General features: G+C 42.2%; 3 protein-coding genes across 7 annotated transcripts; 2 read left to right on the forward strand and 1 right to left on the reverse strand.

The window, feature by feature from the left end:
* The first annotated feature begins 17,136 nt into the window (after positions 1-17,136).
* anln (anillin, actin binding protein) lies at positions 17,137-33,133 on the forward strand. 5 transcript variants are annotated; one of them, XM_030412710.1, is made up of 25 exons: positions 17,137-17,338; positions 20,312-20,453; positions 20,533-20,973; positions 21,526-21,842; positions 22,327-22,645; positions 23,108-23,310; positions 23,395-23,502; positions 23,616-23,727; positions 24,376-24,677; positions 24,782-24,921; positions 25,043-25,184; positions 25,644-25,779; positions 26,224-26,406; positions 26,543-26,669; positions 26,891-26,939; positions 27,956-28,009; positions 28,110-28,154; positions 28,403-28,435; positions 28,541-28,559; positions 29,376-29,488; positions 29,730-29,774; positions 30,080-30,166; positions 30,275-30,382; positions 31,146-31,318; positions 31,440-33,133. In XM_030412710.1, exons 1-25 carry the CDS (start codon positions 17,321-17,323, stop codon positions 31,552-31,554), a joined length of 3,531 nt encoding a protein of 1,176 aa, XP_030268570.1. In that variant the 5' UTR covers positions 17,137-17,320; the 3' UTR covers positions 31,555-33,133. The 5 variants fall into 5 exon arrangements, with proteins under 5 accessions (XP_030268570.1, XP_030268571.1, XP_030268574.1 ...); XM_030412711.1 differs by having other exon boundaries at positions 22,330-22,645; XM_030412714.1 differs by lacking the exon at positions 29,730-29,774.
* A 4,491-nt stretch (positions 33,134-37,624) lies between these two features.
* asns (asparagine synthetase) lies at positions 37,625-50,440 on the forward strand. Its single transcript, XM_030412493.1, has 12 exons — positions 37,625-37,728; positions 40,476-40,731; positions 41,164-41,401; positions 41,496-41,681; positions 41,770-41,871; positions 42,472-42,599; positions 42,710-42,836; positions 44,542-44,648; positions 46,151-46,251; positions 47,183-47,264; positions 47,380-47,535; positions 48,323-50,440. The coding sequence occupies exons 2-12, from the start codon at positions 40,483-40,485 to the stop codon at positions 48,530-48,532; spliced, it is 1,686 nt and encodes a 561-aa protein (XP_030268353.1). The 5' UTR covers positions 37,625-37,728; positions 40,476-40,482; the 3' UTR covers positions 48,533-50,440.
* Positions 50,441-50,575: 135 nt separating this feature from the next.
* Positions 50,576-56,297, reverse strand: tac1 (tachykinin precursor 1). Its single transcript, XM_030412494.1, has 5 exons — positions 55,715-56,297; positions 54,135-54,237; positions 54,022-54,045; positions 51,280-51,336; positions 50,576-51,162 (listed from the first exon to the last, which is right to left on the reverse strand). Exons 1-5 carry the CDS (start codon positions 55,829-55,831, stop codon positions 51,116-51,118), a joined length of 348 nt encoding a protein of 115 aa, XP_030268354.1. The 5' UTR covers positions 55,832-56,297; the 3' UTR covers positions 50,576-51,115.
* Between the last annotated feature and the right edge of the window lie 15,792 nt (positions 56,298-72,089).

Here is a 72,089-nt window from a genome sequence, read left to right on the forward strand (position 1 = left end):
GTCTGAATAAATTAAGTGACTTACAATTTCATACTCCGTGCGTCCACTGAACAGTAGTTTGCCACAAATCATTACGAACATCAGACAGCCCAGGGACCACACGTCAATGGCCTCAGAAAATGGACAGCCCAACAGGATTTCTGGAGACCTGAATGTGGAGGAGAAACATTACCCAGGATTTTTACACTGTCAGACTTGGGAAGGGAGCAATAAATGGTAAACTTGTAACTCACTCTAGTGTAATAATAAAAATAATGAATCTTATCTGAATGCCATCGGTTGCAGGCACTTGCCCTGGCTGGCTTTAGATCTGGACATGGCAACACCGAAGTCAATGAGCTTGACTCTGAAGGGTCGCGTTTGCTGATTCTCTATCATGATGTTGTGGAGGTGCAGGTCAGCATGGATCACCCAGATCCCCTTCAGCGCCTCCAATGCTGTCCCCATCTGAAAGAACAAGGTCAGTAGGAATGTACCAAAGCCTAAAAGTGACAGAGTGCTCAGTGCTTTGCTTTCCATCTGTGGTGGTGATGGAGGTCATACCTGCTGGATGATGCTTCTGATGTCACTCAGAGGCATAGGCGCAAAACTTGTCAAACCAAGGTAGTCACCTAGGGTGATATCCAACACCTCCAACACGATTGCCTTTCCGTGTTTGGTTTGAAAACAATCTATAAACTCAACGATGTTGTGTTGGTGGAGTTTCAGGCGCTTGAACCATCTCAGCATGGAAACCTGGAGACACACAGCAAGTTTGACATGATTAGTTTTTTAGAGTCAGTTAATGTGTTATCGTGTGAAGATAATGTGGCGCTTAAAACTTAGTGTTCAGATAATCAATATATCTTCACAAAGTGACGTTTGTAGTGAATTTACTTTTGTAAAAGCTTAAAGTAGCTAAAAGGAAAAGGAATTGCTTGTTTAATCAAGGCACTTACTGCACCTCTGACTATACAATATCTTTTATAACCGTGAACATCAAAATCAACACCCACCTCATTGACGGTGTCATTCTCAAAGCATTTAGGTATCTTCACAGCCACCGTCTGCTTGATGTCCTTTTTCCAACATTTCAACACCTTTCCGAAGTAGCCCTCTCCCAGAACCTTCAGGACCTCATATCTGCTGGGGAGCTGGATGGGGTTCATCTTGGAAGATGAGGTGGATGCCTTGGATAAACTGGATCCCATGTTGTCTCTCAAAATACTGAAACAAAACAGGTAAAAACCAGAAAAATGAGATGATACTTTCATTCCCTTTGATAACAATGTTTCTGTCAGGGAGGGGGATTGGGACGCAGGCGCGGACCCAGGGGTGTCTAGAAGTTATCCAAGAGGGATAACCACAAAATCGCCAAGGCGATGGATGGGAAAGGGGGAAAAGAAAACCCACCAAACTGTTTCGAGCCACTACAGGCTTCCCTAATAAAACAAAGCGCTCAAATGCTTAACCCAAAACCAAAACTGTCCAGGAGACCCAGAAAAGACAAGGTAAATAACCACAAATACACACAAAGAACTCAGTTGCAAAGCCACAGGGAGAACCTCTCACGACCTCTGAAGGTGAGATAATGAGTCAGCACAGAGCACTGGAGTATCAGAGTATATGAAGGCTCCCCACACCTGGGCTTAATCAAAGCCAATCAGTGCCGCACACACCTGGTAGCAGTGAGTGACTCTCTCACCACTCTCACAGGGCTGACTGCTTGAGTGCCCTCACAGTTTCAGATATTTAGTACATATAATTTTAGTACCATCCAACGGTTTCTACCCCGTCAAGGACTAGATGACACAAAACTTGTTAAACTGCCGCTTCAGGTCTTTACAAAGACAATCGTGTATATATTTCATATTCCACATTTCAGTGATCATCTGATCGTCTGAGGTCTGAGCTGTCACAGTCTGGCTCAGAAACTGGACAAAAATGGGAGAACACACAAGGGGTTGCAAGATAACAATGAAGAATTTATTTACAAAATAACTGTACAACTGTTGTAGATCTACAAACTAAGGAAAATGAAGAATAAAACAAATGAATGAACCAAGAGCTCAGCCAGCATGTGGCCTGCGATCAGGCAGGCACCAAGCAGAGAGCCTGCATCAGGGTGGAGAGAGAGAGAAAACTGGCAGCTCCTCAGATTTAAAAGTTAGGCTTCACCGGGCCCTTGGTGTAAGCCAATCAGCAGCCAGCTCTGCTTCCTCTCTGGACTCAGCCTGGAAAACAATAGAGAGACACCTGGTGCCCTGGTGGAACTCTGCACCCCCATGAGGGAGTAGAGACACAGGCACCCCACTAGGGCCGTGACAGAGCAAAATCAGGGGAATTTCCACTAAATGTTAATGATTTCTACAGGTATCTACAAATAAGAGATTTATATGAATAACAGATAAACCCTGAATTCTCAGAGGGGGGTAATGTAGTGATAAATGTCCTACTTCAAGCTTATCAACTCAAAAAACAATGTCTAAACTACAACAGGGTCTTCAAAAGCAGAAAGAGATTGATACAGAATATGTTAAAACGAAATGGGAAAAACAACTACACACAGAAATATTACAGGAGGCTTCGACAATTATATTAAATCTATTGGAGAGACAGAGATTAGGCTGATTAGGGTATTTATTGATGCATTCAATGGTCAAATTAACAGAAAAATCTCCAGGATTTATTCATCTTTACAACTGGAAAGGGGCCTTTCCACAGTGTATTTTAAATCAAGATAGGAAACAGAAGCTAAGATACAAATGACTGAAAATTAATAAATACCTGTAAGACACAGTCAAACACCTCAAGTTCAGGTATCTGGAGGGAATTAACCTGGGAAAACACCTTGAGGTTTTTCATTACTCCCAGAATGAAACAATCCCACAGTAACTAATCCAAATATGGCCATTGCTGGAGAATGTGTGCTAACAAGTCTGCAGGTCACTATCACAGTTTTTGGGAGTGTCCTAATATCTCTGCTTACTGGACAGATGTAGTAACAGAGATCAGATCTTGATTTTAATGTCACTGGAATTTATGTCGGAATGTACCAACTGAGATGAAAAAAAACGGCCAGTTATTTACTACAAATACTACTAGCAGCTAGTAAAAAAGCAATAACCATGAAATGGCAAAGTAAAGTCTCCAACAATCCTTGAATGGACAGAAATTGTTCATTCAGATACTCCTTACAAGTTACATAACAGATGAGGATTTGTCATCTAAAACCTGTCATGAGCTCATAAAATTCGATGCAGTGTTACGGTTATGAATACCAGTTGATTCGTTTATCATAACAGTCTATCAAGTAAAGTAAGTAGGCGTATCCTCCAAGAGCACAACCATTTGCCCATTGTCCTATTTATATACTGTCTATCCGCCAAATATATATTGCTGTGCACAGAACAGCGTGCGCCATTACGCACCTAACCTGTCCGTACCTTCATTAAAAAGTACGGTTACACTTAAAGTTCAGTTTCAACAATTATAGAAGCTATCTCAGCTGTTCACAGATAGACGGTCCTTCTCCGTCTACACTTTCTCTTCTCTCAGAGTTTCATGTCTCCTAAATGTTCGACCTTAAATGTAATGTAACATGTAATGCCTCAAACTAGTGGCGTAACATCATGGTGATAGGCCCCGGGGCAAATATTTCTTTTGCGCCCCTAAACACAAGCGCGCGCGCACACATACACACACACACGCACACGCTTGGACTTACACGCACAGCCACTTGAGAGAACTGCTAATGCAGGGGTGGACTGGCCATCGGGAGTACTGGGATTTTTCCCGGTGGGCCGATCAATAATGGGCCAATGGACGGCCGTTTTTTATTTTATTTTTATGTATTTTTGTATTTATTTATGTATTTATTTATTTATTCTGCTGCGCCTCGACATTTCTCTGTCGACCCCAAGAGAGTGAGAGACTGGCGAAAAATCAAACTGAGCTTCAGCGTCTGTCCGAGGAGAACAGCAACAGGGCCAGGCTGCCTGGTGGAGGGAGGAAGAAGGTGAGCGAGGAGCTTGAGATAAACATGCGGGAATGAGTTATCAGCAAACGGGCACGCCACGAGAGGAGAGACAGCAAGCTCAATTTGTGGCAGCGGCACCCAGATGCCGCAGCTAGGTGCCGCTAGCAGTCACGGCAGATGCTGCTGTTTGCCGGAGGTGCCACTGCATGCCGGGAGGTGCCAGTGCTTGTGCCACTGTTTGCCAGAAGTGCCAGTGCTTGTGCCACTGTTTGCCGAGAGGTGCCAGTGCTTGTGCCGCTACCGGTGACATCTGCCGGGAGGTGCCAGTGCTTGTGCTGCTACCCGTGACATCTGCAGGGAGGTGCCACTGTTTGTGCCACTGTTTGCCGGGAGGTGCCAGTGCTTGTGCCGCTACCCGTGACATCTGCCGGGAGGTGCCAGTGCTTGTGCTGCTACCTGTGACATCTGCAGGGAGGTGCCACTGTTTGTGCCACTGTTTGCCGGGAGGTGCCAGTGCTTGTGCCGCTACTGGTGACATCTGCCGGGAGGTGCCAGTGCTTGTGCTGCTACCCGTGACATCTGCAGGGAGGTGCCACTGTTTGTGCCACTGTTTGCCGGGAGGTGCCAGTGTTTGTGCCGCTACCGGTGACATCTGCCGGGAGGTGCCAGTGCTTTTGCCGCTACCAGTGACATCTGCCGGGAGGTGCCAGTGCTTGTGCCACTACCGGTGACATCTGCCGGGAGGTGCCACTGCTTGTGCCACTACCCGTGACATCTGCCGGGAGGTGCCACTGCTTGTGCCACTACCTGTGACATCTGCCGGGAGGTGCCACTGCTTGTGCCACTACCCGTGACATCTGCCGGGAGGTGCCACTGCTTGTGCCACTGTTTGCCGGGAGGTGCCACTGCTTGTGCCGCTACCTGTGACATCTGCTGTGGCATCTAGGAGTGCCAGCAGGGATGTCGCGGCAAATGCCGCTGTTTGGGCGAGATGTCGCGGCAGATGCCACTGTTTGGTGGAGGTGCCACTGCTTGTGCCGCTACCCGTGACATCTGCCGTGGCATCTAGGAGTGCCAGCAGGGATGTCGCGGCAGATGCAGCTGTTGGGGGGAGATGTCACTGCTTATGCCGCTGTTTAGGCGAGACAAGAGGGTCTGGCTGCAGGCCTCCAGCGTGGGGCCACTTCCCGTACAGACTCCGCTCTCGGGCCGCATTCCAATGTCAGGACGCTCAGAACAGGAAACTACGCGCGAAAAAAAAAAAAAAAAAAAAAAAAAAACGTTTATTTTTATTTTCATTAATTTCTTACACATGTTGTGTGGATTATCACCTGCAACTTAATTGACTAAAACTATAGGCTACTTTGCAACCTTTTTTGTTGTCTGTGTACTTTCTTGTATGATTATCACAGCCTTTACCAAGAGTGGAACTCTCCAGAAATGCCTGATGACGCTGTTTGGGGGAGATGCCAAGGCAGATGTCGCTGTTTGGGAAGGCTGCTATTGAGATGAGGTTTAGTTTATGAATGTTAACAATTGTCAAAGTTGAATTAGACTAGCTACAGGTAGCATTTCCTTGACACATTTTTTTGCATTAACTTGCGAGGTTTCCTTGATTAATCTCTCGGATTTCGGATTGATTCATATCACCGTTTGTTCATTCATTTCATTGCCAATTATGATTTTATTTCGAACATGTAAATAAGATTACATGAACAAAAGTAGGCCTTCATAAATAATATGTTATATTGCAATGCTGGTAAAAGAAAGAAAATGAATAGCTTACATTTAGGTTATTATCTTTCTTTATATTAAAAATGCTGTGTAATACTACTGTGTTACAGGTTTTCCATCTTCACATTCCATCTTCCACATATGAAGTCTTTACTGCTTCCACTGTCTGACTATACTGTTTATTTTCTTGTACTGTTTATCTTAAATATCCTTCAGTTATGCACTTGCACACCCCAGACTTTGATATGCTGCCAAAATATGTCTTGAAGAGACATCAGATCCAGAGACGTAGGCTACTGCTCAGTGTCAATACATCGGACCAACTTGGAACCCACCTTCTGTGTTTTTTTGGACTCAAACTGTTTAATACAGTACAATCCCTCTGGATCTGAAGACAGAAACATATGAAGCTTTTAATCACTGGTTTGCAACTCAACAGATTAAGACTTTTAACCTATATTTTATTTCATTTTATTAATCCAGATTCATAATATACATGGATTTAATTTGACTGTGAAAGACCCACTTACTTTTTGGTAATGTTTTTGTATGCATGTCATCCAGCATCCATTTTGCTGATGTTGGTGTGTTCTCTGATATTGTTTATTTTCAGAGAGGATTGTATATTGCAAAAAATCTTCATGACATATCTGTTATTCCAAATCTTTTGATTGATTTTTTATGATTCATGTTATGTATATTTTTAGTTTGTTTAATGCATAAGTGCTTTGTGTTGCCCTGTTGTGCCATATAGGTCTACATCAATTTTCAATTGTGTTACAATAAATCATCTGAATAAAGTCCTGTGGACATAAGACTGCATTTAAAATAATGTATATATCATGAATGTGAAGTGGTTTCAGACTTAAGGTGGCAACTACTTACAGACATGTCAACAGATGGCTGATGGTCCGTGAGGTAGAAAAAAATCTAATATTTTGATGACACATTTTAAATTTACAGAATAAATATGTAAACGGTTGCCATGTTTGGGTTTTTCCTGTCACTTTGGGTATTTGAATCCTCATCAGTGACTAAACATAGGCTACATTGTTTTGTGTTTGAAAAGTGATGGGGTTTTTTTTCTTCTTACTTTGTCCATTACAACTTGAACGAAAATGCCAATTGGAAGTGTACAGAGGCAACACTTATAATAGGGTTTATGTTAAAATACTCAACAGATGTTTACTTCATCCTAATCACAAGCAATATAAACAAGATATATGGTTAATATTTGCCCTTTACCTTCGTGAGAACACATTTATGAATTAAAGTACTACTCGTTTTTGTTGTAAAATGTAATACAAAAAAAAGAAAATCTGTTAGAATCAAGATTTGAATTGAAGAAATTCAACAAATTTATAAATTAAGCAAAGTTTTACATAACTATTGATTTTAATTTGTTTGAACTTTCACTAGTGATTTAACCCATTCAGGTCAATTTACACAACACAAGCTGAAGGTAATGGTGGTTCTATGGGTCGGGTGGATGGGGCACCAGCATTCTCCTCCTGAATCCTCCTCATGATGGCTGCAGAGGCTGTGGTTCTTGGAACATGCTGTCTTCTCTGGATTTGAGGTCTTACCAGTACCTTTCCCAGTTCCTCGAGAAGGGGTGTCTCCTCTGGAGCTTCCCTCTGTTCCACTCTGGCTTCAGTGCCATCCAGATGAAAAATGTGTTGTATGCACACATTTCCAATATGTAAAAAAATATCACCAGTGGCCAGTGTAGGGTCCTCCTTTTGCAGCTGTAGGCAGTCACCAGCTTGTCCATGTTGTCCATGACTCCTTTGGTGACATCATAGTCCATGATGATCTCTGGTTTTGATGCTCCTGGCCACAGATTCTCCCATCCCTGTACAGTGTACTCATAAGTACCACATTCTTGCCTTTCTTTGACAGGCTGGTCCTGGGGCTCGTCTTTGTTTTGGAACTGGCTGATGCTCAATCTCATCCTCTTCTTCAAAGTCACTGTTAGAAATGTGATCCTCACATTCTGAAACCTCTTCCTCTACATCATCATCAAGCTTCTCTCTCTTCCCAAATCAATTAAAAGGCCCTATGAGCAGAGAATCTTTTGGTCAAATCAAATCAAATCAAATCAAATCAACCTTTATTTATATGGTGCTTTTCATACAGAAAGTATCACAAAGTGCCTTACAGCAGGAAAAGAGAAACAGCAAATAAAATCTGGAGAAGAAGCTTAAAAGAACCCAACCCTCCCACCCCCATAGTCATGCACAGAGACACACACAAATATATACACACTCATACACACACTCACACCTACACACACAGCCTAGCAGACACACATACTCACACCTACACAAACGCTAGCTGTCACTACAGAGACATGGCTGGGCAGCGAGACCTGAGGCACAGAGGAAGCTTTAGGAAGCTACCTTTGGGGGGCCAACCACACTGGGAGAGATCCCAGTCCAAGGTCGCAGGGAGCCCCACCACAGAGACCACCCCAACCCGGGCAGACAGGAGGCCCCGCACCAAAGTGCAGAGCCCTCTAGTCGCCCAGGCTGGAACCGTCCACGGGACAGCACCCCCCGCGGCCAGACCAGAGACAACTCCCAATCTGGCAGGCCCCCCTGAGGAAACACTGGAGATTAAAAACTGATAGTCTAAAACAGTAAAGGGTTAAAATATTGGTTAAAATATGGAGGCAAAAAACATGGGGGACTAAAACATAAAAGCATAGAGGCTAAAAACATGAGGGACTAAAACAAAAAGCATAGAGGCTAAAAACATGAGGGACTAAAACATAAAAGCATAAGAGCATAAGACATGAGAGACTATAAAAAATAAAAGCATAAAGGCTAAAACACAGAGAATAAAACAGTAAAAAAGGATAAAAAGTGCTCTGATTAGCACAGCCTAAAAGGAATTAAAAAGAGTTAAGATTTCAATTAAAAGCCTGGTTAAAAAGATGGGTCTTAAGCCTCTTTTTAAAAACCTCAGCAGTCTCCGCGACCCTAAGGTTCTCCGGCAGGCTGTTCCACAGTCGGGGCCCATAACAACTGGTCATCTTCATCAGTTTTGCCAGTAAGGAACCACACTGGCAAAGCTATATTTATTGCGTCCCACCCCCAATTTGCAGCTGGGATAGAGTATGGGAATATAAAGATTGGTTCCCACAAGACAGAGGTTAAAATGTGCGGGAATGTGAGATCAGACTTTGTTGGTACTTTTGAAACAATGTGCGGGAATGACGGGGGCAGAAACACAAAATTTACACAAAAACACACATGCAAACACACACACACACACACACACACACAAACTCTAACAGCAGGCCCAGACAGTACAGCATGAAGGTACACAGGACCTACTATTACCTCACTTTTATTAGCCCTGGGTCCAGTGGACCCGAACACCTTGTATGTAATATAAATGTGTAGGGGGGTGTACAGTGTGTGGTCATTGAAAATGGGTTCTGATATATGTTCTTCACAGAAAATGAGACAAGGCCAATGAGTTTTAGGTTGAAAAAAAATTAACAGTATCATTTTTCTTTTACTAAAAAATAAAAACGGCCCGAACACCATACAAGGGTTAATAGTAACCCTGACCCCAACACTAGGATTGGGGTTGGGGTTTGGTTGAAGGTGCACTACAAACAGCCCGAAACATGCAAGCCAACACCTCCTAGAGGAGCCATTTGGAGCCTGACAGTGAGTCAACCCTCACCTCTCATCCATCCCGCTCACTTGGCTTTAACAGTAACCCTGACCCCAACGCTAGGATTGGGGTTGGGGTTTGGTTGAAGGTGCACTACAAACAGCCCGAAACATGCAAGCCAACACCTCCTGGAGGAGCCATTTGGAGCCTGACAGTGAGTCAACCCTCACCTCTCATCCATCCCGCTCACTTGGCTTTAACAGTAACCCTGACCCCAACGCTAGGATTGGGGCTGGGGTTTGGTTGAAGGTGCACTACAAACAGCCCGAAACATGCAAGCCAACACCTCCTGGAGGAGCCATTTGGAGCCTGACAGTGAGTCAACCCTCACCTCTCATCCATCCCGCTCACTTGGCTTTAAATTAGCCCACTCAATCTTTGTCAGAGATATTTTCAAATTATGGGAAATAGTTAACCACATCATGATGTAGGTTAAATAACATACCCACTTCTGGATTGAAGCTGCAATGCTTAAAGTTACTTTTCACACCTGGCAACCCGACAGGGCGTCAAATCGGAGTGATGACTGCCCACCTATTTGTCACATCAACTTACGACTTACCTTGCAAAATAATTGCTAAATCATAGCATATGCAGTGGCACCTCCGCCAAACACCGGCATCTGCCGTGACATGTGCCGCGACATCCCTGCTGGCACTCCTAGATGCCACAGCAGATGTCATGGGTAGCGGCACAAGCAGTGGCACCTCCCGGCAAACAGTGGCACAAGCACTGGCACCTAACAGTTCAAGCCAGTGACGGACTGACCATAAGGCAATGTGGGCAAATGCCACAATGGCTGCCTGACAATGCGGCCGCTCGGCCGCAAATGAATAAATAAATAAATGAATAAAGCGTATCATCACGACGGCACAGTGAGTAGTGTCAACACAGCAGCGACATGCGCCTGCTCTTGGCACCTCTGCAGCCAGTCCACAGGTGCTGGAGCCTGTGTGCAACACAGCCACAGAGAGAAAGAGAGAGAGAGAGAGAGAGAGAGAGAGGAGCAACTGCCCCCACCTCCACCCCTCCTACAAGCAGGAAGGGTCTTCAAGCCACCTGCTGGGCCGGAGGGGAAACACAGGAGATTTAAGGGAAAATATGTAAACGGGAAGACGGCGAGACAGATGATTAAAATAATGGAATTTCCTGGGGAAAACGGGAGGGTTGACTGGTATGCCTCCCGGAAGATTTCACAGGTAGCGGCACAAGCAGTGGCACCTCCCGGCAGATGTCACCAGTAGCGGCACAAGCACTGGCACCTCCCGGCAAACAGTGGCACAAACAGTGGCACCTCCCGGCAGATGTCACTGGTAGCGGCACAAGCACTGGCACCTCTCGGCAAACAGTGGCACAAGCACTGGCACTTCTGGCAAACAGTGACACAAGCACTGGCACCTCCCGGCATGTAGTGGCACCTCCGGCAAACAGCGGCATCTGCCGCGACTGCTAGCGGCACCTAGCTGCGGCATCTGGGGGTGCCACCAGAGATGCCGCAGCTAGATGCCGCTGCCACAAATTGAGCCAGCCCCTGTTGCACGAGAGAGTGTCCCGCAAAATGATCTGGATGATGGCGAAACAAATGTATGTCACCATGAGTGACAGCAGAGATGAGGAGTTTGCAGCGAGTACTGGTTGGCTGAATCATTTCCTGCGCCGCAACAACTTCACTTGTAGAAGGATGCCAGAGAATTCACCGAGAAGCTGGTGAAGTTTGTGACATTTTCATCCCGGATTTTTGAGAGGAAGGAATTAAACACCTGTCCCAAAGTGCCGCCTGATCCCAAATAAACGCCTGGTCTGTTAAGTGATTGAAACAATAAACGCCTGGCTATTATTTGGTATTTTACAGTATGATAACTCTCCCAGCCCGGGGAGAGAGACATGCATCGGCCCAGCCCACAGTGCTCAGCTGCAGACACAGCAGAGAGGTGACGAGAAGTGACTCATCATGACTGACAGGCATCAAGGCCACTCATTGTTACCTTACCGACCCGCCCCCAGGTATTTCATTCACAAAAACAGGGCCTGTGGCAATTCTGGACAGCTGTTTTTTTATTTTCTTCCTTCATTGGCCCCTGACAGCGTCTGGGCCCTGGTACAGCTGCACCGGTTGCACCGCCGATACTTACGCTACTGCCTCAAACAAAAATAACAGCCTTTAAAAACCACTACACAACCGTGAACACATTCCTCACCTTTCGCGGGACATTCAGCACATCCTTAACCTCTAAAAAACATTTTACACCGAAAAAACGTCGAGTATGACCCAAAAGGGACTTTCCATGAAAGGCTAGCTAAAATGCTATCAATAGCCTATCTGTAAATTCAATCATTTTTCAAGAGTATATGCACATTGCCAACCAAAACCCACTTCTACACTTCTTCACACAGATGTGACTCAGGACAGCAGGTTCCATAGCCACGGGGGGGTCAACCGAGGCCACTTCTCCAGCAGTTAGAGATGGTCTTCTTATGGCAGTATTTGACCTAGAGCAAAGTAATCCAAAAGGTTTGTTTGCAAAGAATCTTACAGGTGGTCAACTTTAATCCAAAAGGTTTGTCTGAGATGAAGCCTCACCGGTTATCAGGTTAAATCCAAAAGAGGTTTGTCAGAGATTAAGTCTTCAAGTGATCAGATTTAATCCAAAAAAGGATGGTCTGAGATGAAGTCTTCCAGGTGAACAGGTATAATCCAAAATGTTTAGTTCAGTAGAAGTTTTCCAGTCGATCGGGTTTCCCAGATTGCAACTTTCCAACAATAAATCCACAGTAGGTCAACTTGTCAAAGTTTAATGTGCGAATGAGAAATAAATGACGCCTGCAGCTTTTATAGCTTTGGTCAACGTTCTGTTTCCATGGCCTTCAGTGACGCACGTGCGTGCATGAGTACGTGTGTGTGCGTGATCATGCAGGTTCTGTGCAGCAAATTAATGTATTTAGTTTTCTTGTGTAAAATGTCGTCATTCAATTTTATGTCATTTAACCCTCTGGACTCTATGCTGGCCATTTGTGTCCACCTCACTTCCTTTTTGTTGATCATTTTAGCTGTGTTAATGCATATGGAATGATATTTCCCAAGGGTCTGGATTTTTGTCTGATCTTTTAATTTTCAAAACCTGCTCTTTAAATATGTCAATATTATACTGTATATCTACAATTGTACCTTATGAATCTATCGTGGACACTTTTGGCCAATTGAAACCCATGAAAACTACATTTTTTAATTCCTTGTGATTTACAGTATAAAATCATATAATTTAGGTAAAATGGCTTTCATTCTAAACTCAACACTTGAAAATTTTAGTTTTTAATGTTTTCTACCAGATTATGTCATTTGTCCATTTTTGGGCAAGGGAGCAATTTCAGATAATATTCTTAGTTTCCACTAGGGGCGTATGATGGCTTCCTGCACTCCAATGGAGCAAATGAATGACACAATTTTGACATAGGTGTGATCCTAAGGATGTCAGGTAATGATGTGTGTATGTGCATGAAAAAAAATGTGCCTGCAAATATGTATTAGCAAGATAAAGTGACATAAATTATAGTGTATCATACCTCCAAGTTTCAGTGAATTTCTCATGGTACAGGTTATTGAGCCTTGAGTTTCCAAGGCAAACCTGGCTGTAATGCACAGGTTGAAAACACCTGTAGCTTTGATCTTTTCATAAAAAAATGTCACACACAACTACACAATAGCCCTTCAATACTCAGATAGCTGCTCTCCAAAAAAAAGGATCACAGGTCATCTTGACCTCTGGCTTCTGGGGAAACAAAAACAAAGTCTGACACTGTTTATACATCTGTCCTGGAGTTTATGCAGGTGCAGTCAGTACTAATGCTATAAGTGAGCCTATCGGCTCCCAGATCCTTCTTTATCTGGCAAGATGGCGAGAAGGTCATATTCCCTGACTGAAGCACTTGAGTATGTGATTGGCTCAGAGAGTAAAGATGGAGAGAAATCCTCTGCGGTTGAGGAGGAGAAATCTTCTGCCCAAGATGAGGACAAGTCTCTCCTGAAGATGAGGGGACACCTTCCTCAGAGGATGACAGCAACACCACTGATGACAACTTCTAGCCAGTGCCTGATTACTCTTCCTCAGGGGAAGAGGACGGTACAGACACAGCGATGGAGGCCGATCAGCTGATGGCAGAGACAGAGGAGCTGGCAGGTGAGTGGATGTCTCATCATGGGAAAATTATGTGGTTTCCCACTGCTGAAGAGACCCTGCACCACAATCCAGTATCCACTGGTTTCACCCCAGGGCCCACCCTGTATGCAGTTGCCCACATCAGCAACACGAGGTCTGCCTTTGACCTGTTTATAACAGAGGAGATCATTCAGCTGCCGTGCACCAACACAAACCTGCATGGGAGGCGAAAGTGTGAGGATTGGAGGGATGTGGATGAAGTGGAGATGAGAGTCTACATTGGGATTCTGATTCTGGCTAGCGTCTACCGCTCAAGACATGAAGCAACACGTGGCATGTGGGATGCCAAGACAGGACGGGCCATGTTTTGTGCTACGATGCCCCTCTACGGCTTCACTCAGATCAGCGCTAACATCTGCTTTGATGACAGGCTCTCCCACCCAGGACGCTTCAGGAATGATAAACTCGCTGCATTTCGCATCCTGTGGGAAAAGTGGGTGGCTTGCCTCCCCCTCTTATTCAATCCAGGGGTTGATGTGTGTGTTGACGAGCAGCTTGGTGCATTCATAGGTCATTGTGGACTTCGACCAGTGGCTTGCACAGACCTTTTGAAAGGCAGGGGCGAAAAGCAAAAAAAGGGCACATACAGCACGTTCTCGCGACTGAAGAGGGCACATTAGCGCGCGTTTTGGCTCTCAAGAGGACACTTTAGCGCCTGATTTTGTCACCCAAGAGGGCAGTTTATCATGTTTTAACCAGCCAAGGGGACAGTTTGTTGTGTTTTGCCAACCAATAGGGCACTTTAACACACTTTTTGGCTCCCAAGAGGGCACTTCAGCGCGTGTTTTGGCTCCCAAGAGGGCACTTTAGCATGCGTTTTGGCACCCAAGAGGCCACTTTAGTGTGCATTTTTCAACAATTGGGCCTACCGGATGAAGTACAGACTCTGCGGCTGCAGCAGGACGTTTCAGAATGGTTAGTTTGGCTGAATAATATTAGTTTGTTTGTATGTGTTGTTACAGCTACTGCCATGTAGCTAATGGCTAACAGCTAGCGAAAGCTGTGTTTGTCTCCAACACAGTCTGCAAACTGTTATACACTGTTCGCATCGTCTCTGTCTCCAGTCTGCACATGTTTCCAGACTTTCTACTGTGACAACAAAGCTCCCTCGTAATATTATTAACATTAAACTCGCTTCAGACGCCATTGCATAGCGGATCGAAGCGGAGCTAACTAGTTAGCCAGTTTCAAGCTGACTTCACCATACTCGTCGGCAACTGTAAATGCTATCAAACTTTGGAGACACTTATCGCTGGCTCGGATGCAGTTGCTGGGTCCAGTATGGTTGAGACTAATCCTTTTAGGAGGGTCAGTGTCGAGGCAAAGCCAGCTTTGTATTGACTCTCGTTACTGAAGCAGTCCGACGTGAGGTGGTTAGCACACACATACAAGCTAACACGAACCGCAGCCGGCACGTTGTCATTAAAAATGAAACACGACCACTGTCTCTTCTGTTGTTCTGTAGCTGGGACAGAATATAGGCACTTCTGTTGATTTATACACCAACAGCAGAGCAATTGCGTGTCTAGCTCTGAGCGACAACGTTGTGAAACACTGCTGTCTGGTGAGAACACACATACAGCACTGATGTGGGTACATTCCCATTAAAAATAAAATCCATCCATTGAGTCCTCAAGACCCCCGATGAGGGAGGTTTAAAAAGACTCTGGTGCTTGTTAGTGCAGCCAACGACAGAGCAACCGCTTCTTCTCGGTCGTACATTCGCCATTTTCTAACCGAGCGGAAAAAAATGGCAACGTTTAGATAATTCCTTCGGGTGTGGCAAACCTTCACCTGGGGCGGTGCCACCAACCTAGGGGGACGCGTCTAATCTGTCGGTGACGTCACCGACGGACTATCTTCAACTGGCATGTACAAGCACACATTTTCTAAAGGCGGAGAAAGCAAAAAAGGGAGAGGATGAACTTTTTTCATACCAGGGGGGATTGTAGACAGGCCGGGGATGCATATTATTGATAGAAAACCGCTCTAAGGTGTATTTTGCATAATATGGGACCTTTAATGCTATTCTCCCTTATAAATCATCAGCATTATGTGATCTTATAGGCATTTAAAGGGTTAAAATTCAGAATTTGAATGAAATTTAAGTTTTCATGACCAGGACTGATGCAAATTTAAAAAAATTGGGGAAAAAAAGTGGATTTTTTTAAATATATATATATATATATATATATATATATATATATATATATATATATATATATATATATATGTATATATGTATATTAGTTTTATAGCATTTTAGAAATGTAAACAGGAGGTGAACACTTTTGGCCACGAACAAGCTGAGAGGGTAGTGAAAACGAACAAGGCCAGAGGGTTAAATGTGTCAATAGTGTAACTTCATTCATATCAATAACGTTAATTTGAATTGATAGATGTAAACTGTGGGATCGTTGTGTGTCCTGCAGGTGTCTCTATAACAACTTTGTGGGGGTCTAAAATAATGAACATTAGGGGCAGAGATCAATTAATAAATTATAAATGAGAGAGAATGAGGGAGAGAGGCTTTTCCGTTTCCACCAGTTAAAGAAAACAAAGATGAAAACCAGAAAATGACGGAAAAAAAGTTTGAGAGATAAAAAAAATCAAATTATGAGATTAAATCACATGTCATAGACATGTCAAATAAAAGACCTATCCACCCTCTAGAGAAAAGAGCGCCTAAACATTGTACTGTTTGTGTTGTATTAAAATTAATGACAATTATGGTTTGCAAGTTTGCATCTAAAAGTGGAGCCCAACACAGCTAACTAGCCACCTGTTCACTTGCAAAAAGGCCATTTAGAGAAACAGCATGAGGACAAGTTTTCGTTTTTGTGCCTTTAATCAGTATAATAAAAGTGGCTAATATGCACTCAAGTGTTTTTTCTTGTCATTTCTGTTCATCTCCAATTATATTTTTTTCTGTTGTTAACAGACCAGTTGATCCTGTTGATATATGACACATGGTGATATACTAGTACTACTAATACTACTATACTAAGATAGATAGAATAGATAGTGCTAGTAATAGATAGTATTTTTTTGATCCCAGACTGGGAAATTATTTTGTCACAGCGGCAGTGGATCCGCAAAAAAACACTCTGTACATAACATAAATAGAAAGCAAGATATACACAATGTATATATACAGTGCAAACTATACTATAAACAATAAACAATAATAAATACATAACTATACAAGAAATAGACTATTCCTATGAATGTGCAATAGCAGAACCACAGGTATAATGTGTGTGTAAGTGCACTTCTTTAGCTTTAGGTGGAATAGAGAATTTCATATGGTTACATCTTATTCTCTCAGAGGAAGAAACATCAATAGAATATGTTTTTTAACATAAATTCTCTTTTTAAGGGGGAAGGGAAACACAGAAACTTGTTATTGCTCATGCTGCTGGCTTGTTGTTAAGTGACAGCTCTGTTCCGCCCAGGCTGTGAGCTCAGCACAACGTCAGCACGGCTCGTTGATTCTGATTGGCTCTCAAGCGCTTCCGCCAACTGTTGGAGTCTGCGCAGTAGGCGCAGCGCTGAAATTCAAATTTGAACAGTCGTTGTTTTGTGCCATAGAGAAACGAGGAAGCGAGAAGAGAAGCCGTGAGCCGCTCAGCTCGCCTCATAACGCCCTGTTTGTGTACACATACTCGTGTACAAGATTGTTTAAGTGCTTAGTATCGACTATCGAGAGGGGATACTGACAAAAATGGATCCGTTTACCGAGGTGAGTCGATGAGCTAACGTGAGCAAGTTAGCTTAAGTAAGGTTGATTCGAAATTGCGGCGTTAACGTTATCTACGAATGCTTGGCGTAATATTTAGTATTTTTACAATGTAACTAAACAACTGTTAGATACATTATGATACAAACTTGATAACTTTTGTTGCCTTTCAATTTAAGCTATGTATGGCAATGGAGGACGTTGTAATGTATATCGAAACAGCCAATGAAAACACGTCACGTGTCTCTTTGTCTAAAACACAGATCTGTAATAATTGGATGTAACGTTAACAACCGACCCGTAACGTTACCTAAAACCTGTGACTGTTTTTATATGTGATTTCCTGCGTGTTTGAACGGTTGCTTAGTAATTTGCCTGACTTCTAACTCCCTGTGCAGTATCATAACATCCATGTCCTCGCACTTCATCAATTTGAACTAAACCAAAGCGCAGCATAATTTATACAACGTGACGTTATTCAAATGAAACTGCTTTGTCTCCACTTAAGGCAATGGTATGTGTCAGCACTGGAAACTGTCCAACACTTGGCCCGATCTTCTTGATTGCTGTTGATGCAAACTAAAAACTAGAACTGATTCATACCCCAGAAACGGTCACTGTCACTCCGGCATCCGAGCCAGTGGAGTTTGAATTTTCAAAGCCAGGAACCACAAGCAGGAGTGGCTCATTCTTGAAGAATGCTGTTAAATATGACCTCAGGTTTTTCCACACTGCCTGGAGAAATGGTGCAGGCGTTGAAGTGCAGCTGCAGGAATGTGTTGGGGCTTGCACAGTTAACGTACAACACTGTAAATCAGATTGTGTGAGGCCAAAGCAGGGGAGTGTCATCTGAAAAGAAGAGGAAGGAAAGAGGGCAAGCAAACAGAGGGCTCCTTTATCTCTGGTGGAGAAGGACTGTCTTATGTTGGTGGTTAAAATAGCCATAAAGAGACCATGTGCTGTGTCCTTTTTCTTTATACTGTATTTGCAGCAGTAATCCTTGATGATGGAGACTTGGCGTATTTTGTCTGAAGAATCTGACTCATTTCAAGTCCCCCAGGCAACAAGCCTGCAATTATAAAGAGGTTTGAGTCTGTCAGATTATGTGTCGCATTGTAGATAAAATTTATTGATGGAAGGCTTAATTTTTGCTGCAGAGCCAAAACATTCATTCAGTTAGAAGTTGTAGTTTTTACAACTTCTAACTGAATGAAGACCAGTTGACAGCAATCGCAAAACTCTGGGGGATCCCCCCCCCCCGATTTCTCTCTTTTTCCACCTTTCCCTCGGCCAACTTGAGAAGAGAAGTTGTTCAGGCCAAAAATGTAGATTAGTTGACGGAAACATTTCTTTGGCTTACAACGGTCTTTTCATAGAGAGCTGATGCCAGGCCCCTTCTGGTGTTCCACATGAGAACTTATTTCAGAAAACATATGTGGTGTCTAATGGCCTGAGACAAATAACCTTTTGACCCCGTTTGAATTAAGTTAAAAAACTGGGAGATACACTTAATTTTTCCTCCAAGAGTGTTAAGATTAAGGCTACTGTCATATTTGTGAGATGATTGTAGAGCCATATCTGATTTGTACTACTTGACCACCTTAGTAAACTACAGTATTTATTTGTTTCTAAGTTGCCATGAACTTTGGATAGAGCCTGGCTAGCTGCTTCTTCCTGTTTCCAGTGTTTATGCTAAGCTCTATGAATTGCCTTATGACTCAAGCTCTGTAAATCAATGTGATATATAGTTGTTGTGCACAGTAGCTACAGCTCCTATGCATGTAGTGGCTTTAGAAGTAAGCGAAATTCTTTTTATTTTCCACGAACGTACAACTTACAAAACTATCTCCACTGGAAGCCTCCTTTCTGTTGTTTATCTGTTGTGGATGATATGGCCCCCAAAGAATAATGGCTTGCTGTTAGAGCACCTGTTTACGGAAGCCCTAAACGGCCATGCATTCATATATTTTATTTCCTCCGTTTTCCCGTGATAACGGGATAATTTTCTCGAGATCTCGAAAATTATCCCGCTATCTCGGGAAAACAAATGAAATTAACTTGTTATCACGAGAAAACAACGTTTCGTTATCTCGAGAAAATTATCTTGTTATCTCGGGAAAACTGAGGAAATTAACTTGTTATCACGGGAAAATGGAGGAAATAAAATGTATGAATGCATGGCCGTTTAGGGCTTCCGTACCTGTTAGCTTGTTTTGGAAAAAAGTTTTCCTGCCCCATACAGTGGAAAGTAGGGATTGACTGATATGGATTTTTTAGGGCCGATGCCGATACCGATTTTTTTTTCATCAGCCTTAGCCGATGACTGATACGGACTGCCGATTTTCTTGAGCCGATATTTGGAGCCGATGCTACTTTTGCTCCCTCAATTTACATCATAAAAATTACACAATGATGATAACAAATGTTACGAGACTCAATTTTTAAAAAAGGAACATTTATTGAAATTAAAAAAGGTGAGGTAGAACAAGAACAAGTAAACAATATTTAACGAATATTAAAAACAGGTGAGGTAGAACAGTGCTCTGTGAAATGCTGCCACACTGGATTGGTTTTCTGCTCTGCCATTTCTTGCAGCGTCTCCAGCTACATAAATAAATGCCAGATCGGTGAACGCAGCAGCCCACATCGGCCGATGCCGATCGGATACATGTAAAAACGCAAAAATCGGCCGATAATATTGGCCGGCCAATGTATCAGTCTATCCCTAGTGGAAAGCATCAACAAATTAACACCTGTTCAGCAATACTATGTAATCCAAAACTATAAATAATACATTTGTGGAGCTCATAAGGTAACACGTCAGAATTCCAATTCTTTGGTCATGTTTGAGGCTTCAGTTTGTGGTGGTGGTGTGTCTAACTGATGCAATGAAACAATATACAGAGTAGGATTTTATTCTTTTTGTATACACAAAGCATTGGAAATCCAATTCAAATGTTTGTTATTTTTAAACAGAAATTGTTGGAGCGGACCCGGGCTCGCAGGGAAAACCTGCAGAAGAAAATAGCAGAGAGACCAAATGCAGCTAGCAGGGGGATGGTCAAAAGGCCATTGGCTGACACCAATAGTATGACCAGTGAGCCAGTCTTTGACAAAGGTAAGAGCACATATATTTTTCACTTTGGCAAGTCTGCACCTCTGCACTTTACTTATATTTCCCCATCAATTCCTCCCAGTTCCACAGCCGTCCTCTAAGCCTTCTCCTTCAAAGCGAAGTCGCTCAGGGGAAAATCTTCAACCTGCAGCTGGTGAGGAGAACCAGAAACCTGTGTTGACGACACCCATTGCAACCACTCTCACAGATCCTCCTACAGACAAGAAACCACCGGCGGGCCCCGCCAGCATCCGAAGTTCCTCCTCCTTGGAAAAGACTGCGACCCGACATGCTGTCCAGTCTCAGCCACAGGAGACGAAAACTGCACAGCCAGAGTCAAAGGAGAAGGCTGTCACCCCTGCTCCAGATCCTCTTAGCAGCAGAGAAACAGAGATGGTGTCTGCCATTTCAGCCCCACAGAGGAACAAGGAGGACCTGGTGGAAGATGCAGCTCCATCTGCTGTTGGCATGAGGTCTCGTCTGCAGAGGCTAGCAGAACAGAGAAAGGGCTGGGATGGAAGTGGTGAGAAACATTTGTGTGTTTGTTATATTTTTAATTTATTTAGTTCATTAGATAAAATCATTTTAATATAGCAGCCAGTATTGTGAGGCACAATTCTTGATCAAGGTCCAAACAAATGAGAAACCTCCAAAAAATGCCCCTAAAAAAACCAAAAGGTTAAAATCTACGATAACGGACTGACAGGACCTTTAAAACAGGAGGTTACAGCAGACAGCAACTAAATCAGATCTTATTGAAGAGTTTTCATATTGGCTTCTTCTTAAAGCATACAGTACATATCTTCCAGTCAGTACAGAAGTGCATTTATGTAAGTGCACTGGTCCACAACCTTTGGGTAAATCATGCATTCATAATTGTATTTATCAAAATAAATTCAGACTGAGTTGCCATGCCTCTCTGTTGCCCAGCCTTCGATGTAATGACACTACAGACAGTCAGTCAGGTGTCAGTTTTTCCAGCTCACTCAAAGCTAGCAATGGCCAACTGTCAGGGGTTTTATGTCCAGTCACTCATATGTCTGATAGTCATATAGTTTTTCTCTGCCCTTTTCAGCCACCTCTGATGCAGGTCCAGACTACACTTCCATTTCCCAGTTGAAGAGACAAGATGTGGTCCCTCCATCTACCGTCCCCACTGTGTCCTCAGGAACTCCTCTGGGAAGGAGAGGCAGACTGGCCAACCTCGCTGCCACCATTGGATCTTGGGAAGACGACCTAAGCCATGCTAACATTGTCAACCAGAATCCAAAAGAGAAGCCTGGTACAGCTATGACCAAGGTAGCAGTCAGAGATGCTGCAGTGGCTACTAGCACTAAACCAGGTGCTGCCAGTTCAACTGCAAGCAGCGAGGCCACATCCAGCTCTAATCAGGTAGGCTTATGGTCTTTTTCACCAAAGTAATCAGTTACATCTGTCTGTATAATATCATATGAGCTTTCAGCTACTGTGAATTTGGCCACGCCTGTGCCGTCTTGGCACGTAGTGCTTCATTACATGACTGCACCATGAGTATGATTTCTATGAATATTTCTATTCATGACACTATTTTAATTTGTATGGTGAAATTTATAATTTTGTCTTATTTTATTGTTTGTTCATGTCTTTGGGAAGTAAATCTGTCATTCTTCCTGCCAAATAACTTTGTATTGTTTACATATAGAGCTGCATTAATGAGTTTCAAAACTGGCTTCTATTTTGAGAACTGTTCAATCCTTTGAGTAATTTTTCAAGCAAGCATTTTTAAAACAGGGCTTTTTTGTTCCGAATGCTCAGTTAGAACCTCAGACCACATGGCAGCCCAACTTGTATTGTGTTTTTCTTTGATATATCACTAAATTAATCATTCTATTTATAGCAGGCGATGAATCATCCAGGGAAGTCCAGCCGAGTAGTTGTCCCGAGCCCTCAGAAGGTTGACATTCCTGCCACCAAGCCAGCACTTAAGCCAGCAAGCAGCCCCCAGAAGAGCTCCATCCAAGGAACAGCCTTCCCCTCTAGCCCCCAGAAGGCCACCCCCTCCTCATCGGCATTAGTGCCCCAAAGTCCCCTGAAAAATCAGCCCCTCTCCAGGGGTCTCAACACCTCCTCCAGCCCCCAGAAGCCTGGACTCCACGCCAAGCCCATCATAGCTGCCAGCTCTACCCCTCAGGAAAAGGCCACAGGCGGGGCATCTGGTAAGTCATATTCTAGTTAATTTAGGAATTATTTTAAAAGTTTGGATAAGGAATGATGATACAGTTCTCAGACGTGCTCCAGGTGGATTACTTGGGTAATCACATTCTGTTGTACTATAAAATGTTTGATATCATGCTGTATGTTAAAACAACAGTGATATGACGACAGTGTCATTTATGGCTTTACATGCCACCAAAAGAGATTTAAAAAACTGAACTTGTTTTTTCCATTGTGTAAAGAAATCTGTAAGTCTTGAACATTCATGCTCTCCACCTCAGAATATCTGGCCTGTTTACAGTGAAAAGTTAGTTAGTTTTGTGGCAAATGCTGATTATATTTATACCTAATCATGTATTGCTAATCATGCATGCACATATCGGTAAGATTGCTGATAGATTTATACACTTGATGTGGTGGTTAGCTTCCTCCACATGTATGATGGAATATGGTACATTTTACAGCAGTAAAATCTTTTCTGGAGCGCTTTGGTGAGAAGTGCCAGGAGCGTACCAACCAGAGCTCCGCAGCAGGGAGCACTGCGAATGACAAGATTCTAACCGTAACTCCATCAGTCACACCAAACACAAGACTGGTACAGGAAAGACTCAGAGCTGCCCAGGCTGCAAACACAGCCACTGCTGATCTCACCCAAAGACAGAAGCTGGTAGGTTACAGTTACTATAGTGTATCATATTGTTGCAATGATTTTTTGTCAGATAGATTTTTTAAAACAAAAAACTCATTTCAGGAGCGAGAGTCTGAGCTGGCTCAGATCCGCAGTCGCTTTCAGAAAGGGAGCAACATGTGGAAAAACAAAGAGGAAGCAACAGAAGCCAATAAAAACACAGACATCAAGGTTGGCCAACAAGCATCTGACACGTGACAAAAATGTTTAACATCTCACAAAAATGTAATGTTATCATACATATGCAAGATTATATTAAATAAATTAAATATTGTGCATTTAAGGAACAGATTTACAAGCCTGTGGAAGCTGAAGTTGCCCCTCTGAAGCCACAGGATGAACCCACAGCACCTTCTACTGAGAGTACAGTTACACCCAAAAAGTGCACTCCTCAAGGTATTTGATATATATTTAGGTGTGGTGATGACTGTTGAGTGTAGATTGTTTTCTGTCTGAATGTTTTTGAGTGATGAGGTGCTAACACTGGCAGCCATTGTGCTGTCTTAATCACAAATGTCCCTGTAAACTGTGCCTTAGGTAAAGAGTTAGATATAACCATCCCAATGAGCTTCTAACTGAAAAACGAATTTGCTAGCATAGCAATATCAGTTGGCAGAGCTGTAAGGGTTATTATTTGTTTGTCAGTTTGTATGCACATATGTATTTCTATCAGTTTACAAACCTGCCTTCAACATCTGTGTGCACAGTGTGAGGGGAACAAAACGCTTTTACTCTGATGAAATTGCAGGTTAGGAAACTCAGAAGTGAGGGTTAAGCTGAATGTTAATGAGAAAAGGAAAAAACATCTCTGCCATTATGTGGATAAGTTTCTGTTGTTGTTTTTTTTGTTGAACTGTGTCAATCATTTAATTTCACTAAGATGGCTTTAAATGTCAGAGAGTTTGACAGTTATCATCATGGGTAGATGTGTTCAGACTGCAGTGCACGTTCCTATGTGAGCTTCAACTGTTATGGCTAGATGAACTTGGTGAGACTCAGTAAAGTGGACGAATGTTTTCTAAAATAGATTATGTTAATTAACAGGTCATGAGTTGATGGTCTCACCTCCAGTGTCAACATCAAGTCCTCTGAGGGTAGTCACCCCTAATATTAAGAAAACTACAGATGAAACCCCAAAAGATGGCGAAATGGTCAAGGAGATAGAGATGAATGTGGACCGGTCCATCGACTCTGCAGTTATCAACGGGCTGTTTGAAGGGATCCTGGAGCAGAGTGATGATCAGAATGAGGAGGAAGATGCTTTGAATATCTCCTCCATGTCGCTCCTCGCTCCACTAGCAGAGACTGTGGCTGCAGTGGTGAAGAGTCCAGAGAAAAGAATGATGGTAGGTACCAACATGGTGTCTCTTTTTACCATGTAGTTAAAGAGAGACCTTCTTGGTAAGGAAAGAAACTGCTTAACATATATGTCTTTTATTTCTTTGTGTAGACGTCAACTCCAGCCAGCTCGTTCATCGTAAAGAGCAACACTCCAGACAAACCTAGCAAGTTCCAGAGATCTAATATAGTACGGACGGCCTCCTCGGACAGCAGTGAAGCCTCAGACGAGGACCTCAGATTGCCATATAGGTAAGTGGAGCGCTTACCTATATGCCCTATATGTAGCACTCTGATGTATTTTAGTCTTGTGACCTACCTTGCTGTTGGAGTTAATGTGTATCTTATAGGTGTGTGTGTGTGTGTGTGTTAGCATCGATGCATACAGGTCCACCCGGGTGAAAGACACAGAGAGACCTGGCGTGAAACAGGTGATTGTGAGGAAAGAGGATGTTTCTCAGAGAGCAGAGGAGCCCAGAGGATCCAGTCTCTTCAGTATCAAACAGAAGATGAAGGTTAGGAATAAACACTAAAACTCTTATTGATGCTATTAACAGTTTCTATGTGAACCCTATTATGCACCTCATTTGCATGCAGTAGGGTTTAAATGTCTCAGACCTAGCAATGTTGCTAAGAATGCCCCTCTGACACATTAAAATCCAAAAGGATTCTGTAAAGTCACTATCCATTCATATACAATTCCTGATCATTCTACAGGGAACAACAAATCCATACTGAAATATTGTAATCTAGTCTGCATCATTGTGATTTCTTTCTGTTGTAACAAAAAACAACCGTACACAATTATTTGATTGTTGACATTTAACTGAGCAATATTGATATTGTTATCAGAACAACCCTGTGTTGAAAATACATGACTCAATTGGCAGAATGTGAAAGTTTCATCTCCTAGTTAAGCTTTTCACAGGAAGAACAAGCTTTACTAACACTATCTCTGTTGTATGTTTCTGTAGATTCTGACCAATGAGATGAACCTGCAGCAGACAGTCATTCATCAAGCCAGTCAGGCCCTCAACTGCTGCACGGATGAAGAGCACGGCAAAGGATCCCAGGTGGAGGCCGAGGCACAGAGGCTGCTGCTGGTAGCAAGTGAGTTCCTCCAGACAATACTTTAATTTTACTAGGTAATCTTGTGTAGGGCTTAAGAAGTTATTCAGCTTTATTTCTAACACCTGTAGCTGTTGGGGCTATTATGCCTTTCTTCATTACATTTCGAAATGTTGCCAATGGATTCATTATGGGATTTATACTGAACTTAAACAAGCCCCAATGTCACAAAAATATCAACATGCCAGATTTGAGACCACAGCTATAATAAAATTATTAATACCTCTAGTTAATTTGCCAGTGTGTACAAGCAGCTTCTATGCTGTGTTTTGATAAGGGTTATAGACACCTGCCTTTGAATAAATAACAAAGCCACCCCACTACAGCCCTTTCTATGTACAGTATTTTAAAACCCCTGTATGTAGGATTTAGGGACTCCTAGCGGTAGTTTCAAAGCTAAACTTTCTTTTCTTGTGGCATTCCTAGCCGAGAGGAGAAAAGCATTGATGGCAGAGCTGGACCGTCTGAAAGGGGACCCAACAGGCCAGAAAAGTGCCCCTGCAGCCCCAGAACCTACCTGCATGTCCGCCTCCAAGGGCTCCATAACCTTGCAAGAGTTACGCTTGCCTCTCAAGGCAGACTTTGTTTGCTCCACTGCCAACAAGCCAGGTAGAATCAAAATGCATTTATGTAATTTAAACTACATTTTCTCCAGACATTAGCTGTCTCTTTTGCACAATATTGTACATTTCTGTCTTCTTCCTATGTCTTTGAATAATATCTTTCTGTCTTTCAATAATTGCAGAATCAACCAAATATTCCTTCTTCGTCATGATTCGTGCTGGAGCAGAGAACACTGTGGCCACACCTTTAGCCAGCACCCACCGCGGCCTCAGTGGGGACACCCTTGCATTCCCTACCACGTTCACCATGTAAAGCACGCACTCCTGCTCCCGCTTATAGAAAAGAATACAAGTCATTTTAATTGATAAACATGAGGTTTATGTTTAGTGTGGCTGCTTGGGTTATTGGTAATCCCAAATGGGCATTTTAATCGATCTGCTTTATATTTAACTTGGAAGAGGACCCTGATTTAATTTGATCCTGATTGTTGAAGATGGACAACAAATAATCCTCTCCCTCTGCACTTCAGATCTGATGTGTCCAGTAACTTTGAAATTGATATTGAGGTCTATGGACTGGTAAGTGTCTTACATCATGGTTTACAGATGGCAAAATAATTATACCCTGTACACACATCTGTCTTCTGTCACATCACTGTCTTTTTTGCCTTTTTTTTTTTGTCTTTTATTTTTTAAGACAACTAGAGCTGCAACAATTTAATATTTCAATAATTTTAACACAAAAATGTCAAGCATTTGCTGGTTCCTGCCTCTTAAATGTGAGGAGTTAGTGCATTTTGCCATTTATGACAGTAAATGAAGAGTCTTTGTGATTTTGACTTTTGTAATAAAAACCCCATTTATTGACTCGAATAATCTGCAGATTATGAAAAATAGTATTTGCTGCCATATAGAAAACTCCAAAATCCCTTTTTAGCATATTTTTACACACTGAGACCAATTCAGTATCACCAACCAGTAGAAACTGCTCCCTACTCTTTCTTTTTCCTAATTTACTCCTGTTTAATCTCCAATTGAGTGACTAACTTCTTTCTTTCTTTCGGTCTTTGCTTTCCCATTTGTACTTTCTACTAATTTCTAAAGTGTTCATATTTCCCTTCTCTGGAGACCTTCAAAAGAGACCTAACCTAACTTTTTAATAAGGCTTATAAGCTCTAGATCCAGCCCCATCAAATCAATCAACTTTTCTGTTTCTTTATCTTATATGTATTTTTGTTTTGTTTTGTTTATCCATTTATTCTTTTTTTGTTTGTTCCACTTTGTTAAGTGTCCTTGGGTACCCTGAAAGGCGCTTAATAAATTAAATGCATTATTATTGTTATATGCCCCTAGTTTAAGATGATAATGAAGGCATGGTCCTTAAATTGTCAAATACTACAATCCTTGGAATAAGTTGATTATCAAGCCAGCTGTTAAAGCTGTGTTGCTTTTTAACTGACATACAGTCATGGATGAAATGTTCATTAAAATATAGTTTTGATACTGAAACTGTAACATAGGTATTCTTGAAATTGAGCAGAATTACTGCCTAATGATTCATTATAATTGTGTGACCTAATTGTTGGCATCCGCAGGTGCAGAAGCGTGAGGTCTGCAGTGACAAGAAGAAGAAACCCAACAAGTCAAAGGTAAATCCCCACTTGATGGAATACACACTTCCAGGGAATGATGGAACGTGCTTTAATGTGGCCTGTGTGCGTGTGTGTTTGTTTTTACGCGCACGTCCAGATGATATGGAGGCAGGTTTATGAGGCCCATGATTTGTGTATGTCGGTATGAACAGTTTCTGTTTCAACTCCCTCCTCACATGTGGGTGTTTGTACTCTGTGTGGGCACATGGAGTCTAAAGAACGTCACTATTGTATATTTGTTTCACCACACAGGTTTGGGTGGTAATTTCAGCAGTGGGAAGAATGTGAACCAGCCAACAACATAGAAATCCCCCCAGACACATTAAACTGTCACTGCCATCATTCCTTTTGAAGCAAAATACATGATTTGATTTACTTTTGCCTTTCCAGGCTATCACTCCAAAGAGGTTCCTCGCCATCACTGTAAGTGTTTTAAATGTATCTGCTGCCCTCAAGAATTTGATATCAAAATGCAACTTCTCATCCGTCTTGATTATGAATTTATTCCTTTAATCTTTTGTTTTGCAGAAAAGTGTCCAGACACCAGGTATGTTAACATTTAAAACCAACTGCATGCATCTCACAAAAAAGCTCAGTACATGTACACCACGAGATTTTTTTTTCTTTCTTTCTGTCTTAGGAGTTCTTATGAACTCCTGTGTTGTGCTTGAAGCCGGTTTTTAGTTTGTTAGCTGACTTCATTTCTAAACTAAAGCACGTGCCAAACACTGCAAAGTATGGCTTTTACTAATAATATTTAATTTATTTAATAATTTAATAATGGTTTACAATACTTAAACAACAACCAAGGCAGATTAGACACCCTGTATGCTTTGTGCAACTGATGTGTGATTGTAGCCACAAGGTTACGAAAAGGATCTGTCTATTTCAATATATTTTAATGGGGGCGCTGTGCTGGAAGCTGTTTGTTAGTTTGAGTTAGTGAACTCTTTTTCTAAATCAACCATTAGCTACTGTTGCTGTCTCAGTGGAGCAGAGACCAAGACAAAGTAGACATCCTTCAGACTGCCACGGAAAATCCAGCCTAAGTGCTTCACAAAGAAATCCACAGTCCAGCAGCACTAAATAACTTAAACAAATCGTCCATAAGCTTGCATAGGCAGTAAGCACTAAGATGTTTTAAAGAGCCCCTTTTAAATGGGCCAGTGTTATTGAACTTCAATAAGGCTGGGAGACTTGATAGAGACAGATCTTTTTTTTTTCCATAGTGTGGGTCCAGACATTATATGGCAGTTTTTACTGAACTAGAAAAAATAGACCAATCTTGATGTGCTAAATTAGTGGAGTATCCCTTTAAGCCACATATTTGGTATTTATGATCTCTTTCTCTCTTTGTTTGTAGTTTTGGCCAGTCCAGGGGGACCCAATGCTGTTCGCACCAGTAACTTTGTTCTGGTTGCATCGCACAAGCTCACCCTGTCCTGTATTGGGAAAAACAAATTTCCTCTGGAGAAGGTATGGAAGCCACTTATGTCAGTTTCACTTATGTCTTTTTTCCATGCCCACACTTTAAGAACACTTCCGTTTTCTGCATTTTATACATGGCTGGCCTTTATTTCTATGCTGCATGCATGGCACCAACAGATAGCTGTTTGTGTACAGGCTATACAGAGACTCACAGTATCCCTGTTTGTTTGCATGGGTTAGTATGTTCTGCATGTGCCTTCATTCATCTGCCTTGCTATTTGTCTTTTAGATCAAGTATGAAGGAGAACTGCTCAGTGGCATGTTTCATACCAAGGTCACTACTTGTCCCATTGTATGTGTCTTGTGTTTTGTTTGTGCGGGAAGGAGGGTGAACACACTCTAAGATTCTTAACTGCATTATTACCTCAGCTGATCACAAATCTGTTGTCATTAGGGAATGTCAGTTGCTTTTATCTGTCTGGTTGTCAGCTGCTTTTAAGCCACTACTGTTAACCACCTCAACAGAAACTTGCATTGTAATCATAACTGATAAGTTACCCTATCAGGTAACTTAAACATTTATACATTGGGAACATGACGTCCGAACCTTTAGTGAAATATCTTTACTTTGGATTTAAGGTGCCATTCTTGTGCCCACTGGAGGGCCACATCTACCTGAAGATGCAGTGTGAAGTTGGCTCAAAGGTGGAGGGGAAGGGCTTCCTGGTGAGTGCTAGCATATCAAATCATCACCACACAAGTGAAGTAGCAAGTAATGCTGAGGTGGGCTCTGGTTTGCTGACACAGATATTTTCTACTTCTTGCACCCTGCAGACAATGTTTGAAGATGTTAGTGGATTTGGAGCCTGGCACAGGAGGTGGTGTGTCTTATCAGGATACTGCATCTCCTACTGGACGTACCCAGACGATGAGAAGCGCAAGGTAACTAATTGTCATTATAGAGCTTCTGTATTTTAATCTTCTGTTTTAATAGACTACACTGGAGGATAGACATACTGTAGTTGTGGTTGTTTCTTCTCATGGAACTGACAGACATTACCTTTTTTCCTTTTTTGTTATATGCCGAGGGCTAATTGTCCAACACAACTGTAATGGGATCATAGAGAGTCAAAAAACAGTTTGTTCCAGTCTCTGTCTTCTCTTCCACTTGATATGGGGAGGGGAATGTCCAGTATGACCACAATTAAAACAAAACTAGCTTTGTAAAAAGCCTTAAGTCGCTACTGATAACATGAGGTTTGAAACAGAAGCCTTGACTCCCTGAATTGTAAATATCCACTTGGAAAATCCCCCAAAATGTTGTTGCACTGTAAACATAGACTTGTAAGTGCTCTCTGGTGGAGAAATTATTTAATGGAGACTTTGTTCTTAAATGATCTGAAACATATCTTTGGCATTTCTGAACTGAATGTTATTCGTTGGCCAATGAATGTTAGGGCTGGGTGGTATTAAGATAACATCAAAATATTTTTAGGCTATATCATGATAGACAATATGTGTCTCGTCAGTCTACTGTGTCTGTACCAGAATGTTCATGCAGTTCAAGGGTGGGTGCCATATATCTCTGTAGCGTGTAGGAAAACTAGTTTGAAATAAGGGCAATGTAATGATGCCGCACAGGATAATCCCAACAGTTTGACACCCGATGACTGTGTTGACCCACTTGTTTTTCCTCTTCTGTCAGAATCCCATTGGTCGCATCAACCTAGCCAACTGCACCAGCAACAAGGTGGAACCAGCCAACAGAGAGTTCTGCGCCAGACCCCACACATTTGAGCTCATCACAGTGAGACCACAAAGAGAGGACGACAAAGAGACACTAGTCAGTCAGTGCCAGAATACCATGTGTGTCACCAAGTAAGTCCCTATGATTTTTATGTATACATATATACACAAACATCTTACTTGTCTGTATGAAAAAATGTCTATGAATAACACTGGCCCCACATTGCTGAACACTGAGTGTTTTTGTGCGCAGAAACTGGCTGAGTGCAGACACTAAGGACGAGAGGAATTTGTGGATGAAGAAACTGAACCAGATTCTTGTGGATCTGCGTATGTGGCAACCAGAAGCCTGTTACAGGCCACTCTAATACTGCGTCAGGTCACAACATGACCTTCCATCCTTTGGACTGTCGATATCAGTGACGCATCCAATTACTAAGTGCAATACAGAGTCACTATTGTTAAACATTTTCACTTGTGGATGTTTTATTGTCGCCAGATGAGCAAAACACAGGTAATAGGAGAGAGGAGAGTAAATAAAGCCATACATTTGAAACATTTCACAACAGTATTTTGAGTAGAAGTTGGGGTTTGGCACTATATTTTATTCATTTCCAGACTGGTTTAAGACTTTAATGTTCTGGGTTATTGCTGGGTTGCCACACTGTTATGTTAATGCAAATATTTAGTTCACTTACCATCTACTGCATGGCTTTAAATTATTTGATTTCAATGCTGAAATCAACACATAAATGTCGTTGAAATAACAGATGAATATTAATTTGAAGCACCACAATTTTATTACATTTTATCCTACATGACAGCACAGAACTATACTGATGGATATTTTTGCTGAGTTTTACTTTATATATTGGCTTTTATAACTTGTGGCTGGATTTTCACGTTTGCTTCATTGCCATGCACAGATTGTTGATACTCCAGCTTTTATTCTATTTGTAATATTTGTTCACTGTTTATGTAATTGTTTCAGTGTTGGAGTTAGATAAGTAGAGGGTAAGGTCTGTTGCATATTCTACACTAAACCCATATTGATATTTGACAGTCAAAAATACTGATAACTACATATTATTTTTTGTTTTTATGTAAATGAACACCAAATATTTTTGACTAGGATCCCATCTTTACATTGCGTACTTGTGACCAACTGTTCAAATCAGAACATTTTATGGTTAATACTAATAATGTGGTATAAAATAAAGCTATCAGTGCCATCTGCTGGTCAAACTATGTATGCATCACCCACTGTAAATGAACTTACACCTTTGGCTTTCTGTATTTCAGTTAAGTACTTATTCTACGCTGATACAGACACATTTGTTAAAAGATATATGCTGGATTTTTTATATGACTGCCTTTACTCTGTCTGATAAAATAACATGATTTATCTACACAGGTGAAACTATTTGATTCTAGCATATATGCTTTTTTGGGAGTATGTATCAATGACAGCGAAAGGTTCTGTTCTTGTCTATTTTCGTCCTGGCTACAAAGAAAGATCTTAAAAATAGTCATTCTTATTCAAGGAGTCCTTTATATGTAATTGCTCATTAAGCAGTGAAATATGTGGTATAAGTACACATTCATCTTTGTAAGTCACCCATTGTGCATCTTGTGGCGCGTATGTAACAGACTTTACTGGGACTCTTCAGGTGCTGATAAATGAAATATCAGATGGACAGATTGTCCTTGAAAGATGAGGTATTTTCTATTATGTTTAATTATGAAAGCAAAGTTGGCAAACTACACAAGTTCAATTGATTCTGCAACCTTCTACATCTGTTTTTCATCATGATGAATATGATTAAGTAGGAAATATGTTCAACTGGTTGACTTCAACAGACTTTAGTTTGTCAGGTATTTGTGGATCAGTGAGACTTCAATAAATGCCTGCTTTGACCAAAAAGGAGTAGGGTTACTTATGCTTCAGTCCTGTTTTGTCATTTTGTTGAAATGCCACATTCAATTGAATCTGCAATGAGATTAGATATTTTAATAGCATTGTGTTTTTCATGTAGAAGACAAATGCAGCATGATTTCTGAAAAGGAAGGAGCATAGCTGCTGCGGTGAGGTGACTCTGAAATGGACTTGCCTTACCTTTAACAGTCAGAGTGACAGGAGTCATGCTGGTGGGAGCGCTTGTAAAGCACTGATGTCAGTGTCTGCCAACGTACAGTGTTGCAGGAAACACTGAAGGAAAAACAGCCTTTGGTGTGTAGGCCGGATTCCTGCTTAAATGTAAAAGAAGCAGATACAGTGGGGTCCATAAATCTGAGACAACTAGTCGAGATACTTCTATTTTGCATTTATTTAGAATATAATACTTTTTTTCGTCAGAAACTTGAATATCACCATAATAGTTTTTAGTGAAAACTTATTTTCCCTCAAACTATTAAGTAAGCCCCTCCTTACTTGACTTCTGACACTATCATTTACAACAAGAAGAAAAACACATTTTTGCCTGCTGACTTTGTGTTTTATAATGTACTTGTTATCAAAAATGTAAATTCAATTTCATGACATGCAGTGCTGTGTATAACTGTAGCAAAGCTAGAAAAGAAATGCCCTGATCTTGAACATGCAGCCCTCTCATTGAAGAATCTTTGCATGTGTCGTGTCTTTGAATAGCTATCAGATGAATGATTGGGTTTGGTTTGATCCTGTCTGTTAATGAACAAAAGAAGAAAGACAAAGTATGGAGGCGGGATAGATATAGAAATTAATTTCACAAGAGATGAGTAAATAGAAAAATAACACCAATTTGACAAACAATGACAACGACTAAGTGAGCTGAGAAGGTAAATGACATCAAACCTCAACTCAGTGGGAACAATAAAATAATTAAATTCTTATCCTGCAACTTTTATGCATTGGAATGCAAGCAATTAATGTTATGTTCCAATGATATTACAGAGCGGTGCTAGTGGACACAATGAGTAATTCATCATTCATCAAAATCAAATATCACAATCATTTTGAGCACATAGGCCCTACTCAGTCCCTCCAGAAAAACGCGGTTATGTGATCGCATAATTCAGTGCATAATCAGCCAAAATCAGCATATTTATGTGGGGCCGCATTTTTCAAATACGCCGCACTTTCGCGCAAAATATGCGGGGCTTGCATGATTTCATAATCCCCGCATTTTCGTTGCAAAAAAGTCAGAAAGTTGAAAAAAATGTGCATTTACTTCACACAAGAGCAGCCATTTTCCCTTGTTGCCATGGGAACGTTATGAAGTGACGTAATTATGCGACGTGAACATCATCGAAAAGCTGCAAACCCCGCGATGAATACATGATGAAGCCCGCAAATCAGTCTCATTTGCCAACAAAAAACCTTACAGTTGTAAGTATATTAGTAGTATGTAAATGTACCGTACAGTAAGAGATTGCACTTTGTGCATTGGAAGCACTTATTTTAACAGAAGATGTCTGTTTTGTATAGCTACCCTTTGTAAAACAGGAAGCACACATTTTATTTTTTTATATTTTATTTATTTATTTTTACAGAAGTTGTAACATATTTCTTTTGTAAAGGTACAGAACTTGTTTGACTCATCAATGTTGTGTAAGTTTGAGCAATGTGTTTATTAAGGTCTGAAATAAAACAAGATGAGAACTTAAATATTCCTTTCTGTGATGTAGTATGCTGCTTATCATAGGAAGTAATAAGAAATTACTCTTTTACATTAAGGTAGTAGCCTAGTGAGAACAGGGTGTTGGGGGAAGCACTTTTTTTTCTCTTTTTCATCAAACCGCAGTTTTTGCAAGTTCCCGCAATTTCATCGAATAAAATTGTATAAATATCCCACATATTCCATCACATTTTTTAAGAAAACGTGCCGCATAATCAAGGATTTTCCCCTGCAACAATCACAAAAAAAACTCAGTGTTTTTCTGGAAGGACTGCCTACTTTGTGACGTCTCAGCTCTATTTGTTACTTTAGGTCTCAAACCTAAGGTTAGAGAAATTGTTGGGATTAATGACAAATGACCGCAGCAGACCTGCATTTTTTAAGTCCCAGCCGAAAGAGCTCATGAGCAAGAAGAACAACAAAGAGAAGGAAATGGTACAGGAGGTTCTTTTAGTGCCCAGATCCACACTCTGAACTGAGACACTTGTCTGCCTGAGCTACAATTGATTTTCTCCGGGTGCTCCTGTTAGCCAACTGTAATGGAAGAAGAAATTCTTCAATTAACAAAAAAAAAGTTAAGGTTAGTTCAGGCATGTAAAACTGACAAATAGGCTACACAAGAACAAGTGTCTGTATATATACCCAGCTGTCCAAGGAGAGGGGATCTCTCTCTGAATTGCCTTTCCCGAGTTTCCTCCTGTGTCCTTTCAAGGTTGTTTTGAGGTTCATGGGGAGTTGTTCTCAGCTTGGGCAGGGTACCTGTTCCTGATTTGGGTCTGCAACGCCCACTGTCACACCATCACCAACAATTCAAATGACATGAAATCAAATCAAATAAATTGGCTTAAAAACTCAAAAAAAAAAGAAAAGAAAAGAAATAGTCAGCTGTACTGTACATTTACCTAAATAACATTTTGAATGTAGCGCTTGCCTCGTTGGTGCAGAAGGCAGCGTCTTAGTCTCATAATCTGAAGGTCGTGAGTTTGAACCTCACAAGGGCAGCTGTTTAGGAAACTCTGGTGCAGGAGGCCCCCTGTCGACTTTCTACGACTGTCGTGGCATCGGCCATTTTTCTATGGAAGGAAGAGACTTTAGAAGTCCAGCTCTATCTCAGCACAGAGCAGCTCCTTCAGCGATAGACCCCAAGTGTGTGAAGGAGAGGTATCGCAGGTCCTTCCTTCCTGCTGCTGTCAGACTCTACAACCAGCACTGCTCCCAGTATGCCTCACTGTGCAATACAAACTCTACACATAACACATTTCTCATTGGTTTGCACTAACTGGGCAATTTTCATACCCATGTTTATTATTTATTAATAACATTACACTGCCACACTGTTTATAATGACACTATTTATATTTGTAGATATAGATAGTATGTATACATGAGTCTATTACCATTTCTTGATTTTTTTATTACATTGTTTATTTTTCACTATTATCATTGTTTATTGTAATACTACTGTCCTTTGGTTGCTTTGATACACACATTTCTCCCTTTGCGGGACTTATAAAGGAATTCTGATTCTGATACTAAAGTGTTACATGGTTGTATGTATTTGTACTTAAATGAAGGATCTGAGTACTTCCTCCTCCACTCATGACTCATACACAGGACACCCCTGCATTGATAAAAGCTCACGTCATTACTGAAAACTCATTTTATGCATTTTTATGAGTCCACAGAACAATGACTACATGGTGTGATTCAAGAATGTAAATTAAAGCGCGCTCGCAGGATTAGGCTGCATCTTTAGGCTAATTTCAGTCACACAGAGACTGAGCAAAAAACATACAGGCTCAGCAGCTTTCTCATTGAGTGGGGCCTTTAGGTCGCTGGTAACCCAGGGTTTGTTGTTGAGGTAGCAGCGAATGTCTTTAATGGGGGTGGAGTTGTCCTTGGTATGGTAAAGAGATGAGAGATAGAGAAAAATTATTATTGCCAAATTATTATTATGGCCCTTATTTTTCACCACTGTATGGTTCAGTCTTGCGTATGAAGTCTACTTTGCTATTCTATAAATTAGTTGAATATAATAACCTGTGTCGGTTTTCTTTAGGTCTCAAAGGCTGTATTGTAATATGCTATAATGTATTAAATATATTTATCACAATTTATCAATTAGTTCTACACAATTCACCAGATTTCATCATTTAAGGGGTCATTTTTAAAAATTTTCTTCTGGGGGGAAATGCGCCAGGACCCCCCTTGCATGGAGGGGGCCCAACACTAGCACCCTCTACTACAGGGCAAATTTCAATTTTGGACCTCGGTATTTCTAAAATCCTGCGTGCGACCCTGATGCAACCACATATAGTATGTCGAAAGACCTCATGAGTAGGTGATGCAACGATCCATGATTTTGCAGGCGGATGTGAAGCGCCAAGTTTACAAAATTAAAAGAACAGCTCATATAAGCTTCAAAATAAAGTGTTTTTTCCATCAAATTTGAAAGGGAAAATAAATCAAGCCTTTCGAAATTTTTTAGCAAGTGGTAATTTCTACATCATCATTTTTGTCATATCATTATCATTTCTACAAGTATTATATATTAACAGATACTGACCCTAGTGTTAAAAAATACTGACCCTAAACATACAGTAGTGCTACTGTATGTTTAGGGTCAGTATTTGTTAAATACTTTTAGTTTTAATGGATTCTATCCGATTACAACGCATATTAATGCAGGTTTTAGCTGCATTGTTGGTGCTTTGCCCTCACAGTAGCCCACAGGGGTATTATGTAGATTACTACGCTCTTATTGTGAAGAAGCAGGCAGTACTTCCGGTTACGCACCAGTCTCAGTACCACGGTCAGTACTCTCGGTTAATGCCATTACCGTTCCACTTCTCATCTGCACGGAAATACTAATTAACAAAGAACAAGGTAAGTGGCTCTGCTATCACTAAATGTCTGCTTTGTTCATCTATTCACAATCTATTTACGCTGTCGTGGGGTGGTGAGGAATAATGACGTACACTTGTGTGGAGTTTTTAAACGAATTCTCATTGGAAAAACTCCTTAGTTTAAAAATTGTCCTCAATAGGTTGTTAATTAAAAAAAGTGTACATCACATAGAACGTGACTTTTGACAATTCAGAATAAGCAGGGTGTTTTCTGAACATTCGGCTAACACATGTGCCTCCAAGCAGAGTTTTAGCTGAGAGTAATTCTGGCAGGGTTCATGGCACATTGCCTCCGTACACCCGGCTCGGACACACCATGAGGGGGACATAATACAAAGGATAAACCGGGCTGATGTTATATTGAATTTGGTACTGCTTTGGTCTCTGCCCGGGTGCGTTAGCCTGCTGCTGGCTGTCCACGTTTGTGCCCATAGCTAAACATAGTAGGAATTTAAATGGAGTTTGGCGTTTGATGTCCCTGAACACATTTAAACCTTAGCCGTAATGAAAGTCTGCACCTGAAACCCTTTTGTTTCCTATGAGCAAGAAAAGTAGGTCTTGCAAATAGCGTTAAGGCTCATATGCAAGTGTTAGGATTTGTTGTTGTGCAGCAGTAATGAATAGAGTTTGATAGAGTTAATCAGTGGCGGTCCTGACTGGCATGACGCCAAATATTCTCAGCTCCTGGCGGCTCATCGAGGGCACATACCCGTACCCAAACTCCATTCTAAAAGTTGGTTTTTTAAAGTGGGGCCTTATTTTTCCACAGTAAAAACTGTAGTCCCAACTTTACAAAGGCCATTTTTTGATTCACTTTGGTCTAAAGGCACAATTGGCGCACATGTCATTCATTCAGTAACATCATTAACTAACCTGTAATGAGGTGTTTGACACAGACAACTTTTGACCTGCTGGATCTCATGGTTTAAAACTTTCATCCTCTCTGCGGCTGGCCTGAAGCCACAGATCTCTTCTGAAACTGTCCTTCATTCATTGGGGAAGTAGATAAAATCTACGGTGTTCAGGGAAAGTGGGAATTTCTCTGAGGTCAGGTTCCCACCACAGTTTTTCTCTGGTTGTTATGTAACAGTAATGTACCCCCCTTGAGTGAACAACCACTCCTTTCTTTTCCTCGGACACATGAGCCTTCCTTCTGTGGGCAAGCAATGAAGTAGTTCTTTCTATGCACAATGTGTAAATGATCCACTGTAATTCATTGCCTGCAGAACAGGTGAAACAACCACACCACTGGACACTTTGTGTCGCATAACCCCTTCATGTAAATGGTCTTGTATTTGTATGGCGTTTTCAAGTCTACTGACCACTCAAAACAGTTAACAACACTTGTCACATTCACACAGACTTTCATACACTGATGACAGAGGCTGCCGTGCAAGATGCCGATCTGCTCATCAGGAGCAGGGGGCGAGCCGCTCGACCTCCTGAGCTACATGTGGCTGTGCACTCACTATAGTTCTTTGGTATTGGTGTCTTGACAGTGTATGCATCTTGATATTCTAATTTGGTTTACAGCAGTTTTAGACATTTTTTACAAGTTTTTATTTGAAATCTTAAACTTTTAAACACTTTAGGAACTGTATTTTTTCCCCCCAAATGATACAATCACAGTGTTTCCCACAGAATCAGACTTTAATTGTGGTAATTACATTCTTGGCCTGACAAGAACTTGCTTCAAGTTACGGTCAAGCCAACTGCGTTAAATGGTCCTCCTCTTGATCTTCGTTTCTTTTACCGGCCGACTACAAACCTCTGCCATCCACTGTGTCATATAACATCGCTGATGGGTGTGGTGCCCTAAGTGAGTGAGAGCGGGATGCAGCTCAAAAAATAGAATATCAACATATGGCGGCCAATGTTGATGGAAAATTTGAATGAATGGTTATTGGCAGATAAAGAAATTATAGCCAATAACAAGTGCAGCATCTACACACAGTAGGTGGTGGTATGCAACTTTAAAGTTGTTTCATGTGCAGCCAATAAAAACAGAAATGAACAATAAACACACTGTTGTCGTGATCATCACGTCAAACTTTTGCACCTGTGTACATAATTCACGCAATGTAAACAAGAGCCACACATGTCGTCACTGTTGTGGAATTTTGGCTCACTTGACCGTTCAGGAGAAATGAAGAAGACTCAGAGACACCGATGGCTTACCTTGAGATAGTCTATAAAGCATGATCATGGAGGAGGAACATAACATCACGTCTGTCTTCACAGAGTGCTGCCATGACAATCTTAACCGGTCTTCCCCAAGTGTTCAAATTATATCTTACAGCTTCAGGAGGAAGTGCTTCGTGGTTATCTGTTTAATAACATAGCAAGGCGGGTGAACACAACACAAGGGGAAAAGTATTTCAGTTTAACCATAAAGTCTTATCACAGCTATGCAATATCAAGTAAACTATCTTTGATCACTACATCTTAGCCTTTGCACTCTGGTGTACATAAAAAAGCAAGTTTCTTTTATTGGTCATTTATCAGCATCGGCCATGATAGTCGGGTAATTATCGTTTAACATATTGGCTGAAAAAAAAAATCCTTATCATGCATTCCTACAATCAGTTCTTGGTACTGCTTTGGACTCCATTTAGGTTTTTTTGCCACATTTATTTTACACTTCTGGTTATAAGTATATGGCTTCATAGTTATAAGCTTTCTAATCAACTCTATACTCTGTCACTGTTTTCTTTCCATCTTCATCAGCTGTGAAATGTGTGGTATCTGGGCTTTATTTGGGAGTGATGAGTGCCTGTCAGTTCAGTGCACCAGTGCCATGAAGATTGCTCACAGGGGCCCTGATGCCTTCCGCTTTGAGAATGTCAACGGCTTCACTAACTGCTGTTTTGGCTTCCACCGCCTGGCTATCGTGGACCAGCTGTATGGCATGCAGCCTTTGCGCATCAAGAAGTTTCCATTCTTGTGGCTCTGCTACAATGGAGAGATTTACAACCATCACACGGTAAGGATCCAGCTAATAGGTTGTCCTATGTGATGCCATAGGCCCAGCAGACAACCTGAGATATACAGTGTTCTTTTGGCACACTGACAGCAATGCCTCCAAGCTTCTCATGCTGCCATTGTAATGAATTTACAAGTCACACCAACCTGGAGCACTATCTGATTTGTTACTCATCACAAGTTGAGTAATAGCAGGGTGTGTGCAGGTGTTTTAATGTAGCTTTTTCAAGGTTTGAGAAGTGCTTGGAATTAAGGATAAAGTGCTGGATACTGCCAAGTCTACTTAAAAAAACAGGTTACACATTTTGCCATACTCAGGTGGCCATTAGAGGAACTGCAGTATTTGCCACTTCCACTTTGTTTAAGCTTTTCAGCATTGGAGGTTGCTGTTTAAAATAACCCTGTTTGTGCTAATTTTCCAATTTCTTTTCAGCTGAAGAAGCAGTTTGAGTTTGATCACCAGACTAAAGTTGATGGTGAGATTCTGCTCCATCTGTATGACCGCTTTGGCATCCAGAAGATGGCTTCTCTCCTGGATGGTGTCTTTGCTTTTGTTCTGCTGGACACCACTAACAGAAAAGTCTTTCTGGGTAGAGATACATATGGTGTCCGGCCTTTGTTCAAATTCCTCACAGACGATGGATTCCTTGCAGTATGCTCAGAAGCCAAAGGTAATGGGATAGTTTATTACCCCTCTTTTGAATCTTTTATACTCTTATGTTTTACAGCTTTTTAGCATTGCTTGACTTGTTATTGTGATTGAAGGCCTTACAGACCTTACTCATGCGATGGACACCCCTGCCAACATCATCCCCTTCCTCCCTGGGCACTTTGAGGTCTTTGATTTGAAGCAGAATGGCAAAGTTCAGTCCATTGAAATGGAGCAGTTTCACTGCTGCACAAAAGAGCCTGCTCATAGCATCTACGACACTGTGGAGAGGCTGCCTACAAGTACGAGACTGTTTATAATTAACTTGTGTTCATTTAGTCATTTGGTTAGCATTTTTTTCGAGCATTTTTAAAACTGATGTCCCCATAGGTTTTGAGGAGGAAACTGTGAAAGCGAACATCAAAACCCTGTTTGAGAATGCTGTAAGGAAACGTCTCATGGCTCACAGGAGAATTGGCTGTCTTCTGTCAGGTAAGCCGAATTCTGCCTTCTATGAACTGAGGGATCTGTTTCTGTGTGTTAACAGTGATGGGAAGAAAGATGTAAAGATGCAAAACTTATACTTTATTTGAACTTACATTGATACATGTAAAACAATATAAGCCTTCATAAAACAAACAAACAAAAAACATGCCTTGTGTGACAATAAATATCATATTAATCAAATCAACTATTTTAGTTCATTTCTTTTTAGTTTTTTCTGTTATTTGGCTTTAATACACCCTTTCTGACACTTGGCCTGGGGAAAAGTATGCCTTCAGACAACACTCCTGATCACAGCATGAATGGGCCGGATTTTTGTATAGTGGTTACCCTAACAGCTTCCTGTCAGACACTGTGACCAGCTTGTGTGGACTAGTGAACATTTCTGATGGCCACTGACCACTCACTATGGCTAACTGACTGTCAAGACTGAAGAATGTGACAGGCTCATGCAAATGTACAACATCTAAGAAAATATTGGTCAGATAATTTAAAATACGAGCCAGTCATATTGTTTTCAACATGCTTTATGTTTATGTTATGGTGAAACAGGTGGGCATTAATTTGGTTTGTGTTCATGATCTTCAGGTGGTCTGGACTCCAGTTTGGTTGCTGCTACACTGGTGAAACTGGCCAAGGAGGAGAAGTTGCAGTATCCTATTCAGACATTTTCTATCGGGTCGGAGGACAGTCCAGACATAATAGCTGCTCGCAAGGTCAGTTCTTGCGATAGAAGGCTGTCATATGTTTCCCCTTTAAGTAAGTTTAATAGTTTCAGAACATCAGCTTGTTGTTCATTTATAGTCCGCTGGCTTGTATTTGTCAGGTTGCAACTCACATCGGCAGTGAACACCACGAGGTGAACTTCACTGTGGAAGAAGGCATCCAAGCTGTGAAGGAAGTCATCTTTCACCTGGAGACCTATGACATCACCACCATACGTGCCTCTGTCGGTGAGTGTGGGGTGTAGCAAAAATACAATTGTATTGAAAGATGAAGGTTGTCGCATGTCTTCTATACCTCAGTTAGGCCAGCTGAGTGACAATTGAATATTCTTTTGTAGACAGCGATTTGAGTACAAAGTAATTTGCCGTAATGAGCTAAGGAAGTAACAGTTTGCAGTAAACAAGGTGCAATTAGCACAACTCAGCATGTATAACATAATGGAAAAGAGATTGATAGAAAGAAATTATTTGATGATAATATACTGTATCAAATCTGTCCTGTCGCCTTTAGCCAAGTAAGGAGAAAAAACAAGTTACAGGTGAAAAAAACGATGGAAATTTTCATCTGTTTGATGGAATAAACCAATTTTAGTCTGTGCTAGAGATATGTTCAGTATCTTTGGTAATAAAAAACCCCCCAAAAATACTGAATTAGAATTGGTTGCATGGAAATCCGACTGATTAGCTTTTTTAATCATGCAGAAATTAGAATAGTTGAAGTATCATAAACAGAATATTAAAAATGTTATGCAATGTTGAAGAATTTCATTCGTAACTACTGTTTAAAAAGATTGACAGCTCAGTCAATAACTTGACAAATCTAGGAGTTATTGCAGGGCTGTTGTGTTAGAGTGCACAGGTGTGCTTAACGAACAGGTAACTGGTATTTAGGCTGTTAGGCACATGCAATTATTTATACCAAGTGACATAATCTGAGTTATTGAGAGTACCATAACATTTTTTTGACCCTTTATTTGGAAGTTAGAAATTACACTGGTAGGAGTTCTAATTAGCTCTCTGAGTGTGTTGCCATTTTGCACTGATTCTTTTAAAATGACCATCTTTGTCACTTAAAATTTTTTTTTTTACGTTACTCATGAATCCATGTTAGAAAAAAGAAACAGCAACTGATTCGGTGCACGCAATGAATTTTCTAAATGTTCACAGCTTTGTCTGTTGGAATCCATGCACACCACTGATCCAAAGTACAGTATGCTATTGAAATGTAGTTAAATAAGTCCATACGTCTGTTTCTGAAAGTTTGAATGCCACCCTGATTGATCAGCTCATTGATGTGACAAAAATGTGTCTGAGAATGCTGCATCAATGCATTCCTTTTCCTCCTGACTGGGTTGTGGAATCCAGGGAGATTAGTTAAATGGTAAGAGAGGTGGGTGGGGGGCAAGTCCATCTAACCCTCGGAACCGACCGAGTGGGAGCATAGCGTTGGTGGAGGGGGTGTTGCAGTGGCAAAATGAGGCATTTGGTTGGGTTGGAAGCTCACCAACATGTGGGATATTTACTGTACCACAACCTTACATGACTGCATCATATCAATGAGAAAAGGGTAGAATCAACAGTGCAATAATATGTAATGATGCATGCTACTCCGGAACTTCGCTTTGGCTATTCTAATATTTGATATTTCTCCATGACATTACTGATGGTAAGGTAAAACCCTTTGTGACCAGTTTGAGCACAAACTGCTCACTTTCATTGATAATCATCAAGACAACTCAATCATCCTTAATAATTGTGGCCATTTTCAAAGACTTTCTATATGCACTATTATAATTTTCCACGCCCTTGAATCGTGGTGTGTTTGTATAAGGGCACTTTCATTATTAAAGTATAGAAGTTCATATTGCGACTTGACAATTTTGTGTGCCATGGCTTTGTAATCAGGCTCTTGTCTCTGTTCCTTCCACTGTAGGGATGTACATGGTTGCAAAGTACATAAGGGAAAAATCAGACAGTGTGGTGATCTTCTCTGGAGAGGGTGCTGATGAGCTGACTCAGGGATACATTTACTTCCACAAGGCAAGTCCTCCAGAGACCAGTCGCTACTACTGAGTCACAATAATGTTTGAGTAATGTATAATGTTTTTGTCTTGCACAGCAAACACATTTCGCATGGCAACATTTGTGTTAAAGGTTGAATATGTAACATGCTTATTAAAAGCTATATTTTTTCAAAAATAATACATCCACGGGGAGTTTAGAGGGGCGCAGATTAAAAGTAATGCGTTTCCTTGAAAAATTATATTTAGTCTGAAATAAATAATTTATGAAATTTTGACGGGTTTGACAATGAATTCCTGTTTACATCGTACCAGTCAAATAGCGGCCGGCATTGCAGGTTGCCAATTTCGCAACCTTGGCAATGCTCGGCAAAGCTCGGCACAGCTAGGCTGACACTGGGTAAAATGGCGAAGTCTGCAAGCTCTTCAGAGCCCCAGCGAACGGTGCGTTATCTGTCCCAGCAGCTGAGTGACCGGAGAAGAGCAAAAACCAGAGTAAATATCGGTGAAGCATACGCTTGATGGACTCAGGTAAAGGATTTCCATGGCATCAAAACACATGCGGAAATGGCGAACTTTCTCCTGGATCGGTAAGCTAACTCGCTTGCTAACTTAGCTAACGTTACCTGTCGGTCAAACTCCTCTGCTATACTTATTTTCATTATATCACGTTGATCCTAGATATGAGAATACTGATCGTGACCCATCGACCTCCACAACCAGTAAACGGAGGAAACGGAGGCGGCTCAATCCTCCTGCCCTGTCCAAACCTGGCAACCCGACCGCTGGAATTACCGTTTTGTTGTCGCGACTACGATCTTGAGACACTAGATGGCGGCATTCAGCTCATATTCCATATTCCACCTTTAATATGTATTAGATTAAATATGGTGTTATACCGAAGTGATTAGTAGTTTTAGTTTTTTAGTGATTAGTCCGGTCCGTTGCACATAAACCATTTTTTTCCGGGGGGCGGGGGTTTCCACATGGAAGCAGCTCAGTTAAAGTTATTGAACTCCTCATTTAATTCAGTGGAGTAGAGACCACTGAACAAAGTAGGAAAAAGAATATGGAGCATGTAACAATAAGTGGCACCACGTGACCAACTAAACTGAGGGAGTATGCTTCAGGCATACAGAACAGCAGGGTCAGTTAACTCAGTCAGGCTCTAGTTTTGCGGTGCATCGAACTGCCTTGACCCCCTCGCCCTTACTCGGACCTTGTTTTTATTTTGAAGCATCAAATAAGGACCCAGTAACCATAGTTACCCTTTCAGCAGCGACAGTGTCTTTTCAGAGAGCCCCAAAAACCTCAGGTCAGAGAGAGAGAGATCGCAGCTGAGCCCAACTGGGTGCTGCACACCATGAGAGGAGACTATCTGGGCGACTCCTGAGGCACAGTTTTTGTTGTTGTGTTTGACACAGACGCTGCATATGTTTGTGTAGGAGTGTAGGTGCATGTTTGAAAGTGTCTCAGGTGACGTGTATGTGTAGGTGCTACAGCGCTGTCCTCTTCCTTCAGGCTCCATCTCCCAAAGCAGCAGCAGAGGACAGTGTTCGACTGATGAAAGAGCTCTACCTGTTCGATGTCCTCCGTGCTGACCGCACCACGGCTGCGCATGGGTAACACCTTTCACTTCATTATCCACCACAGCCGTCTTTATAGAGTTCAGACTGGATACATACTCCTAAGCAAAATGACACATTGATGCGCCATGAACTACAAACCAGCAAAAGATGTGTTATCTGTTGTCTCTCTTCTGTGCCAAGTTTAAATGCTGGAACCAAACAATTGTTTGATGCTTTTGGATGATTAAAAGATTATTCTATTATTAAAATTGTTTCCTTTTATTTGAAAAATAATAATTGAACTGTAGAATAATGTCTGTGTTTGGAGGCTGGTGGCCACTGTGGAATTGAATTGAATTTTCAAGTGTTTCCAAGAAAATATCTGTACTGCCAACATGTTCCATTAGTGTGCTTTCTGTTTTCTCACTTTTATTAAGCAAGTCAGTTAACTTATTGGGATGAAAAGCGCTGACATAAAGTACTGGTATAGTATTTGCACTAATTAGTATTGTGCAACAGCTTTTTAGGGAACGTTAATTTTCAGTCGCCTTGATGAAACGCCTGAAAGGTTTTAGATCTCATCTTTAACTAACCACTCAAAGGTAACTCCTTCATGAGAGGAATGAGATTAAGTGGTCGAGAGCAACATGATTGAAGAGCCTCAACATTAAAATAAATAATGCATTATAATTAGAGTAAAATGTGATTACTTAAATAATGAGCCTGAATATCTGCGGGGATGAAAACCGACAAAGCAGTGAGGACATACTGGTTTTGATAGAAGTAAATGAACTGAAATAAAAGTACCCCAGTGATGACCAGTGATGAATGATGCTAATGGAACTATTAACTGTTGTCTACAGTGCCAGTGAATGAATAATATAAAATTAACATTATCAATCACCCTGCCCATTCATTTATAGATCATCTGATAAATCAAGGACTGTATTTTTTATTTGTTTGTCTCGACTTTTTTTTCTCTCAGTCTGGAGCTCAGAGTGCCTTTCCTGGACCACAGACTCACAGCATACTACCTCTCTCTGCCCGAGGAGATGAGGATTCCTAGGGTCAGTTGATCTGTACAGCTGCTGTGTTGTCCGAGCACATGAGCCAGTGTTATTTCACTGTCTGAGACATGGAGCATGCCTTTTAATAATAGTATTGTGTTTCCTGTGTAAGCAGCATGAGGTGGAGAAGTATCTTCTGAGGGACTCCTTCAAAGGTCTCAATTTGATCCCTGATGAGATCCTGTGGAGGCGTAAAGAGGCCTTCAGCGATGGCATGATGTCTGTGAAGAAGTCCTGGTACACACACCTGCAGGAGCACCTAGACTCTATGGTACAGTATGTCTTACTGTTATAAAATTAAGTTTCTCAAAACATCGTCCCAAGTCAATCCATGAAGCAAAATGTTTCAGATCTGTTCAGTTCAGGTCTTACTCTGTCGGAGTTACCTCGTTTCCAGTCGGTAGTTTGTCTTTGTGTACACAGAATAAATGTTTTGAAGTGCAAGTGAAGGGTTCCAGTACGCTAGCTGTGCTGTCTTAATATGTTAAGTTGTGACACCTCTTGTTACCACCTTCAATTGGAATGGAGTGGTGTAATAGATCGTTGTGAATTATGGGACACGCCTAGCTCTGAACGCCATTCCAAAGTGGTGCTTGTAAGTGCACACCAAGTGTGGGACACCTACATGTATGCAAGTTCTCAAGTGCTGGTATTGGGCCAGAGTTAGATTTGGCCTGTGGGTTAACACAGTAGCTAAAGGAAGTGTCCATGATCCCTCAAATGTGGTTATTGAACACTTTTGACAAAGATAAGTGATGGATGCAGGATATAGGAATAAACCTTATTGTCAAAACAACATCAATCCACTGAAACACCAAACTTCACTGGAAATTTAATCATTACAAATTACCCCAATAATCCTTTGTAAAGACCTTTGTCAACATATTTTTGAGCTGTGTACTGTACCCACATGTTTCCAACCATTTTAACTGATTTAGCAGTGAACACAGTTGGCAAATGGAGCAAAGTTTTTTCTGTCCACCATGTTTTCCAATATATTTGGAGGAAGACAGTAACAGTCGCCCTGTGTCTGACCTGCTCTGTAAATCTCATTTTAGGTGAACGATGACCAGATGGAGAAGGCTCACAAGACGTTCCCTCACAACCCTCCGTGCTCCAAAGAGGCCTACTACTTCAGACAGGTGTTTGAGAAGCACTACCCGGGCCGAGCTGAGTGGCTCTCCCATTACTGGATGCCCCGCTGGATCAACGCCACTGACCCGTCAGCCCGGACCCTGTCTATCTACAAACCTGATAAAGATCAATGAGCAGCCCGTCCGTCTGTCTGTCTGTCAGCAACGTGTTGGGCTTCTCAGAAGATTCTACATGTGTCATACTTAGCTGTACTTTGTTTAACTCTGACAAAATTACAGTAATTTGGAATTAGTTATTATGAGCTTGTCATCAAGTCACACTTGTAAAGGAGTTTGTGAGACTTTCAAAGTACCTGTCAGAGCTGGTGTTTAGAGACTTATTTATTCATTACCCGGTGCCCATTGCAGGTGGATTTAAACCTCTGGCCACGCACGCTCCAAACTCTGTATTATGGTTAATACTTAGTAATGTAACAAATAAGGCATGTGCATTTGATGTGTGATTTTAGCCACAAGGGCCTGTGAGGTAGCCCAAAGGATCCATCTAATTTGAAACATTTTTAAAGGAGCCCTGTGGAAATTCTGTGTGGTTCTGGAAGAAATCATTGTTTGTTAGGACTCTACTATTGTCCTGTGTTCTCTGTTAGCAGAGCCAAGCTACTCAAGAATGTTCTTCACAAAGAAATCCACAGTGGAGTAGCGTTAAGTAACTTAAATGAATCGTCCACAGTCCTGTTTAGGCAACCAAGACAGACGGAGGAGCTCTCATTTATCATGTCACTTTACAATCCGCTAACATGTGGCCAATAAAAGTGATTCATACGTGTAAACTGCCTCCTTAAGTAAATCGTTCCACAGCTCAATCTGACAAACTCAACTGAAGTTTGATGAAGACTAATTTACGCATGCTGAAATTGAGTGTCAGCCTCGTTTTGTTTCATCTCCAGCCCATTTAATACAAACTTAAACGTATTTTTGTTAATCTGCAACCATTTTCTGGATCATACAATTTGCCATGAGCTCTATTTTGTACCTTTCTACGCAGCCATTGGTGTCTGATTCCAAACCTGAGATGGGTTCTCTATTACAGTAAACGCTTCATCATTTTTTGTGACCTTACGATATATTATAGTCCCAAATTTGCCAGAGCAGCTGCAGCTGACTAACTGTCTGTAAGACCTGCCCTGGGTGAGCTGCTCACCCTACTGAAACATTTTCTGAGTTGCTTGAGTGTGAGACACATCTGTTACAAAACCAGCTTTTCTGTTGTGCCAAGAAGTTTTTATTTTTTAAAATTTTTTTTAAGTATATTGTCAAGGGCACCGAAATGATTATCAGTTACCATAAACATCTCTTGGATCAAAGACAGGGAAAAAGTACAGCAGCATTTTCCTGCTGATGCTGCTTAGATAATGTAGCCTCATAGATGACCCCAGACATGATGATAAATATATTTTAATAGTGTATGACTATCTTGCTATCTAACTGCTAACACCAAAAAGGGCTGATGCCTCAGCTTGTGGACTGGTTTCTGATGCAATCTGCATGTGGGACGTCTTTACAGCTTCTCATGGACAGAGGTGACTCATGCGAACAGTGTCAGTGAGACGGACATTGCTTAATCACGCTGGTTAATGCCGCCTCTGCTGTTTGTTGACTGGGAATTGGGTGTTTTTTAGAACTGGCTATGCAAAGAGTGTGTGTTACAGGTACATAATGATAAACTAGGGGTGCGTGATTATAATTACTGAAAGAAACTTATCAGTCTGATTTTGTCAGCAAATTAAAATGAATTTCCAGAGAATTGAACGTATGATAAAAAGTTAAATATCAGATTATTTTATCCATATTGCCTGCCTCTAGTTTCTTGTGTTGAAATATGAGAGTGAGCTACAGGAAGCTGATAGCTTCAAACCCCAACACCCAGAGGATAAAAATAATTTATTGCAAGTTTTTTTTATTTTTATTGGATTGCATTGTATTTTTAGTCCACCCACTCACACATGCGTCATCTATCTGACTTTCTTTCTCCTCACTGTCATTTTGTACTAACTGCTGCTAAAGTAAACTCACCTATTGGCACGAAAGTGTGTTGTCTTTCGTGAAGTACCTCTGTTGTCCTCCAGAGTGCAGCCTCAACCTCACGTTAACTTGCTCTGAACACCACAAGGTTTCCTCACTGTCATATCACAAGGAATTCAGGCTTTGAAGCTGAAGTTGAACCAGTAAAGAAAATACTTTTAATATGTGATAAACCACTATAACACACAGGTATTCTGTCATAGCACAACTGGTGGAGAACACGACAGCTCTACTAAAGTCATGTGAAAGTCAAAATGAGAACCAGGTCCTGGTGTGTTATTTATAGAACAATCAGCTGCAATTAAAACAGTTATGAGGCACTAAACAGTGACTTTGGCAGTGCAATCTTCAGCATACCCCGGGGCATAGCCTTGCTTTGATGGTCCACAACATTTAAGTCTTTGTAGCGTGGCAGATGGTGGAGAACACTCACAGAAACACTTACAGTGATAACGACACCATTTCCCCCTTGTCTAGCCCTGATCCACCTTCTGCTGGGACAAATGAGACTGGCACAGGCAGAGCACTGCTACATCACTACAGTTTGGAAACAGAATCAATTTATTCAACTAACAGCTACACACAATTTGGAGGAAATTAAAACCAGCGTCAGGGACCCCCTCCTATTGACGAGGAATGGCTAGGTAAGAAGCGGGCAGGAGGAGGGGTGACTGTCTAGCGGCGCTTCTCGTACGTCTGTATTGTGCTCCAGTCGTAGGACTCTGCAGAGAGAGAGAGACAGCTTCTTAGCTTTAGCTCACATTTTTTGCACTCTTCAGTCCTTTAAGTATTTTTATAGATAAAGTACTGAGGTGTGTCTTTATATGGATTTAACTCACCTGGCTCCTCTTGGCTCCTTTTCCCCATCAGTCCGACAAAAGAGTTGACTTTATGTCCTTCAAAGAAAAAGAAAAAAAAAACAGCATTGGTAACATTTAGCAAACTTTAACCAGTGCTGTAACCAGAATTTTAGAAATATGGAGGTTCAAAGGTTGAAATTCCCCTCGCGCCCTCAGATGAATGCTCTGAAAATGTGTGATCATCTGAGTTTGATTTTAATGATTGAATTTTCCCCTAATGATTACCTCTGCCCAAAGAGGTCACGTTTGTGTCTGTGTAAGTTTTATGATTGGTCGGTTTGGTTTGTCAGCAGGATTACAAAAACCACTGAACAGATTTCCACAAAACTTGGATGAAGGACGTACCACAGCCCAGAATATAGACATCATTAACTTTTAGTGCAGATGTAGATAAAGGGTTGGATCCAGAAATGTTTCTTTCTTTAACATTATGAGTTCATTTTTTAACATTTCCTATAATTTTAAAGGGAATGATGCATGGGTTTTTATGATAAAACTTCCTTTAAATATTTAGGTAGCTGGTTTCTATTGTAGAACACTTCATCAGGATCTCATAAGATCCTCGGACAATACAGCACGGACGTGGCAGTGGGAGCTCCAGTTTTGTGAGCAGAACCATGTTCGGTCGGACCCACTGTCAGCTGACTGTGGGTCCGACCGAACCTGTCAGGGTTTGTTGCGGTGTAAATATGATGGACAGTCGTATCGGAGACCGGCTGGGGCTTTTGTCAATCACAGTAATGGACTGTAATGTGATCATAGGAGGAGGAGGGGTGTGTGTGTGTATTGAATTGACGTGTTATAAAATTGTAGGGAGCCCTGGGGGAATATCTGACATTACAAACAGCGATATTTTCATTAGACTGATGAGAGTTAGATCATTAGGTAAATCTATAAATGATGCCCTTGTTGCTTGGAGCAGAATCTCAAACACCTACGGCTGACACAACTAAATACTGTCCTGCCTCTTCTCCTCCGTTTTTTCCTGATTCGTCTGTTTGAGTAAGAAAATTGTGTCAGAGTGTACGGGCAGAAGGAATCCTCGTTATAAGCGAAGGATGAAATGCATAACCCCCCCCCCATCCATCACAAGCATAAACAATCCAATTTAACTCTCAGATGTCCTTGGGGCATTGATCCCAGTACTCTCCCTCTCCCTAATGATGAGTGACTTACGGTCATGCCTGCATAAGAGGAATAAATTAGATACATACATCCTAGTGTTGCATCACTGAGTGGGTGACTAATTTAGACAAAAAACCCTGACAGAGAAAAAAGGGAAAATCCCCTCCTCCTCATTCCTTTTTCTCCTCAGTGCTCCTTATCGCTCCCCTCTTTGTCACAAACAGACTTTCGCTTTCGGACCACCTCCCTCACTCACAAATTAATGTGGCCTGGCGTTTAAAAAGAAAAGGCGACAGTGACAAACAAAATCATCTGTGGTCTGTTAATTAAAACCTTGTGTGTGTGTGTGTGTGTGTTTGTGGGGGGGATGTTAATGGTTGAATTGTAGTGCATTGTTCTATGATAAACCACATATCCAATAAAACACTTGCTGGCGCCCCAGGCTGTATTGTGTGTTCTTCCGCTGTTTATGTTGTTATAACATAACCTGATTTTACAGCAATAGCAATAATCAAATTGGATTGTGTAGTTTTAGTAGACTGCAAATAGCAAAGTGTCCTCAGCTGTGTTTTAGATAGTTTGGACAGTTTTCAGCAGGTTTAATTTAAGCCTAAAACACAGGAGCAACAGCTGAGGACGCTGATGTCACGATCCCTGCGTTTGTTCTGGACAACGTGGGTGTCTGAGCCAGAGGTGCACTCGTCAGAATAGACCAGGCAAACCAGGCAAATGTTTCGGGGCCCATGATGATCACTCATATTGGTATATTTTGCAATGTCAACCCCATTAAAAAACCTCCCACAAAAGGACCGTACTGTAAAGATCAGTGCATTATGTGTTGATGATCACTGGCCTTATCATATGGGTTATTTACAACGTGACATGAAGTAGTTCAGTTCAGGTTTTTAATGTTATTTATGTTAGATTTTACATTTTTTTAAATCTTGTGTATTTCGTGTTAGTTTCGTCGTATTTATAACATAATGGTGATGAATGGTGGTTGCAGGGCCCCCATGGGGATCTTTGCCTCGGTCCTAACAGACTCTAGAATTGTCACTGGTTTTAGCAATCTGGGGGAGATTAGATTCTACAATTTTGCATGTTACTCATTACACTTTTTTTTTAAAGGTTTATTCTACTATTTTTAGGCGACTTTTAGCCCAACAAATACAAATAAGTGTTGATGTTAATTAAAAATACTTATAGACAACATAAATTAAAGCTTTTTTTGTTTTTTTTTGTAAAAGGGGAAAAATACAAATCCAACATTTTATTGTTGGTCCTTTCGGTGTCTGGGATGTGAGGGGGCGGATTTGTGGATTATTTCTAAAATGGTGGAAAAGGTTTCTGCACAGGAGTTTTTTTCTTGGATCTTGGAGACAGAATGACTAGAAACGAGGCATGAGACGCACTTGTTGAGTCTCAAGTAAGGAACGATCATAATCTTTTTTCCAGTGACTTTAAATTAGCTCACCCTGACGTTAATAGACGCGCATTAGCTTGCATTAACATTGTGGAGGCTTAATGCTCAGGGAGGATCCTCTTCCCACTGACTCTGGAGGACAATTAAATGAGTGAATGTGATATAATACTTACTTTTGTGGGTGATCTGTGCATTTGCTGTGGGAGGACGGAGAGGACAGCATTTAAAAGTAGGTCTGCAGAGGGAAAGGAAACGTGCGGGCTTTTCTGAGAAGAGGAGCTCTTACCCATGGAGCGTTTCCCCATCAGGCCGATGAACTGATGCGGCCGCGGCTTTCTCGTCATCCTCAGGAGGATTTCTCTGAATGGATCATTGGAAAGCCAGCCGTCCTGCGGGGAGGGGAGGGGAGGGGAGGGGAGAGCAGGAGGGGGGGGGGGGGGGGAATCTCAATGAATGTTCACAGAGACAACAAATGAGTGTGTGGACCTCTGCTGTCTCTCATGTCATTCGCCAAAATGTGTCTTTATAAAAAAAGGTTTCAACATTTGGGTGGAAAATGAAGCAACAACTGTTTGAACACTTTGACAGTTGCATGTAATATGGCATCATTTTTTTCTGCCATATGTATTATTCGAAAGCCCTTTCAACCCCCCATCCATCCGCAACACCACCCTCCCGCACATAAACTTGCACGTAGTAATAGTCCATATTGGGCATGAATTTTGAACTTTCATTAAGCATTCTATTTCAATCACAGGATATAACGTCTACGCTGTGCATTAGTGTGACTGAGATGTGGACCCGGGGGCCTCTAACGTCTCTCGCACTAAGCTGTAATGATTTATCGTAGGCTCATCTGCGGAATGGCCCCAGCCTTACAGTTTAAGGATGCTGGCACCATTCCACCGGCAATGTCAAACACGGGGACGTGCGTTTCATGTCAATGGAGGCGGTTTGGGCTTCAGCTCTCACTACACCGTACACTCAAAAAAGGCTTTTATTTCATTTCCCATTGGTGGGCTGCACTGCTTTGAGCCCTGCACCAGCCTCCATCTTCATGTTTTGGGCGACTCTTGAAGATCTTTTCGATTGTCTGACCTGTTTTCCCATGCAAAATGAGAATGTTACAGAATCAAGTGCAACATATTTCATTGATAATAATTAATTCATTACAATGGCATAATTGGTGATTGGATTTTCTGCATCCTGTCTGTCTGCCCGCTGGCACTCATTTGTGAGAAAAACGAATGGAGCCGCACTCCTCACTCTGCAGGGTTCAGTCTCTGAATCTTAGATGACTGTTAGGCTTCCCTTTCTTTACAGCCACAGATGTTTCATCAATTCATCACAGTGACCGAACATATGTCAGTGGTGCAGCCATTCTTCTAATCAGAGTTTAACATGGAATCAATCATGTTCCTATTCAAGACCTAACTCTTAACGTGATTAAATGGAGAGAGCAGGGATTAAAAAACAAAAAAACAAAAAACGACAAAAAGCCATCAGACCAGATCCAGAAAACATCTAGATCAGCTGATTGAGCTGATGACATGACATAAACGTCTCACCCTTTATCCATACCATGTCATCATCATGTCTCTACTTAATCTACAGAAATATAAGGCGTTATTATTAGGGTTTAAATAACTTTTAATAATTTGACTTCATCTCTTTCGATCGCACTAACTCATGTGAGTTCACTTCCTCCGTCATTTGTAAAAAAAAAAACAAACGTTTGTTTCCAGCCACATATAACAGAGGAAGTGAAGCACAGGTTAGTGCCACAGTGGAAAACAAGTGCTAACTAATTCTTTTTGTATTAATTGGCATCTAATAAGTCGTACAAATAAAAATGAGAAACACTACCTGGATTTGGTTGGCGCTGGTCCAGTAGTCCGCATCTTCCCTCGGCTCATTCCCCTCGCAAAAAACTTGGGCGACGGCGAGAAGAGCCATCAGGACGGGCAAGAGCAGAAACTTCATGATGTCCTGATTAGAAAAAAAATCACTTGACGCCTGATATTATCTCGCGAATATAAACCGCCGAGAACTTTACGCACACACACACACAAAAACCCCAACCCAGTTGAATTAAAAGGGGGGTTGTTTGAGGCACGAGCAAGCAGCTGTGGGCGCGCGCACTGCTTTTTTTCGTTGAGCTTTCAACAGTAGTCCATAGCGCGTGCTGTGCGTGAGTCAAAACACCGTTGCCGTAAAAACTCTCCGCGCGCTCAGTTTTCCCCTCTGCGCCAGCCGCTTCGCTCTCGTGCGTCCTCCTGACCACCGAAGGCTCGCGTGCGCTCCTATATAGCCGCCGTAACAGTAGTGGGATTACTCTCGATTCCCGTCACGAGTACATTAGAATACAGAGGCACCAGCCAAAAGCACTTTTTGATATCACGAACTGTGAACGTTGTGCGTCACGGCTCGTAAAACCAACGGCGATGTGATTCAGAAGAGTTCACCGGGACGCCATAACCCCCCCCCCCGACATAACTCACACTGATCATGTTCGTTCTAAAGCCATGTCGTTAAACTCGTGGAGAGCGGGCCCTGATCCGGGACGATCCCATTTAAAGTCCAGAATATGCAGAAAAATAAATAAATAAAAATAATAGTTGTAGTAATAATAATAACAAAAAAACTATATATATGCAAGAACAACAAAAACAGAACAAAAATCCAAAATACGTACATTCTACCACAATATGTACATATATACAGTGTAATAAATGATGCTACAGTTGAAAATATATGGGTTATTGCACATTGTTTGTCTTAATTATTGCATATTGGAGAGAGACAAAGTGCCCAGGGTCCTCCTATTGACTCAGAGTGTCTGACACTCAGAGCGAGGAGCTGAACAGTTTGACGGCCACAGGCAGGGATGATTTCCTGTGGCGCTCGGTGGTGCTGATCTTGGTGGGATCAGTCCAGTGCTGAATGTACCCCTGTGGCTGTTGTACTGACGTCTGTAAAAACAGGCCAAACACTTAGCCTACCTTATGGTCATTTTAATAGCAAATGAAAAAGTGGCAGTGCGTAATAGTGTGATGTGTCTTAGTCATTTCAGCCAGGGCCACTTTGATTCTCTGTCATCATGAAGTCTAAGTCGCGCAAGTCCACGATAAAGCATTTTTCAGTAAATCTATCTATCTATCTATCTATCTATCTATCTATCTATCTATCTATCTATCTATCTATCTATCTATCTATCTATCTATCCGTCTCCACATTTTTTTATCAATAGGTACATGTATTGTGACTTTGGTGGCACATTAAAGGACTCTCTCACTCTGTAGTGAAATGTTAATGAGCAGAGAAAGATCTTCATTGGCTGATTCTTTTTCTGCCTAAACAAACTCAAGAATCAAAATGTCTTTGTTTCCATGACTGAATAAACAAACTGACCTCAAAGGACAACCCAATTTATACTGTTTAACTTTGTTTATATATGGCGGACCCTGCCACCTCTCTAGCTTTGAAAAAGTGTTCTGGGACCTTATTTTCCTCTGAGAACAGCTTGGAACAATTACCTCATTATTATTCTATATATAAAAAATATCAGCTTGAATTTCTTATCCAGAACTACATTCAGCTCCTTTAACCCATATGCCTCATATATTAAGTTCCTACTATTCCTACATACAACATATTGTATACAAACCTCTTATATCAAAGCTTGAATGGAGAAGAGAAGGATGTGTGACCTGTGGCTGCCACTGATTTCCATGAGAAAAGGCTGTGCTTTAAAGAGTAGGGTGTTCAGTCTGAATGGAAGACTGTGCCGTCACACCAAGTTCAGTGTTCACGCACCTCAATGATTGCTTGATTTGCTCAAGTGCCTTTATGTCGTTAACAATAAGTTCATTTTGTTTACACATATGCTAACAAATGCAAATGTTTTACCTGAGCCAGGAGTGGAGCGCTATGGCAAGTGCTATTCATCTGTCTGATTAATTAATCCGTGGTGCAGTACCAATTTACATTAACAGTATTTCTGAAGGATGCTCCGCTTTGACCTTGATATTCGGTATATTTAGTTATTATTATTTTTGAGAATCAGAGCATTGACTTCCAAACCTTGAACACGATAATATTTGTTTTCCTAAATTTCCCATCATGCATGGTTGGGGGACACTTAAAGGGAGGAGGACACGCTGAACCTCCCTGTGCAGGTGAGGGGACTGTGGATTGGTTTACACTAATATTCATCACTGAGCTGTACCAGGAAGGCTCCGCGGTCACAGAGCCACTCCCGACTGGAATTTAATCATCCTCACAACTGTGACAGCTCATCCAATTAACAGACGGAAGGGGGAGGTGAGGAGAGAGAGCTTGGAGAGAGAGGTGATGGAGCTGTTGGAGCCCTATGGGAGGGAGTTGCCACAGAGGAGGAGGATTGAGAAAGAAGACGTAGGAGGCAGAAAGATCAGGGCGTCATGGAGGTTGGTGCACAGAGATAAACAGATATGCAGATTACAGGGGAGATGTGGACAAATAGGGAACCAAGGGGGATGTTTGCTGCCAATACCACTGCGTAGGTAACACAATCAGCTGGATTGCGTAGTCAGTCACGGTGGACACTCCTCTAACTTTGATAAGGCATCCAGCAGCAAATGGGACTCCGAGCTGTATGAAGGTATTGGAGGGCGAGTTGATTTCGATGCACAGAATGAATCCAAGACAGATTATTTGTCGGCAGGGACGACTGAGTCAAAGCAACACAGTGCCAACAATTAATACATGAGCAGTCTGAATAAGGAAATTGGTGTAAATGGATCCTGCCAAACATTCAATTAATTTTGTTCAATTAAAATAGGCAAGAAGATGCTGAATAGAAGCAGAGTTGTTCAATAAGCACAGAGGTCTTTGAATCTGGAAACGCGAGAGATGAACTCTTTTCTTGATTTTACTTAAACTTCAGTATTTACCCTTGTGTATAATGTGATGTAAGACACTGTCAAACGAGGGAGGACGGTAATTAATTTAACCATAATTACATTTTCTGGTAATTAACACGGTTCTATTTTATTTGACGTTAAAATGATACAGTGCTGTGATGTTACCAACTTTGTGAGCCTTGATACATACAAAAACAAAGTGTAACATCACGCTTTTCATTCTTTTCAAATGATCGATGACGCTTTAATATAACTGGGGCTACAACATGTTAATTTTCTCAGTGGGTATAACACTTCACAACAGGAGCTTGTGCACTTAATTTTCCCGAGCCTCATGGCAGTGACAGATACGAGCTGACACATGAGCTCCTTCTTCTGTAGATATGTGAGACCTGCTGGGCCAATATAATACCACTTTGACACCTAAATCAGTGTGTACATGTGAGCTTTTCAAACATTAAAAAAGGACCAGTTTGCCTTTCCATGGATTTTTATTTTTGTGTGTCAGGTCTTTATCACTCATACACCAAATAAACAGGGACTAGACTACATCCAGAAGATAACGTTTGTTGAAAAAAGTCTTTTTTTCCCAGAGCTGATAAAGAAAGTAGTTAAGAAGTGAGACACCTCGCCTCTTTCTCTTCTCCGCTGAGAGTGGCATATGTGCCGGTCCCATCGGAGGCCGACAAGCACAGAAGCCACAAACAGCAGTTGCCTTTTAAAATATCTTTTGCTTCGGTCCTTCACCTGGCCAGCTGCCTTAAGTTGCATCATAACGTGGTGGCTAAAAAAATAGCGTGTCAGCTCTGGTGTTGTGTTTTCATCACAGCTGATTAGAGCTGGGGCCAAAAAACACCTGTGACTACTACAAAGCTGCTTGACACAGGAGTGAATGCAGATTGTACTGATTCACATGAAGGACAGAATCCAGATGTTACTAGGCAACCCAATTGCCGTAGTAAGTGTTGGAGAGATACATTGCTGCAAAACCACAGAGTAGTTTAAACTTTACATGTCTTGAGGTTCAATTGTTCTCTTTGTTCCAGTGCTGTGCTTATGGTCTGGTTGGGTTTAGGCACAAAAAGAACTTAGTTAGCTTTAGTAAAATAACATGGTTTGGCTTAAAATACCTGTTTTGGTCACCAAAAACATAGCCAGATGTCCCAAGGTCTCAAGGCCACAAAGATCTCCTTTAAAAGTGCAATAGTCTCCCAGTTACCAATGTTGGAATGCAGACTAACACTGGCTTTGTGGTTTGCCAGCCCTGTCTCCTGCAACCCCACATCCATCTCCGCCGACTGGCATCATGAAACATGTCATGTGAATGTGATAGTGCATAGCCTATGTCATGTACAACTTTTTAAATATCTGTGTTGTTTTGCCGAATGGTTGGCTGCTAGCGTTCTATCCTGGCGACTGGGCTGTAGTGGGTGTTTTTCTTCTCTTTTGTCAATAATGAAAGGGGTATAAGCCTTGCAACAAAGCTGCAATGAGTCATTCGACCTAAACAACAAAACAAGTTGTTTGTCAGTGCCTCAAAAAATGACACAAATGAATGTTTTCATATCTGGTAGTCAATAAATACCAATCAGGCATAACATTAAGAACACCTGCCTAATACTGTGACCTCTTGTGCAGCCAAAACAGCTCTGACCTGTCAAGACATAGACCTAAGACCTCCGATGGTGTCCGGTGGTGTCTGGCACCAGGCCGTTTTATAGTGGATCCTCAGGGTCCTGTATGTCGGGGGGTGGGGCCTCCATGGATCAGACCTGCCCCAGCTTGTCTTACAGATGCTCTATCAGATTGGGATCTGGGGAATATGGAGGCCTGGTCAACACCTTGGGCTCTTTATTGTGCTCCTCGAGCTGCTCCTGAGCAGTGTTTGTGGTGCGTCAGGGCACATTGTCCTGCTGGGGGGCCACTGCCATCGGGTAGTGTTGTTGTGATGAGGAGGTTTACATGGTCCACAACAGTGTTTGGATGGGTGGTGAGTTTCAAGTGGCATTCACATGAATGCCAGCACCTAAGGTTTCCCAGCACAACATCACACTGTGATGAGGTGATCAGTGTTATTCACGTCACCTGTCAGTGGTTTTCATGTTGTGGCTGATCGGTGTAAGTGCCTTTACTTGTGAGAGGGGTTGGTTGTTATTTGCGCATAAACAAGACTGCTTAACTTGGAATAAATAGCAGAAAACTAGACTGTGGTTAATGTATATCTTCTGTATGAAAATACATTACATTCACAAGGAGCAATTCAAGTGAGAAGTATACATTTTTGTGTTATGACTTTGTAGTCTTTAGATGATGATACCGCTGCCCATGTATAATTGCTTTTACAGGGTGTTTGCTCATTATGAAAAGATGAGAAAGACTGATCTTTGGACTGCACATAAAAAAAGTGTGAGAGGTCTACCTCTAACTAACCTTACCTCTTACTATTTGCTAATTTGTTTAGCCTCAGACATGTCCAATATTCTCTCTGATGCTGTAGAAAAGGTCTGTAAAGACTTCAGGACATCAGAAACTCCTTTTGACCATGTATGCAGTTCAAGAGAACATGACTGTGTCCTCAAATTAAAGGGCCTGAAATAACATTTATGTGTGAAAAAAGTAGCGTCACTCTTAATTAGAATCTCATGTGTATTCATGCAGGTCAATGTACTGAATGCTTGTATTAACCACGAGGGTAATGCATTTTTGCTGTTGCTTTCGATCCATTTAAATTTCAGCACTGACGCCACACAGCAGACCCAACAAGGAGGCCAATAACCCTTCTGAAATATATGTGCGTGAGGTTGTGGTTGATCTTTCCAATGAAGTGTTATTAAATTGAGTTGGATTTATCGCTGAAGCTATCTTAAAGAGGCTTCCTTTGTCCCCACAAGCTCCCAAAACATCATTGTCCCTTACTTTATTGGTTTGCTGAGCATACATTCACCGTTCCAACGTCATCTCCTGTATTTTACATTCATAACACTGCGTATGTTCTTGGCTTGGTGTTTCCTAGTGTAGTGGCCTCCTGGTGGCCGTAGCACTTTGAGTAAAACAACAAGTCAATTGGTTTACTCCTGTGGTTCAAACTCTGGCATCCAGGGGTCACCGTGGGCTGTTGATAAACCTCCCCAAAAGAGTTATTACATTTCCCCGCTATTTAATTTCCTTGATGATTGATTGAATCACATCACAAGGAACACACATCCAATCCAGATATGACCTGGTTTAGGACCACACTGTCAGAATGTGTTTTGTGCACTGTGATGTTTTTTTTTTTTTTCTAAATCAAATTTGTGCTTCTACTGGTGGGCCCTGGGGATGGAATTGTCGCGTAGGCATATAGTGTAGTGTAGTAAGAAGCTGAGTAATGGTGACGTTAAATACCCCAACATTTGTCTTTTATTTCTGGTGATTGCATTTACACTTCAAAAATCACACAAGTGGTGGTCATCTGGTGGATGATAGAACAAAATGTGTAAGTATCATAAATGTTTTGCTACCTGTACCCAGGGCCGTCCATGGCAATGCTAACTCTGGGTTAGCCTACAAATATATTTTGTCCCTGCAGCACTCTATTGAGGAGCAGCCACTGTTGAAAAGCAATACATAAGACATTTATAAGATCTTGTAAATAACTTAACAATATTTTGAAGACTGCGTAAGCCTTAAGAGTGCCCAAATTATAATAAATGTATTGAATTCAAGAAACTATCCAATTATGTAATTGTTAACATTCAGTTTTTGTTGCTTTATCACAATTATTAAATCTATTAATTAAGAGGAGCTAATATTCACCATGGCAACCGGATGCGAGAGGACGCTGGCGTTAATATCGCCACTTCTCCATCCACAACAAAACAACTTTTTCTGCTGAAAATATGAAAGCCAAACTGTCTTTACAAGCTCTAGAGCTGTGCTACAAACTTTGAAGGCTGCACACCTGAACGTCTGGCTCCGGTGGACTCACCTTTCTCCGTCGATCAGCTGTTAGCCCCGCTGGTCAGCTGTTAGCCCCGCTAATTAACTGTTGGCAACGCTAACTTCCAAACCGGCGTTCTCAATTCTCTGTGGGCTTCGTCGTTTTCGTTTCGTTTTCTTCCGCTTTTTCCCTGAGGGTCGCGGATGATGTTACCGCTTTATACCACCTTTTTTCAAGGTGGAGTGGGGGTTACTGGGGCCAAATCCAGTGACTCTATGGGCGAAGGCCAGGGTACTCCCTGGATGAGTCGCCAGCTCATCGCAGGGCCCTTACTGATGGCAGTGGCTGCCACACAAGGTGCCAACTGCACATCAGGAGCAATTTTAGGGTTCAGTATCTTGCTCAAGGATACTTCGGCATGTAGCTCAGTCCCGCCCCGGGGAGCCAGGGATTCGAACCAGCGACCCTCCGGTCATTAGTCCTCAGCTCTACCCTCTCTGTGGGCTATCCAGCATTACTCCGTTGGTCCTCTCTTCACTACAACCTCAGGATTATTCAACGCCTGGCTCCTGTATCACTCTCTCCTCTGCTACTGTGGTCTCCCCCGACCTGCAAAGATGTTGGTTAGTCGCTGCTCCGCCGCTGCTGACGGGGTCTTTAAATACTCAGTGCTGGAGCTCCTGGACCTTTGCTGTAACGTCACCCCAAACTCCATCGCTAGGATTAAATCTCTTGGTCTCCTTCGTCGCCCCCGCTATATGCACAGGGCCTCCAGACGCAAGTTTATGACGGACAATGCTTTTCCCTGCTGTGCTGACAGCAGTGCTGCTATTCCCTCCATGCTGACTGACAGGCGCTCCATCGCACCGGCTCAACGTCATCTAAACCAACCACAGGTGCGCACACTGAGCTATCTGAAACCCTTGGCTTGTGTGAATGGTGGTGTTTCCTCCACATCCACTGCATCAGCATTTGAGAACAACACTGCAGCTTTCATGCTGCTAAATCCACGTTCACTAAACAACAAAGGAGTACTCATCCATGACATCATCACAGACAGAAAAATTGACTTTCTCTGCCTAAATGAGACATGGCAGCATCAGCAAGACTTCTTAACTCTGAATCAAGCCACTCCCCCAGGGCTATGTTTACATTCAGAAGCCCCGCTCTAAGGGCCGTGGTGGTGGGCTGGCAGTCATACATTGAGCCGACATCCTGGTTAAACAACTTCCAGTGCTGAATGTCACCTCATTTGAATGTGCAGCCTTCTCTCTGGCTGGGCATACACAGCTACAGGTTGTCCTCATCCACCGCCCTCCAAAAGCCTCCTCCACCTTCCTGTCTGAGCTGTCTGAGCTACTCACCTCCATCTGCTCTATATCTACATCTACACTCCTGCTTGGTGATTTCAACATCCATGTGGACTCCACCAGCTGCCCCTTTGCCTCTGAATTCCTGTCACTCCTGGATTGTTTCAACATCACACAGCATGTTAAAGGTCCCACCCATGTCAAAGGCCACACACTGGATCTGGTGTGCTCCACTGGCACAGCTCCCTCCCATCTACAATGCCTGGACCTTGCTGTTTCTGACCACTATGCTGTCCTCTTCACTGTTCCTGTCCCTGTGCCGAAGCAGTGCATAAGTCGAAACATCACATACAGGAACATCAAGACAGTGAACACTCTGGCCCTGACCAACATCCTGGAAACCCACCTGGCCTCTGATCCCCTCGACTCCTCACTGGATGTGCTGGTGGCCCACTATAATACTGCTGTCTCCTGGGGTCTTGACTCCCTTGCCCCTCTTAAAACCCGGACTGTGTTATTTACCCATTCTGCCCCCTGGTTCACCATTGAACTCCGCACCCTTAAGACTACTGGTCGCCGCCTTGAGAGGCTCTATAAAAGATCTGGCCTCACCTTCCACCATGAATCCTACAAAGACCATGTTAGGTCTCATAAAGAAGCTCTCTCCAAGGCTAAAACAAACTACTACACCACTCTCATTGGAGACCAGCAAAATAACCCCAGAATGTTATTCTCCACCATTAACCGGCTCCTTAGCCCTCTCGATGTCCCCCAGCTTTCTGGTGCCCCTGACCTCTGTTTCAAGTTCCTGGACTTCTTCCAGGAAAAGGTGGCTACCATTCGCCAGCAACTCCTGGCATCTGCCACCACCCTACCACATGCACCTCTGACACAGATAGCTGATCCTCCCACTGTTTGCTTGCCCCAGTGCTCTCTCTCCTACTTCTCTCCTGTGGACTCTATTTCTGTAGCTAAGTTGGTCTCCCAGGCAAAAGCCTCCGCCTGCTCTCTGGACCCCATGCCAACAACTCTAGTGAAATCTTCACTGCCTGCCCTATGCCCCCTCATAATGGAAATTATCAACTCATCCCTAGAATCTGGCATTGTACCGTCCACCTTCAAAACAGCTTCAGTCACCCCCATCCTCAAGAAGCCAGGTCTGGACCCAGATGACTTACATAACTACCGGCCAATCTCCAACCTTCCTTTCCTAAGCAAAATCCTGGAAAGAGCAATTACCGCCCAACTCCAGCAGCACATGTCCAACCATGAGCTCTATGAACCCCTTCAGTCTGGCTTCAGGGCACGCCATTGCACAGAAACTGCCCTCATCAAGATCACCAACGACCTCCTCATCGCTGCAGATTCTGGCCACATCAGTATTCTGATCCTCCTGGACCTCTCTGCAGCCTTCGACACAATCTCCCACACCATCCTCCTCACCTGCCTATCTGACTACCTTGGTCTCACCGGTACAGCACTGTCCTGGTTCCAGTCCTATTTAACAAACAGGAAACAGTTTGTCACCATTGGAGACTCCAGTTCCACCCAAGCTCCAATCAACCAGGGCGTGCCTCAAGGCTCTGTGCTTGGACCCCTCCTCTTCACTATCTACATGCTTACCCTTGTATTTTACCATCTCAAAAACATCTCCAGACTCCGGCCCTCCCTCTCTGAACCTGTGGCTGAGACCCTCATCCATGCCTTCATCACCTCCTGCCTGGACTACTGCAATGGAGTCCTGTCCGGGCTCCCTTCCAAAACCCTGGATAGGCTCCAGTATGTCCAGAACTCTGCTGCCAGGGTCCTCACCCGCACCAAGCCCTGGCAACACATCACCTCCACTCTCATCCGCCTTCACTGGCACCCAGTTAAATCACGCATCACCTACAAAATTCTCCTCCTGACCTATAAATCTCTCCATTCCCTCGCCCCCCAATATCTGTCTGACCTCCTCCACCCCTCCACCCAGTCCCAGTCGCTGTGCTCATCAGGCGCACACCAACTCTCCATCCCTCACACCAAACTTCAAACCTTTGGCGACAGAGCCTTCTGTGTGACAGCCCCCACTCTCTGGAACACTCTCCCAGCTGAAATCCGCAAACAGACTTCTCTGGAGACTTTCAAAAGAGACTTAAAAACCCATCTTTTTAATAAGGCCTTTCAGCTCTAGATCCAGCCAAATCAATCAACTTTTCTATTTTTTTTTTAATCTTACATGTATTTTTTGTTTATCCATTTATTCTTTGTTTTGTTTGTTCAATTTTGTTAAGTGTCCTTGGGTACCCTGAAAGGCGCTATAAAAATTAAATGTATTATTATTATTATTATTATTACACTGAAATTTGCAATCTGCCTGACTTGTTCAAAAGGATATGGGAATCCAAGCCCTTTTTAGTAGACTGTGTTTAAACCACAGGTTCATCTTCAAATAGATTACATTACTCTGCAAATTAATTGTTGCAATTTGGATATAAACAATAGCTTTAGCACAGCTCACATTATTAGTTGTGTTTCGTCTGCTATGGCACTGGTTCAGAAGCTCTGGAACATTTCAGGAAGTTTCCAGTTGTACTTGAAGAACAGCCAGGGATCAAGTTTGGTTTCTGACCAACACTGGCACTTTTCCTTGTGGCTAAATTGCTTTATACGCTGAGAGTTTGGTTGCATGAACGATGCTGTGACCTTCTGATGGAGTTGGTCCCCTGGGCTCCATCTAGATAATGGATGCTCACTTGTGGGCGGGTGGCTGATGTGAGAGGAATTTTGATACCTGTCTGAGGTAAGGAATAAACAAGCTACACCATAGACAGTGATGGTAAAATTGCTGTGACAAGCAGCAGATGATGCTTGTATTCTTCAAGTCTTTCCTTCCATTAATATTTTATTACAAATAACCATGTTGCCGTCCTGCGATGAGCTGGCGACTCATTCAGGGTGAACCCTGGCCTACGCCCATAGAATGAAACTGGATTTGGCCCCAGTAAGCCCCGCAACCCCTTAGGGGGGAAAAGCAGCAACATCCCGCAACCCTCACGGATAAGCGGAAAAGAAAACGGAACGGAACGGAACGGAACGGAACGGAACCATGTTGCCATTCCATGATAAAACAGGTGGGGGTGGTTAAAAGAACCTCAAAAGAAATAAATATGAAAAGCTTATTCCTTTACTTTTTGCACATGTTGTAGACAGAGGGAGTGTAGAAAAAGGTTAGTCCAGGGAGAGTTGATTTTTAGATTTTAGATTTACAGTGCACTTTTTAATCAATCCATCTATTTCCTACCACTTATCTGGGTGTGGGTCACAATGGAATAAGATTTAGTAAGGTATCCCTCTCTCTCGCTATGAGACCAGATGGGATATACAGTTTAATTCCTCCAAAGTGTTTTAGGTGTGACCCGGGCTCTCCCAGTTGAGCATGTGGGGACATTTCAATGGGGCATCAAAATGAAGTAATGCAAAGGAGGAGCAATTCTACAATTAGCTCCACCTAAATGTCTGACATATAAAAAGATGGATGACCCCAATTCCTGTCTTGGATTCACTTGCTGCCGTACTGCGATTTGGAGCCAAAGTCATTTTATGGCATCAAATAACTAATCAAAACCAAACGTATCAGAAAATGTAAAGCTTGAACATAAATTAGAAGAGACAGAAACCACCTTTGGGAAATATCAAGTGCCAAGATGGTGCAGTATGATCTGCAGCCAGTTACAGCAGCCCTCTTTTACTTTGTCTTTCTAGTGTTTTAGTGTGTTTAAAATAATTTTTTGCAGGTAAGGAATGATTGATGGTCAGAGCTGCTGGCTGTTGGCTCTGCGCCAGGTGTGACTTCTCTACGCAGAGAAAAAAGAGGCTGCGGAGCTGGAGCGAAGCGTTGGGTGACGGTATAAACCATGTTTACCGTCTGTCATCATGGGAAACGTCAGATCCCTCCTTAATAGGATGGAAGAACTAATGGCGCTGACCTGGCTGCAGTGGGAGCATCAAGCAAACACATCCTCCCCTCTCCCCCTGCTTGATCTTTCCGATCCCTACCTTGTCCATCTGCTACCTGACTGCATAACTGTGGTGAGTAAAAGTCAGAAAAAAAAGTCGGTGAAGGTTTGGTCTGAGGAGGCCAGGGGAAGGCCGAGAGACTGCTTTGATACCACAGAATGGGAAGCACTCTGCAGCCCATATAGGGAGGACATCACCGTCTGACAGACTGCGTCACAGACTACATGCAATTCTGTGTGGAGAACACTGTGCCTTCCAGGAAGGCACAGTGTTCTCCCAACAACCAACCCTGGGTGAACGCTGGAATCAAAACCCTACTGGATGATAAGAAGAAGGTTTTCAGATCAGGGGACAAAGAGGAACTGAGGAGAGTCCAGAAGGAGCTCAGGCAGGAAATAAGGAAAAACAGCTTCATCAGGAAACTGGAGCAGCAGCTGGAGCAGAACAACACCAGGGAAGTCTGGAGAGGACTGAAGAAAATATCTGGTCATGGAAAAGGTGAAGGGACAGAGCAAGACAGCAGAGACCAGGACTGGGCAAATACTCTCACTGGAGATGGTGATCAACTTCCAGAGGAAGACACCAGAGAACATCCAGGGTTTTGACATAGAGATGGTGGCAAAATACAAGTACCTGGGTGTTCACCTAAACTGGACTGGACTGGACTGACAACACGGATGCCCTGTACAAGAAGGGCCAAAGTCACCTACATTTGTTGAGGAGACTGAGGTCCTTTGGGGTGCAGAGGACAGAACTTTGAACATTTTATGACTATGTTGGCATGGACTGTCCACTGTAGAAGAGGTTGTAGGCCAAGCTGATGTCAATCATGGACAGCACCTCTGTGCACCAGACCCCCTGCGCCAGACGGTGAAAGCAGCAGACTCTTAACACCCACTGTGTAAGAAGGAGGTCTACCGTAGGTCATTTATCCCCACAGCCATCTGGCTGTTTAACTCAAGCACTACCTGAACTACATTTACATTTAGGGCATTTAGCAGACACTTCTGTCCAAAGCGATGTACAGTGATTCATACATACCTTCGTACACTGATGGCGGTGGCTGTCATGCAATCAGCCGACCAGCACATCAGGAGCAGTTTGGGGTTCAGTATCTTGCCCAAGGATACTTTGACAGGCAGACCAGGGGAATCAAACCAGTGACCTTCCGAAAACAAGACACTGTCCACAGCTACCCCTGAGCCACAGCCGCCCCTGAACGATGACTTTCCACTCACTTCTTTGTTTGTTTGTTTTTTTGTAAATATCTTGTTTTTCTTCTATTTATTTTCTATTGAACGTTATGTATATTTTTCTGATTCATTTCCTGTACTTGTTGCATCTCGAGCTGTTGTAACAAGCGATTTTCCCTGTTGTGGGATAAAGCCAATCTTAAATCTTAAATCTTCGATTTATTTTACTGTTACTTTAAGTTTTTAGTTTACCTCATGTCCCATCTCGGGGAGGGGTTTATCACCGGTACTGCAGCCAGCTGCTAGCTGGTGATGTTTTGGCTTCACGCTGGAGGAGATGTCATGAAGTCCATCTTATTAGTACTGTATGCCAGTTGTCTGAGCACCTTGCCCTGTCTCAATGAGTGAAATCGACAAATTTCTGCCTCTGCCACTGAGAACCCTAAGCTCATGACCGTAAGTGAATTTTTGGAACCTAAATCATGAGGTCACTTGAGAACTTTGCCCTCAGGCCCGGCTGCCTCTTCACCACGATAGTCCAGTTCAACACCCACATTTTCTTTATTGCTGACGCCATACCAATTTTCTTATTGCTATTTGCCATTTGATTATGGCAGAGAGGTTTGTTGTGACCCATCAGTAGGACCTGCATCTCAAGGCAAATTGGTCCCAGACAAGGAGCCAGGATCAAGGTCTTGGTATGCTTCAAATGAAGTAATCTCGCAACAGCACCTGAACACCCCTGTGTGTCCCATGTACAGAAGCTGTGTCCTCACTACACCAGACCAGGGTTTAAGTCCACCCTGTTGCCCTCTGCTGTCATATAAACTTTTTAGTATATAACCCAAATATAAAGCTAACGCCTGCAGAAATAAATTCCTATTCTTGGTTACATTACTATGTAGCCATTGGTGGAAACCCAAAGTATTATAAGTACATTGGTGATACATTGACTGAAATTGATTTTCAGAAGGATTGGAAACTTGTGTACAATAGAAAACAAGCTGAGACTGTCCGAAAGCGCTCACCCAGTCGAATGATTTAGCCACAATTTTATTGTGTCTCCCGACTATCTGAAAAACACCCACAAGCCATGACTTTTGTTTAAAGTGCGATGAAAAGTGAAGTGGTTGTGCTTGCCCATCAAGTACCCACAAGCCCCAAGAGTGGGGGATGCTTCCAGTGTGAGAGGCGTTTGAATAAATCCATGTACATTTGTCATCTGCACTTCACACAGTCAACTTCAGTCAGCTATTGTTAGCCACTAAATGTCAAGTACATCTATAGAACAGTCGGATGAATGCCGCAGTGGGGGACTAAGATCACGTGGATCTCACTGTACTGTGAAAAACAATAACTGTTTTCTGTACCGCTCTCAGAAGTGGACGCATGCACGTGCACTTACACACACGCACGGACGCACACACACTCACTCACACACACACACACACTCACGCACACATGCACATATATATAAATCACACGTACCACAAAGTGCGACTTCATGTTTAAAGGTTGTGAGGACATTTTAATTTCTGAAGATGCCACAAAAATGAGTCATAATGTGACATCTGCAGTGATCCTGTTTGCCACAATAGTTGCATCACTCATCTGCCCTTCCACATGACACACTCATACACACACGCAGAAAATCCCAGTGAAAAAAAAAGAATGAATCACCTTTTGAAACTTGCTTTTGGGGTGAGTGCCATTCCGTTCCACTGAAGGTTCAGTTTAGAGGAAGGATCGAGATGGTCCAGATGGGACACGTCAGCTCTCATTTGCAGATCTGATGGGCACTCTGTCATTGCCACTGAGCTCTTACATGGAGAAGTTGTCACCTCCCTGCTCCTGCCGCTCTATTGCTCTTCAAGTGTGCTGACATAAGAGCGCAGCAATGTTCCTGGGTTTGTCCCTTTGACTACTGCAGCTACAGACAATGTCTAATCACTAGTGCCTGAAAACATATTGATCTGTGTTAAATTAAATGTATAAAAACAATGCTTGGTAAGCAATATATTGATTGGAGTTGTACTTGCCCTGACATTTTATTGTTTCAGTGTTGTGAACTCTCTACTGCTGCTGAGCATTCTCTGCACCAAGGCCCAGACAAACAGCAGTGTTATCAGTTAATAAACTGTGTCCATTACACAAATACAAGGCGTGTTAAGTACCACAACACTGATTCTATTTAGAAGCATCATCTTGGTATTTCTGAAATAAATCTATAATAATTGTGGCCAGGGGTGCGGAGTGACAGTGATTAACTGATGTTTCGATATGTTCTGGTGCTTTCTGGCTCAGCTGACCGTAGGACACAGTTCCATCTGAGCCTCCGGCTGCTGTTTCAGAACACACCTTGTTAAAGTGGCTGCATAACCAGGTTACGCACTCAGAATTATGTAGCCTAATTGGTTTCACCCTGCATTCTAAATAGTTTTTACCAAACAAAATAAAACAGTGTTCAAGCCCTTCACAATGCAGGGCTGTTGGCTGTACCCTAGCATGGAATTATACACAGGACAGCGTTGTGTACAGGTGAAGGATTGGCTGGATTAATATTGTTCAAATTTGAAGATTTACTTCTGGAAGCCCGTATTCTAAGATGTTTCAGTATTGTAGATTTTGAGATTCATTTATCCAAAAACTTCAGCCGAAATATGTGCATCTACTCCATCTGCAGCAGCACTCACAGGGAGCCGTTATCAAGTTATCATTCAGACGTTCACACATCACACACCTGGTAGTTTCCCATAGCAGCAATATTGTTCCATGTTTTTTTTTTTTTTTTTACAGCTTACAGGTGAAATTAAATATGTTTGACAAGAAACAAAAAAGCAAAAAGGAGCAAATTCCAAACTTATGGAAAGCCATGTGCTTCAAAATGAAGCTGAAGCTGATGTTATGTTTTTATTT

The sequence above is a fragment of the Sparus aurata genome, chromosome 3 (assembly GCF_900880675.1).
Source record: "Sparus aurata chromosome 3, fSpaAur1.1, whole genome shotgun sequence".
Classification (NCBI taxonomy): Eukaryota; Metazoa; Chordata; class Actinopteri; order Spariformes; family Sparidae; genus Sparus; species Sparus aurata.

What these genes read in the sequence shown, in the direction of transcription:
- asns (XM_030412493.1), top strand. Translation starts at nt 40,483, where the DNA reads ATGTGTGGTATCTGGGCTTTATTTGGGAGTGATGAGTGCCTGTCAGTT. An exon ending in AGATTTACAACCATCACACG is followed by an intron (nt 40,732 to 41,163) that starts GTAAGGATCCAG and finishes ATTTCTTTTCAG; the next exon opens with CTGAAGAAGCAGTTTGAGTT. An exon ending in GATACATTTACTTCCACAAG is followed by an intron (nt 44,649 to 46,150) that starts GCAAGTCCTCCA and finishes CTCTTCCTTCAG; the next exon opens with GCTCCATCTCCCAAAGCAGC.
- tac1 (XM_030412494.1), bottom strand. Translation starts at nt 55,831, where the DNA reads ATGAAGTTTCTGCTCTTGCCCGTCCTGATGGCTCTTCTCGCCGTCGCC. An exon ending in CCAGCGCCAACCAAATCCAG is followed by an intron (nt 54,238 to 55,714) that starts GTAGTGTTTCTC and finishes CCCTCCCCGCAG; the next exon opens with GACGGCTGGCTTTCCAATGA. An exon ending in TGCACAGATCACCCACAAAA is followed by an intron (nt 51,337 to 54,021) that starts GTAAGTATTATA and finishes TTTTCTTTGAAG; the next exon opens with GACATAAAGTCAACTCTTTT.
- anln (XM_030412710.1), top strand. An exon ending in TGAGCCAGTCTTTGACAAAG is followed by an intron (nt 20,454 to 20,532) that starts GTAAGAGCACAT and finishes AATTCCTCCCAG; the next exon opens with TTCCACAGCCGTCCTCTAAG. An exon ending in CAGACGATGAGAAGCGCAAG is followed by an intron (nt 30,383 to 31,145) that starts GTAACTAATTGT and finishes CTCTTCTGTCAG; the next exon opens with AATCCCATTGGTCGCATCAA.